General features: G+C 37.9%; 1 protein-coding gene across 1 annotated transcript; it reads left to right on the forward strand.

The window, feature by feature from the left end:
* The first annotated feature begins 14320 nt into the window (after positions 1 to 14320).
* sox19b (SRY-box transcription factor 19b) lies at positions 14321 to 47667 on the forward strand. The gene is made up of 2 exons (XM_039746942.1): positions 14321 to 15434; positions 46574 to 47667. The coding sequence occupies exons 1-2, from the start codon at positions 14788 to 14790 to the stop codon at positions 46818 to 46820; spliced, it is 894 nt and encodes a 297-aa protein (XP_039602876.1). The 5' UTR covers positions 14321 to 14787; the 3' UTR covers positions 46821 to 47667.
* The last annotated feature ends 24422 nt before the right edge of the window (positions 47668 to 72089 follow it).

The following is a 72089-nucleotide window of genomic DNA, read 5'->3' on the forward strand; positions in this document are numbered from 1 at the left end:
AATTTATTTCTTCATCAAGCATCACTCAATACCCCAGAATTAAAAACTGAAAACAGAATTTTAGGAATTGTTGCAAATTAATTAAAAATTAAAAACTGAAATATCATATTGACATAATTATTCTTTATTTACCATATTCAGTTTCCTATATTAGGAATTTATCATATTTTGTATACCCCGAACTTGCTCTCCAGAGTGTTTTTGGGGTCAGCTATTTGCACAGCACCCCTGGAGCAATTGCAGGTTAAGGGTCCAATGGAATAACATTCCTTGTGTCACTGCCATGATTCGAACTTGCAACCTCCAATTTACCAGCCCAGATCCTTTTTTCAGAACCTTAACTCCGTACTTAGTTGTGGAAGTGATTGCAGCCTGGGGTCTTCTTGGTTCTGACACAAAAGTCTTCACACACCTGGATTTGGGGATTTTCTGTCATTCTTCTCTGCAGATCCACTCAAGCTGTGTGAGATTGGATGGAGAACATTGGTAGACAGTTATTTTTAGGTATCTCCAAAGATTTTTGATTGGTCCATTCAAGGAAATTTCCCGAGTTGACCCTAAGTTACTTTTGTGTTGTCTTTTTGTAGCAAAATGTAAAACAATATTTTCTGAAGGTGCTGTAAACCGTAAACATCGCAATATTATATTATGTTTGAGACTTCCATTGGTAATATAGCATTTTTCATAAAGTAGGCAGAGATAATGTGCTTTAAGGCAATATATGAAATGAAGAAACATTACTGTACCAACTCCAAATCCTGACTGGGCCTGAATGAAAAAAATCTGCCCCACTGTTAATCCTTAGGCAAATTGATGGCATCCTCTGTTTAGAAACTAGCCAAAGAACGTGAACCATTTTCATGTTTTCTCTGTGGCACTACTACTATTCTGCAGCTTCCAGTTGTAATGTATGGCTGGGAAAGAAGGACTATCACTTAAAGCTGAACGTGGAAGAACTGATGTTTTCAGCCTTGGTGCTGGAGAACACTGCTGAGAAGATCCAACAAATCGGTACTTGAAGAAATGCAACCAGACTTCTCATTGGAAGGCATGCTTGTCAAAGAAATGCTCAAATATTTTGGCCACATATTGAATAAGCAGGATTCCTGAGAGAAAAATCTCATGTTAGGGAAGACTGAAGGTAAAAAAAAGAGAGGACAACAGGAAAGGCACTATATTAGATAGGCATATATGATGGGTACTATGATAGATAGATAGATGGATGTGAAAGGAACTAAATTAAAGATAGATAGATAGATAGATAGATAGATAGATAGATAGATAGATAGATAGATAGATAGATAGATAGATAGATAGATAGATAGATAGATAGATAGATAGATAGATAGATAGATAGATAGATAATGCATTTTATTTCAAGGTGCATTTCTAAACACCCAAGGACACCATACAGATAATAAAATCATAAAACCAACAAAAGCATGCATATACACATATACATATATCTATATCTATGGAACTGAAAATACAACAATACGAACACAGCCTAAGGTCATGTAGTGTAAGCTAATCTAAACAGATAACTCTTAAAATGAGATTTGAAAATAGGTACGGAATCTGTGTCCTGAATGTTTTGTGGCAGTGAAGTCCAGAGATGAAGAGCACTGTAACCCATGGTGATCAGGTATGCAGGGTGGGTGATGAGAAGACCAGAAGTGGAGGACCTAAGAGTGCGGTTAGGCGTATAAACATGTATGAGATCAGAGAGGTATAATGGAGCAAGGTTATGAAGTGCTTTGAAGGTAAGTAGAAGAATTTTAAAATCAATGTGAAATTTTACAGCAAGCCAATTAAGCTGTTTAAGAGATGGGGGTAATGTGTTTCATGGAAGAGGTCTGAGTTGTAATACAGGCAACTGAATTCTGAACAAAGCTGGAGTTTATGGACAAGCTTATGTGGGAGATCAAAGAGAACAGAATTACATTAATCAATGCTGGAAGTGACCAATGCATGAGTAAGGATGGTGGTGTTATTTAGTGTGAGGGAGGGTCGCAGGCATGTAATGCTACAAAGATGAAAAAAGATGACCATGTAACATTATTGATATGGGATTCAAAAGACAGAGTACTGTCAAAAATAACCCCCAAACTCTTAACCTGAGGGGAGGGATAGACTGATGTACCATCAATATTAAGCAAAAAATGATTAGATTTTGATGTAAGCAGACTTAGAGCCAGTAAGGAAAACCTCTCTCTTATGGCTATTGAGTTGGAAGAAATTAAAAGAAAAACAAGATTTGACCTCTGATAGACAATCATTGAGGGTGGAAGGAGGAAGGACAGAGTTGGGCTTTGTAGATATATAGAGCTGAATATCATCTGCATAATAATGAAAATCAATTCCAAATTTCTTAAAAATGTCACCTAAAGGGAATAAATATATTAAAAACAGTAAGGAGCCATGCAGCAATCCCTGAGGAACACCACTAGTGACTGGGAGGAATCGTAATTGTGAGTTTTTTAGAGGATGAAAAAGGAATACAGTACCTTTAGCCAGGTATGATGTAAATAGATAGATAGATAGATAGATAGATAGATAGATAGATAGATAGATAGATAGATAGCACTACTGAGTGTATGTATGTATGCGAGCTAAAGTCCATCAGGTCATGAAGAGTTGGACTTGGCTAAAGAAGTAAACCACAACAAAATTATTCTGAAAGTCTAATATCAAATTTCCCAGTTTTGGACACAAACTCACTCACACTGGGCCAATTTAATGTGACTAATTGTACTCGTGTTACTAACTTTAGAATTTGGGTGTAAAACTAGAATAATTAGAGAAAGACTCACATAGACACAAAGAGAACATGCAGACTCCACACAGAAAACAACGAGGAGCAGGGGACAAGATCTGATAGGCAGAAATATTAATCATCCCAAATTACTCTTTATTTGAATTTTATAAAACACAGCTATGAATGTGTGACCATATACAATCCTAATCTATCCATTGAGTGTACAGTAAATGGATGCTTGACAATTCAGAAGAAACTCTGTTCTTTTTTATATATCCATAAACAACCCCTTTTCTGACTGTCTTGTAACAATTCAGGCATCAGTGTCTCATCTAATTTCTAACATTTACAATTTAGTCAAAGACATTCCTGCTATTTAGATTTTGGATTCCGGCTCTGATTTAACCATTTAGAGATTGTATATGGATTCTGGTTATCTAGAATTTAAACACAAGCATTTAGAATCCAACCTATGGAAGCCTGCCTGTGTCTGTGTTTACCAACATTTCACACTGTACATTCTTAAAAATAAAGATGCCAAAGTGGTTCTTCAGAGCAATGCCATATGGAAACAATTTTTGGTTCATAAAAGGACCATCCACGTAAAGGTTCCAAAAAGAACCTTTTATATAAATCCATAACTGGCCCTATAAATAACTATGAAGAGATGATACCAGTGATTGCTGGGATAGACTCCAGCTGTGCCAGTGACCCTGCCATGGCACAGAAAATAAATGGATGCATAGATGGATTGTAACAGATTTGCTCAATACCAATGGGTTCCTTATTTTAAATGGCTTCCTGCTGCATAAAATCACACATGCTCAGTTCAGGTTTTTTTTATCTCTTGTATCCTGCTACCTACTACACATTACAGAATTCTGTTTGTCCATATACTAGGAACCTTTTCAGAGACAAAAAACCTTGTGTTTAGCAAGGGTTCAAGGAGGAAACACAACCCATTAAAGTGCCATCAAAGAACCAGAATTTTTAAAGGTATACAACCATTCTCAACATCACACACGTGTATATGGAGGGATATTTTAGACAAAATTAAGGAAACAAAAATATACAAATAAAAATACCTTGAAATGAGACAAAAAAATAATTAAACTTTTCACAACATATATTTTTGTTGCTTATGTCTTAACATATTCTAAGATGTCTATTCTATTATTTCTTGGTTTATGTATTTCAGCGACACCTGCACAGCATGAAACTTATTCCTGAAATCAAACTGTCACTTTCACTCGTCAAAGGTGAGAGGGCGGGGTCTAGCGAGTACTGTTTTTTGGTTGGTTAATTGTCCACACGCTCAGTGCCGGTTGAAGCCCGTTTGGAGCCCTAGGCACCATTGACGGACATTATACCCCTCATTGTCCATTGCAGGTCTTATTAAAGCTGGACGACATGTTGGGGAGGCAGTTTAGTATCCAGAGCAGACATTTACGGCAGAGTTTAAAGAGTACGCGTCCCTTCGTATATGGCGTGTAACGGCGCCTACACATTATCACCATATAGTAAATTGACGACCAAGGAGGTGGGGTCCCCCTTGTTGTGAGGAGCGTCTTAAAAAAGACAATTGGTTCCCCTTTGTGTATAGTATTAACATACTTTTACGACCCCCGGTTGTCCCCCCCGGTGTACTGGAGCGCGCTCCCCTTAACTTTCATAAATGGCACCCTTCTAATGACGGCGCCTAAATCGTCTAATGGATTAGGTGGCTCGGCACAAATTGGACACTAAACTTCGGCTATCTGGGTAACATTTACAGCAGACACTTAAGATACAAACAACTGATAATCAATGCGTTTTTTTGCACCCACACTGCACTTCACACAGCACTCGTGTCCAAACAACACAGTCACAACTTTGAGCATTGGGCACGAGCTCACAGGCTTTCCCAACTCACGCAAAGCGCATGCGTCTACACAGTGTCTAATTTACCAATGAGAACACAGTGCTCAATAAAACCCCGCCTTTTCAACTTTGATGAGTGAAAGTGACAGTTTTAATTTCAGGAAACGTTCGCGTTGCGTGCGGTGTCAATGAAATAATAAAATGAATACATAAATATTTTGTGACATATTTAATATGACATTTATTTTGTCCGAAATATTCTTCCATACACTTGATACTTTTCGCGATCGCGGAGTGCACGAACAAATTCGGAATGGGGAACCAGTCCTTTGCCGCAAATGCTATGCTCATGTACACACATACAGCTACCGCTTAATCAAATCTGTATGTCTTTGAGGATGCTTGAGAAAAGTCAGAGTACTTAATAAGCATGTTTTAGGCAATGAACAAATTCTAAATGGGCAGCAACCAGGATTCACACCCCGAACTCGGAATCCCTGAGGAGTCAGCGCTACCTGTTGCGCCACCCTTGTAACGTTTGGAAGCCATTATTTTGCAGCTTTCTAAGTTTAGAGTTCATCTTAGGTGTGTGCTGTAAACAGTAGATACTCAACCTGCGGCTGTTTTACTTCATTCTTTATTTTTTTTATGTCTTTCTGTCTGCCAATCAGATATTTCTAATCCCGTCTGTGCCCGTTTTCAGTCTACACCATTCCTAATGCGATGTATGTAATACAGTGTTTAATCCAGTATTAATCGCCACGGGCCGTGTTGAGAGTCCAGTCTCGTTGAGTGATTTCATCAACGTCAATCCAGCCAGCCCGTGTTTCAGACATTTCGAATGCAGTGTGAAGGTGAGCTATATTCAGTTTCACTCTGGTGCGAGTCCCTTTCAGCCTCCGCGGTCAATGGCTGCTTTAACTATTTGTTTTCCAGTCTGTTGTTGGCGTATAGCCATTTAGAATCCAGCCGAGCAACGCTTTAGCTTTTGAGAACTCAGTGTGCGTCTTTAATTTATCCCTTTAGAATCCAATTTGCGGCTATGTTTGAATAATTTAGCATTCAGACTGTGCCTCTATTGTATTTGTTTATAGCCCAGCCTATGAATGTGTAAGCATTTTGAATGGAGCCCGTGACTGTAGTTCAGGCTCCCGCCGGAGAGTGCTGACCATTCAGTTAGTCGGCTTCATTCATAAACTGCGAGTGCACTTGGTGTGTTCGAGTTCTAATCGAAACAGCTGCCCCGTATATACTGCTGTTACGTTCTCTTTCATAAATCACGTCGTCATATTTTTAAACCTTAGTTTTATTGGAAAAATTGCAAAGAAAACAAAAACAAATGATTCGTGCATAAAACTTGTTTTATTAAATGCTTTGACCTTAAGTAATAAATGGCAAATACTGACTGACTGATATGTTTGAAATCTCTGCAGAGGCAGATGTTGAAAGGAAAAGACAACATAATTTATATGTTAAATAGTTTAAAATCCTACTTAATTTATAATGCACAGTCATTCCATCGACTTGAGACCAAACTAGCAAAACTTGTTTATAATTAAAGAGCATAGATACATAATAACTTATTTTGTTGTGGTGGTTGATTATAATAATTTCTTGAATTAATATACATTATTGTTAATAACAATAATTTAGCTAAATTAGGGAAGGAATGTGCAAACATAGAGGTGAAATTTAGTAATTATTTTGTCGAGAGCTGCCCACACAAGTGGGTGTTGTCACATTTCAAATTTTACGATTGTGCAGTAAAGGCAAACGTTACCATTAATGGAGATGGCAGAACTGCACACAGGAACAGACGACGGCAAAAGGTTACAGTCGGTGTTCCCATTTTGGTAGTTTGTAGTTTGTTTTTGTCCTCCCTAAATTGTAATATCATCTCATTCATTCGTTTGTTTGTTTGTTCATCCATCCATCCATTCACCTATGCATTCGTTTGTCTGGTCATTTATTCAATCACATAATCACAAGTTGTTTATTTATTCATTTGCAAATTCATTTATTTGTTCATTCATTCATTTCCTAATTCATTATTTCATTTGTTCATTCATTTGTTCAGTCGTGTTATCATTCATTTAATCACTGACTTGCTCTTTTTATTATTTATAAATTCATTCTTTTGTTCATTTATTTGTTTGTTGGTGCATTTGTTCATATGTCTGTTCAATTATCCATTGGTTTCGTTGCTCAATCATTCAATCACACATTCATTTGCTTAAGTTTTCTTTCTTTTATTAATGTGTTTGCTTGTTCTTTCATTTGATTGGTCATTCACTCATTTGAACACTTATTTGTTTATTTATTAACTCATTCATTTGTACGTTCCTTCATTACTTTGTTGATTCAGTTTGTTTGTTAATTAATTCATTAGTTCATCTGCTTGTTCATCTTTTCTGGTCGTCTGTTCATCTATCTGTTCAGTTATTCACTGGTTTATTCAATCATGCATTCATCCATTCCTTCACTTCCTTGTGGTTTTGTTATTTTATTCATTTTTTTATTCGTTCATTTGATTCCTAATTTCTTCATTCATTTGTTTATTTATTAATTCATTCATTTGTGCATTTCTTTCATTCATTTATTTAGTCACATATTATACGAGGGACGTTCAAAGAGCTTTTTTTTTACTCTATTTATTAAGACTTTCAAAAACAAATGACATCACTTTTCTACATAGTCACCTTCATTGGCAATTTTAACCTAGCGTCCTACCAAGTTTTTAATGCCCAATTAGTATTCTTCCCACCTTCACCGTTTCCAACAAAAATATAAAAGTGCATAAACTTTTTGAACATCCCTCGTATATTCACCCATTTTTAAATTTATTTATTTATTCATATGCCCATTAATGAATGAATGAATTAATTTTATGAACTCAGTTTATTCTCGCTGACAGAGCCTATCTGGTTATCAAAGGCTTTGTCATATTTCAATCTTATTATATCATTATCTTCATTAATCAAGACTCTTCTAATTTTAGTAAATATTATAACACATTCTTTGCCAACTTATTTTGTGCATTTGCTTATACTTTAAAAGATTACTCAAACTACAGAAGTGCACACCTGCCTGCTGCACCCTTTGCCAGCCTGTTACTTGCAGCTGTGGGCAGGTTGGCATCATGAGGTGTAAATGTAAATGGCATTGTGAAGTACTCCAGGTATGTGTGTGGAGTAATATGCTGGATCTCCATGGATCTGAGGAGAAGGTGCGAGTAACACATTAGCAGGTCCCCAATGCAGGATTATGGAGGTGGAAAGTACAAGGCTGCATTAAGTGTATCATTATGGATCACCTGAAAAACATGTTTCCAACCTGCTTTTTTGAGTTCAAGGTCATGGTGGGCATGAGCCTCTCTTGGGTTCTTCAAAGGTAAAGGAGGAATGAGCCATGGATGCAAGCCAGTCCTTTGCAGGGCCCACTCATACAAACAGCCATCCAGGGCCAGTTTAGATTACTGTCTCTGGTCTTATTAGTCATTTAGAATTCAAACTATGAATACGCAGCAATTTTTAATCGAGTCTTGAGTTCTTGTTTAATATTTTACACTTTGTGGGCTCTCTTTAAGCAAATGAGAGTAACCCTGACGGGTCAAATGAGGGCTAGAACATGACTTGCCGTTACTAGACATAAGGCAGGAACTAACCTTGAATGGCATGCCCATTCTTTGCAAGACCTCATTTTGCTCAAACCTTCACCCCCACTGAGCCATCTTAGAATCACCAGTTAGCTTAACAAATGAATTTCTGGGGTTAAAAGAATGTTACAGCCAAGAAAAACTCAAGCAGACTGGAAAAATGAACCAACTGAACATAGAAAAAGAACTTGGACCCAGCACACTATAAAATAATAAGATGGCAACTCTTTTCACCCTTACCAAAAAAAAAAGACCCACATTTGATCCTCAGTTTACTCCCAAGTTTAAAATGTGGAGAATGGCTAACATGCCTTTTAATTTATTTTTCTTTGAATTGCAATATTGATTAATTGGAAGATTCTCTTTGCATAACCTGTTGCACATGAAATCCTGGAGTCAGGCAGCAGGACATTTGCATGATAAAAAAGAAGCAGAAGTCATAAAAGAAAAAAAATAATGGCATTAAATACCAAAGACCACATTTATTGGATGAATGTGAAAGATTTTATTAGACGAGTTCCTCATTGAGATGAGAGAATATAAGAATGCAATTTATTAGTAAGAGGTGGAATAAAGAACCTCAGGAATAAAAGCTAAAACAGTCACAAACACTGCAATGATTTCAGTCAGATGAAAGTAACTACAGAGAATAGAAGTGAAGTGAATAAAACAGAATACGTCTGTCTGGTTTTCTACCTAAAAGCAGGTTCTAGACGGCCATTGTCTGCAGCGCTTTTATTTATTTCCTTGAGCCATGCCTGAGATAGAATAGAACGGCAAAAGAAGTATCCTGTGGCATTTCTCTACAAGAACAGAATTGAATATTTAATGGCTTTTGCTAATAGATGAAGAACAAGGTATAAACTTTTTGGTGGCTTTGAGCTGACAATCCACATAATTAAGACATAAACATAATGCAGATTGTTCAGCGGACCTAAAGAGCCATAAAGCAGCTCGCAAAGATGAGAAGTGTGCTGCAGCCGATTTCTGACTGAAATTCCTCATGTACTGAAATGTCAGCTTCCTTAGGATGCTGTTACTCCAAAAAAAAAAAAAAGACATCCGTCAATATCATAATCATAAAAGACCCTTGCTACAGTGCACCATCCTAAGAAATCCAATAAACGAATGTGAGGCTTAACACTCGACCGGCTCTCAATGAGTTACAAAGATGAATTTTCACAGGCTTTAGGTGTTTTCATCTTCTTTAAATGCTCAGGTCTGAATTGGCAGACATCCTTGAAAGGATTATAAAATGTAATTATACTGTATAAAATGCTTTTGTTTGTTTCAGTTATGTGCACTAAAAAGAATCGGTGACCTCCAAAGCCCAGGCTTTCATTCCATAATGTCTCAGTTTGGAACCTCATTAGTTTGTCAGTTGGGTAGCGGATTGTAGTTGGGAAAACTGGACTTCAATTAATTCATTACAAGCAAACACACACACATATATTAACTGTATATATATATATATGTATGTATACGTACATACATACAGTACATACTATACTATATATACATACATACATACTGTACATACTTTACATATATACATAAAATGAATTACAAACAAACACACATTCATATATAACTGTATATATGTATGTATACATAAAGTACATACTATACTACATATACATACATACATACATACATACATACTGTACATACTTTACATATATACATAAAATGAATTACAAACAAACACACACTCATATATAACTGTATATATGTATGTATACATAAAGTACATACTATACTACATATACATACATACATACCGTACATATATATATATATATATATATATATATATATATATATATATATATATACATACATATATAATTCATTACAAGCAAAAACACACATAGATATGTATATTGCTTAATCCAGTTTGGAGTCATGGAGCATATCCAAGCTGCACTGGGCACAAGGCAGGAATCACTCCTGAAGAGGGTGCCACTCACACACCCACACATACAGGGCCAATTTGGGACTTCCAGCTGGTCTAACAGTCATGTTTTTTGGGAATGTGGGAAAAGAGAGTGCCAAAACAGATCTGGGGAGAACAGGCAAACTCCACACTGTCGCTCAAGGCGCTTGATTTGTGAGGCAGTAGAGGCAAATCCACCCCGTCCTATTTATTTTTTTAGAAACATAAGAAATTTGACTATTGAAAGGAGACCATTCAGTCCATCAAGTTTGTTTGTTTAGCTAACAGTTAATTTCTCCCCAAAAAAAGTTAACTCTGAAAATGGCACCAGTGTTTTTTTAATTACATATAAACACAAGTATAGAAAGCAGTTATGACAGGTTTTAGTGCAATCTGATATTTTATGTTCTTTTTCCAAAGATACAATCCACTTCCCTCAAAAATCTGCTTGTAAGAGTAGGCCTTCACCTCTTTTAAAAAAATCTGTTTTGAAATGACTGCCTTTTTTATTTATATGATAAATATGGGACATTTTAGAGAAAGACTTAGATCAATTAACTAGTCTTTTATTTGGCCTTCTTCTAACACACAAAAAACACAATGACATGCCAGTTAAAAAACCTTTTCTTCAGAAGATTTTTAAACTGTGTTTAATGAAGTGCTCTGATTTAATATAGACATTAGTATCTAAACTGCAGCATTTCACATAGGTCACACTGGGGCATGTCCAGTATTTAACACTCTCTATATATCTGCAAATTCATGCAACTGCACTCTCAAAAGTAAAGGTGCCAGATCGCTATTCAAAGACATTCCATAGGGAAACCATATGAACCATCCACATGAAGATTCCAGAAAGAACCCTAACTTATTTAGATCTGTATCAGGCTCCATACAATAAATGACCAAAAATAGGTGGTAACAGATTTTGAGAAATACCAATGGCTCATGATTTTAAAAGGACTTTCGCTACATGCACAGAGTAACACAGGCTATGTTCAGATTTTCTTAATCTTTTAGGATCCTGCTAGGTAGAATACCATATATTTTAAAAATTCAGGTTTTTTTTTACATATTAGGATGTTTTTCAAATCAGAAAGACCCAAATAACCCTTCCCAGAATGAAGTGGTGATTTTAATAAGCAATAGGTTTTGGAACCACACAATCCAGTAAAGAACTATAAAGTGCCATTAAGGAACTAGTACTTTTAAGATTGTGCTTCATGGATTTGTTGTCCTAGGTTCATATCTTTTCAGTTGTTCTTTCCTGATGTGAAGTTAGCACATTTTCTTCATGGTTGTATTGGCTTTCGTCATGTTGGGTTAACTGGTACCTCTAAACTAGCTCAGTATAATTGTGAGTGTGGTTTGTACGCTGCAGTGGACTGGTGCCCTGCTTTGAGCCCAACACTGCTCAGATAGGCTCCTGCTCCATGTGACTCTGTACATTAGAAAAGAAGGAAGAGGAGGTTGGGAGCATGAACAAGGCCCTTAGCCTGCAATTCCTCCATCCTGGGTATGATGTTAACTTGTATCCAGCTCTGTAAGCAAGTTCTCCAACTTGCAGGGGAAAAAAAAAAAAAAACTTACACTATTCCATTCAAACTAGTGTGGTGCTGAGGTGTCACATTAGAAAAACTGTCACAAAAGCAGGTCATTCAGCCCAACAAGCCTGTCCATCATCTTCACTGAGGCTCTCCAAAATAACATCAAGTCAAGTTCTGAAGTTCCTTGATGTGCTGCTCTCCACCACACTACTTGATAATTTATTCCATGTTTGTGTGGCTTCTTGAGAGAAGAAAAACATATCCAGCATCTGTGTAAAAATGATTCCAGCTCTACCTCTATGTTCTTTAAAGAGACAACCTCAATCCATTGTAACAATTCCGTTCATAATTTTAAACACTACAGCCATGTCCCCTCTTAATCTCCATTACATTAAACTAAAAAAGCTTAACTCCTTCAGTCTCTTGTCATAGCTCACACCTCCTAATCAGCCCTGTTGCTCTTCTCTAGACTTTCTCAAGTGCTGCTGTGTCTGTTTCGTAATATGGAGACCAACTCATATCAAGTGTGCTCGAGTGTGTTATGTTACTTATATTTGCCTATTTGTGTTCCTTTTCTGTTTTCTTCCTATAAACAACAGTTCTCAAACCCATTGTATCCAGTTCAGTGTTGTGAGGCCAGAATAATCTTCGCTGCAGCAGGTGCAAAAGAAGCTGCAGGGCCCACTCACACTCTACAGTCCTAAAATCAAGCACACATGCAAGTCTATGGAGGGGAAGGAAACCTGACACTGACATGAGGAGAACATGCAAACCACACTCGGACAATAACTGGGTAGAGCATTTAAACTCAGGACACTGGATCTGAGAGGCAGCAGGGCTAACCTCTGCTTTTCAGAAACTTTCTTATATTAAAGGGGATTAGCAAATCTAATTTAATAGAAGAAGAAACCACCACTTATGAAAACTGCATAGTAACAGTAATCATAGTTATGTGGGACACAGCAGTGTTTCACAGTCTGGTGTATGTTTCCCCAGAAAGAGATTAACATTTTCTTTACATACATTCAGTATCATAGTATATTTAACACATGTGTGATTTTAACTATTATTTTAAAGAAAAACGGTTGAATGTGAAGTGTGAAAAAATGTTTTTAAGAAATATTAATGAAGACAGGCAGGCCTAATTCTTGCTACTCTTTTAAAACTACTGGCTCTTTAAAGGCACTTTAATAGTTTGTGTGGTTCCCCGCAAAACCATTGTTTGACGAAGAACTATTTAATTCTAATGAGGTTTCTGTACATTTAAAGCTGGCTTTTTTGGCATTGAAAATGTTCCTAATACAGAAATATTTAATGTATAGTGGGCTACCTTGCAGGGTACTTAACAGATCAAGAACACCAGAATTTATCTTGTGTGATTATTGGCACCTAAAAATTCATTTAAAGTCAGGAACCCATTGGTATTTCACAAATCTGTTATCTATTGATGGATATTTATAAAACTTTTTATGGATCTAATTAAATAAAGGTTCTCTATGAAAATTGCACATGGATGGTTCATTTGGGAACCAAAAATGGTCCCATTATGACATTGCTCTGAAGAACCACTTTGGTATTTTTATTAGTCCATGTGCGATGGTACAGTCTTAAAAATAAAGTGCCAGAGCAATTCTTCAGAGTGATGCCACAGAAGAAACATTTTAGTTAGATCCATAACAGGCTCCATACAGTGAATAACCATGAATGGTAACAGTTTTGTGAAATTCAGGTGGGTCATGAATTTCATGTTCAGTAACACAAGCTAAATTCAGGTTTTCTTAAACTGTTAGTTTTAAGCACCTTAAAGCTAGATTTTTTTTACATATCAGGAACCTTTTCAAAGTCCAAAGAACAAACAACCCATCACAGAATGACATGGGTCTTTGTCAAGTAATGGCTCTATGAGGAACCACAAAACCCAGTAGAGATCCTTATAGTGCCATTAAAGAACCATTATTTTTAAGAGTATACTTGAGGTGAAACAAAATGTTATTGGGGGAACAATAAATAAAATCTGTGCCTACTTCAGCACAACAGTAACCCAAATAAGGTATATAGACAATTAAATTGCCTTTATGAATTATATATACAGATTCATAGTTGCTACTTTCACAGGTGTCCTGATATTAACCATTGTCCACTTCAGATCTGCAAGTTGTTTTGGCCAAAAGTGTCGGCTGAATGAATAAATAATAATATAATGTCAATAACATGTCAAGTTCGGTGCAGTTTATTTACCTAGTGTGAACTGCAAAAAAGTGACAACTTGAATAATGAGTCCAAATCCTAGCACGCCTGCCCGTCCTCTACTATACAGTAAGTAATAAATAGACATGCAAAAAATGCAGTGAAATTTAATTGCTAAGCATAGTCTAAGAAAGAAAGAAAGAAAGAAAGAAAGAAAGAAAGAAAGGTGTACATTTGAAAAAGTTCACGGCGTTGCCTCGCCCCTTCAATAGTTATGTAAATTGGTGACACTTAAGAAACGCCCGTTGTCGGCGAGCTAGAAGCGGGTTGGTCGGGCACTCTGAACATATCCCTATAAACTAGCATGCTCGCTGAAGTGGGAGAACTTTTTTTTTAAAAGTGTTGGACATTTTTGACGGAGCCGTGACTTAAAGCTGGGAAGTTAGCCTGTAAGAATTAGTAGGTGAGAACTTTTCGAAGCCCTCGCTCGCGATCCGGTCGGCCCATGAAGGACTCGCTCGCGTCCACGCTTCTGTAAGAATACACGCGCGCAGGTATGTCACTGGACTCCGATAATTAACAAATTCTTTTTTTCATGCCGGCGTGCCGTGGCTTTAGTGAGACAGAGAATTTTCCCAAGTTTGGTTCCCACCTTAACCCTCGGGGGGAATTCAGAAGGGAGGTATCTTAATTGCCAGGGTGAATGTAGTTTGACTTGATTTACAATCCGGTGTTTACAGTAATCAAGGCTCCGGCAACTAACAGAACACAGACTCTTCAATCTCTTTCTTCGTCCCGTATATTTGATTTTATTTTATTCGGATTTTTCCCCCGGCGTTTAAAGATGTACAGCATGATGGAACATGAGATAAAATCGACAGGACCCCCGCCACCCCATCAACACGGATCTGGGATGTCCCCAGTTGGAAACGGCGTGGGGGCCACTCACCCTGGGACCAAGGGGACGTGTCCCCCAGGCGGAGACCCCATGGACAAAGTAAAGCGACCTATGAATGCCTTCATGGTTTGGTCCCGTGGCCAGAGACGCAAGATGGCACAGGAGAACCCCAAAATGCACAACTCGGAGATAAGCAAAAGACTTGGTGCCGAGTGGAAGCTTTTAACAGACGCGGAGAAGCGGCCATTTATCGACGAAGCCAAGCGGCTGCGAGCACTACACATGAAGGAGTATCCCGACTACAAATACAAACCCCGGCGCAAGAACAAGCCGCTCCTGAAGAAGGACAACGCCGCCGGCAAATACCCGCTCTCCGCCGGCAATCTTCTGGCTGCGGCGGCGGCTGCGCAAGGACCCGGGGGGAGCCCTCGCATGGACAGCTACGGATGGGGCCCCACTGGGGGGTACGCGGGCATGCAGAGTGAGGCGCTGGGTTACACTCAGCAGCTGCACCGATATGACCTGTCAGCTCTGCAGTACCCCCCTGGCATGGCCCCCTCGCAGACCTACATGAACGGCGCTAATTCTTACAGGTAAGAAGCCCATGTCCGGTATCGGAACAAAACAGATTTCATATTTCATCACACATTGGAGTGGTGTATAATAATATTACTTATATATTGTTATCTGTTTAACAGTACGTATTGAATTGTTTATATTATTTTGCATCAGCAAAGATTAACGCAAGATTACAATTTTTTGAGATCTTAACAAAAACACATTTAAGTTGTGCATAATTATACTTTGAGCATGTTATGATTTGATACTATTCAATTTAAGCACATTGAGTGTGAATGGATGCTTTAAATCAATGTTTTAAATATGAGTACATCAGTTTAAATCATTTTCTTGTTTCGTTTTTCTATTTGGTTTATTTAGAAACCTAAGATGGACCGACGTCCTGTCCTTCCAAAATTGGTTTCAGCCTTATGTCTATTTCCATCGGAATGAGCACCAGTTTCCCCCCTTCTTCCACCTTCACCACGACCCCCCTCCTCCTATAAAAAGGGGGGAATCAAGGAAATTGACGGTTTATGTATGTAATGACTTGTTATCATACGAAAACTGTTCTTAGCAGACCCACCCCCCGTAAACATGGTAGAGCACGTGCTTTGGTATTTTTGAATTTTAAATTCATTCATAAAAACTCAATAACGAGAAACAATGAGAGAACAAACTCAAAAGTGGAACATAAAAAAAATGAAGCGACCCCCGCTCCCCCCTCCCCGTGCCTGAAGCATCAGTTGTCGTATCGCAGGTGACCATATTTTTTAATAAAAGACAATTTTTAAATTCGGGGAAAATATCGGTTTAAACGCCTAGTTAAAAGGGGCCTATGTTTTTATCTATTTAAAAGAGAAAAAAGTGTGACTGTTTTAAACAGTTAAGCAAAGGAAACTAAATTTTGAAACAAGGAGACAGAATGTGAAATGATTAACTCACACGGCAAACTCAGATTATTACATCATGAGTTCTTTGCCTCGCCTAATAAGTTTTGTATTTAATAAAATGTTTATTATTATTATTATTATTATTTCGTTTTCAATGCGCTGACGCGGGGGGATAGACACATTTTATAGCATCTTTATTTATGAACTCGCATTACAAGTAGCGGCTTAATCATATAATAATCACATAATTAATAAAAATAATTACACCATGTGTTAGAAATTTCTCGTTTCTCGAACTGTACCATCATCAGAAATTTTCTTTATTGTTGCGTTATATGCTATGTATAAATAATTTTAAAATCAGAAATGTAACTAAGTGGACATTTTTATATTTTCCCCTGTAGTGTAATACCTACATGAAATTAGTTTTTATTAACTAACTGTGAATGGACATCCAAGGTCATTTTAAGGCTGAGTCTACGCACTGTGAGCACTTTAAATTAGGTTGGCTGTCTGGCACTGACCCCGTTAATATCTGAGCCGCGCTTCACGAGCTACCTGAGGATATTATGGCGTTATGAACATACAATGTAGTTGAGTGCACTTTATGGTGAGAAACGCGAAACTTACACATGACGTTACATCAGTTCAGTAGCAAGACTGATTATTTTAAAATGTCATATTATTTACTAAGGGTACGTTCACAAAAATCGTTCCTTTTATTCTCCACAGTTAAACCAAAACTGTGAGTTTACTGCCCTCACTTAAGGACACGCACATATTTATGTCCAGAGGGGATTCCTTGAATCCTATTGTATGCAACATTTCATCTCATTCCAGGTTTGCTGTAAGAAGCTTGAAAAGTGCAGATGTGGATGTGATTTGTTTTGAATCAGGTGTATTTCACGGTGTGATATTAAACAGTTAAATTTGTTTGTTTTTTTATATTTTTTTGAGTTTATTTCTTGGACATAGTATGTCAAACCTTTCATTTAATAAACACTGAATGGAAAATCGATCAGTTGTAAATGGAAACAAACGCGCGATAGGCATACAACTTTGAAGTCCAATTTAGATTTTGTTGTGCAGTTTACTTTGACATTACAGGGCAGACATGAAGCAAAGATTTCCTCGATTTGTAAGACTAGTTCCTTTACATAATAAATCACTTTTAATAAACAACACACAACACGTTTTACTTTTGTGTGTGGTTAGCTTGTATTAATGGAACGTCAGAATCCTTTTGAAAATCTTTTTCCTGAAAATGAAAATAGTCCAGAAAACGTTCCCACGAATGCATTTAAACCTATTTATTTTAGGAATATTCGTCTATATATTTAACTTATCCCTCCTTGCTTTTTGAAAGTTTCTAAAAAATACGCCTCTGATGCTTATACAACACATGTCAAAATTCGACATGTTATTTACTTCAGCTAATTCTATGTATTTCTGTCAACTAAGGTGCGTCCAGACTTTAAAAAACTGTAGAGATAAACGAGTAAAACCACAATTCAAACGATACAATAACGCAGAAAAGCCCCCGTGTAACTGCTCTAACCTCAAAAATAAGATTCACATCCCCTTAATCGGGTTTAATTTTAATGTTTTGTTTTTTAAGATTATACGTTTTGCGCAAATACCTGCAATAAATCACACTTCGTATATGACAACAAGTAGCCTTTAAGCTGTTGTTATTCTTTGCAGATGTTTCTATGCAAGGATACTTACTGAAAATCGATGTGCATTCAACATGTTTGAGCTTTAGCAACGAATTACAAAGGTGACAAGGGACAGAAAAAAAGGCCACATCATTGCCACAATAAATGACATTTTTTGATCCACCTGTAAATTTTGATTATCTTTGGTGTATTTTTAAAGCAAATTAAATAGTTTGTGTGCTATTATGAATACACGAAAACTCCTTAATAATGTTTATTTTCTTAATAATTATACTTTACAGCGTTTTGTTTACTATACTTACTAGTAATTTTGGCTTTGCTTTCTTATATGTTACATAGTGCCTTTTCTCTATCTGTCTGTCTGTCATATAGTGCCTTTTCCCTATCTATCTATCTATCTATCTATCTATCTATCTATCTATCTATCTATCTATCTATCTATCTATCTATCTATCTATGCCTGTTATGTAGTGCCTTTTATATATCGTTCTTTACTGAGTGTTATGGTCCTCCTAGAACAATTGCTTAACAAAGAACAATTTCATTCTGGTATGTGTTATTGGCATATGAAGCTGGTTCTTTGTGCTTTGAAAAACTTCCTAATATGCAGAAAAATTAAATCTTTACGGTAGGCTAACAGGACACAAACAGATTAGGAGGACCTGAACTTAGCCTGTGTTATTGTATGCAGCAAAAGTCCTTTTAAAATCATAACAATCTGTTACTTCCTACTGTATTTAACTTATTAGGGATCTACGGACTGATTCCCCTATGGTATCGCTCACTCTGGCACCTTTATTTTGAGGAGTCTATCTATCTATCTATCTATCTATCTATCTATCTATCTATCTATCTATCTATCTATCTATCTATCTATCTATCTATCTATCTAATCTGGCCAAACATTGAACCAAAACTAGTAAAAAGAGCACTGTATTTTCAGGGAGACTGGTGCAACCATGAAGCTTCTTTGTTAAATAAATGGTGAGACAATTTTAAAAATATTGCTTAATCTAAATTTGGGAGTTCGTTTTTTTCCAGACCTGGGAGACAGGATAGAGGGGCCTCTTCCCTTGTTCAAGATGGGAGCCCCTTACAGTGTCACACAAACTTTGATGCACTAACTTCTTAGTTGGTCCGCGCCATGTCCTTTTGATATTTACATTTTTTATATTCTGTTCATCGCGAACCTCCAATTCAGAATCAAAGAATGTGCAGTTGGGGTCACTTGTAGCGCTAAATCAAACAAACCCGCGTTACTTTATGTCTTTTAACGGCGCTCTTAGTAAAGAGAAGGTGACTGATATGGCTTTTGCTTTTCTCGTGGGTCGCCAGGCTTGACACTTTACTTTCAGATCACATGTTGTGACAAAGCGTTAAAATGCTTGCAACGAAGCGTTAAAAGTAGCAACTTTTTAAATGGGGCATGGACAAATCTTTACTGCCCGAGGGTTAAAATCGAACCGCATGTCACCCACTCGTCTTAAATGATGTATGGAATACATAGACCCGCGCAACCGAATAATGCAGCATCTGTCAAAAGAGGTTTACAAGGCGGTGGTATTGCGATATAATGGTTAACTATATACTTCATTTTTCTTTTGTAAAAGCTAAAAACAGTTTAATAAAAACGACATAGTTATCTTGATGATGAACGTACTTTTCCGTTCGTTCATTATCATAAATTATAAATAGCAGTTACATTGGCATTATATATGTTACAGAACATAACCGTCTCAGTCTTGCGTAATTCATTTCGGGGTCGCCAGAGCCAATACCGGTAATATTGGGCTCCAACCCTATAAGGGGGGCCAGACCATATCAGGGTACCTGCACGTCTTAGGGAATGAGAGGGGAAAAGCCCAGCAAACACGGGGAGAACGTGCAAAGTCTACATGAGCTACATGACGCTGGATTCGTGAGTCGCGACGCCTACCGCAGTGTCACCGCAGACCTGGTTTTATTGCCTTTTTCCCCTTTAAAATGCTACATAAGGAAGGGTGACTAAGGGAGTTTGAAACAAGTCTGATATGTAAGTTACTGGGCACTGCCTGTGCTAGAGTGGTATTTCTATTTGCACACTCAAAAAAAGCAAAGCAAACAGTGATAAACATGCTTTTGTGCATAGGAGGATTAAAGGTTCCGGCAGTTATGAAATCACTTAAAATAAATCTGCGTTCTGCATTTGAAGTGAGTTGGTAACCTCACCTTCTACAAAGGCTTTGAGCTAACAAAGCTGATCCACCTTCATATCGTTGACATTCAGGCTGCACTATTTGCCACATACATTCGAGGCAATGACAATATTTGCTCACTCGAGTGCACTGAGGCCAGGGCAGGCGGACTAAAGAATTGGAGGAAAAACCCGACTGGACCTGTAGAATTCGGCCAAGCGGGCATTGTGATTGGTTAGAACAAATACGCCACTGAGCCTCCAAAATTGAAAAGGACATTTGAACTGCTTTTTCAAAACTGAATTAAACGAGTTGTCCCTGATTCAATCAAAGCCGTTAGGCGCTGCCGCTACGTCATATACGATGCTGATGAAGAGCTCTTGGGACGAGCGGAAGGGCTGCGGAGGCTGAGGGTCTTTTAAGAGCCAGTACTTTATGCGCCCTTACTGGTTTCCTATAGGGTCAGCTTTCGATTAAAATGACTTTATCGACAATCGGTATCGAGCACATCTTTTAGTGTTTAAATCATAGCATCACACACCTAAAAGTTCGGAATCTTCTTATAAATATATTCTATCTATAACAGAAAATGTTGATAATATGTCCTCAAACCATCACACAGATTCCAAAGAAGGAACATAAGCATGGTTCGTTTTATTATGTATTGATTATATTTTCAGAAATGACGTTATACCTCCTCTAATGAGCACTCATCTTTATCTGAAATTTACAAAACGATCCACGTTTACTCGAGGTAAGCAGCCACGAAAACACGTCGCAAATTCAAAGCCCCTCTCTTAACAGCCTTGCCTGCGTTACACTGCACACAGCTTACGGTTGATAGTTCAGTTTCTTCACGGCGACCCTGAGCGAGTCACTTCACCTGCAGGCTCTCTCTTTGTAAATAAATATGTGAGCAGAAGCAGCTGCTCAAGAGCCGTCTAACTGGAAGGTGATCACTCTTAATGGCAGTGTTCGCTTAATACTTTTTGTTTATTTTTTTAAACATGCTTTAATTGGGTAAAATTTTTATAACATAAATGAAATCAAATCATCGTTTTTAGAACGCGATATTACTATTATTGTTGTTCACTTATACAGACAAATGTGGAATCGACGCTTAGGGATTTGTTAACAGCTACTTTACTATGTCTATCCATCGTATTATTGTTATTGTATGCATGTATGTGTGTATATATATATATATATATATATATATATATATATATATATATATATATATATATATATATATATATATATATATATATATATATATATATATATATATGTGTGTGTGTGTGTGTGTGTGTGTGTGTATATATATATATATATATATATATATATATATATATATATATATATATATATATATATATATATATATATATATTGCTTTGGTGTAAATTTGTGGGTTTAAATCCTGCTACTGACACTGTGTGACCATGAGCATGTCACTTCACCTGCATGTCTGTGCTCCAGGTAGAAGCCAGCAAAAGAAACGTAACCAATTGAACTCAAATGTTGTAAGTCGCCATGAAAGGTGTCAGCCCGATAATAAGCAATAACATATATGCTTTACAAATAACTATTTTGTACCCAAATCTTACCAATGAAAGGCGCTATATGATATTCTATTTAATTTTTCATTTATTTAGCTTTCAGTGATTCACACTCACAATTTCGTGTTCTATATTTCCTCAAATTGACTGTTTAAAATCTTATTCCTAATCTTATGTTGTAAATATCAAAACCCTTGGGCAAAATGTATTAAAATCTTCGTTTGACTCATTGACTTTTTATTTTTCCTTTTCTGTTTATTGGCAGCTGGTTAAGAGCAATTGAAATCCGATAATCGTAACGAACAAGCAGCTAAACGTTGAAAGAAGATACAGACAGAAAATGAATAAAGTGATCTGCATACTACAGTCTATAATTACAAGACGGGTCTTGTTCAAAACTGTCAGAAAGTCGCATATTTATTGGTAATTGTGGAGTCCGAGAACAGGATCACGCCATGTGATTAAACAGCAGGTTCAATTAACTGCAGTGATTAGTGAATTGATTTTTATGTAAGAAATTAAACATGAACACATAAGCATTGCGACACTCCAGGAAGTGATTTGAAGTCTCAGTTCTTCGCCGTTAATTATAATTTTCGTGTGTTTTTGTGGTTCGCTTTCCCCACAGCTCATTTACCCACTCGGGCGCAGGTCAGTTTTTCTAGGAGGGCCGGCGGGTGCGGTGACTCGCTCAGGGTCCCACTAGAAACTGAGCCCACAGCCGAGTGACTTTCACTTCAGTACCTTAGCCAACTAGGTCACCTAGAAATGAATTTTAATTTTAAAACAGATTTCTAAATTTCACCTCTCGCTTGTCCTAAGATCAACATCTGCGACCGGCCAATAGCTTTTAGTGGTAAATATCAGGTTACGCGAGAAAGGCTTTATTTTTATTATTTATTTATTTTTTGCGGGTTATTTGGAAAAACGATCAATTAATAGTTTTTATGGAGAGTAGATTCGCAGTTCTACATATAAGATAAAATCTCAGGATGCTGCATCGCCATTAATTCACTAACCTTTGTCACGGAAATGCAAATTGGAAATGGATGCCTGCGGACGTGAATGAACAAGAATGCATTTTCTTAGCTTTAAGAGACAAAGATATTATAAATAAAGAAATCCTCATCATTTAAGCAGAACATGAAAACCTTTAAGTTTACAAAGTACCAGGTGCGCATTTTTTGTTATTTAAATAAATATAATAATAATTCAACCAACAGTATGTTACTCTTGGGTACGATTAACTCATACAGACATGAAACAAGAAAATTCCACATAAGCATAGTTTATTGCAATAATAATAATAATAATAATAATAATAATAATAATAATAATACATTTTATTTATATAGCGCCTTTCTCGTGCTCTGTGAAAACTTAAAGGTCCCTTTAATAATTAAACCTGTTTCACGATTCGAAGAAATCGTTTATATGTTTTTTTTAAATAAAATCTATTTTGTTTATTTAATTTACTTATTTCCCGGACTAAAAGGAGAGTTTAATGTCCGATACTGGCTGTCGCCGCATTTCAGGCTCTTTGTAAATCCAAGCGTGGAGCTTGCGGGCGCCGCGGGCGTTCGTCAAAGGTATTGCACAACTACCTGTGGATTAAAGTTTTCTAAAGAAACTGAGTTCCTGAAAACGACTTTTCTCTTGCTTTTGAAAATAAAATACACGCACATGAAGCCCTTCACTTGGAAATGAGTTATTGTAATTCCTTCAATTTATCATATTTTATTTATTTTGTTCATAACCGGATGAGGATTGTGTCCGCTGTAAACAATGAGGTATAATGATGACTTGCATTTCTTAGGTTCGAAAACAGCTCTTGTGAAACTTATGTAAGTGAGTGGGAGATGATCGCCATCTCGATTTAGAAACAGGACCTCACTTCAATGAGATGCCCGCCAAAGAGGGCGGTGACGGCCCATTTCTTTTATTAAAGCTCAAACATTCAACGTCTTATTCTAATGGAAACGAGGTGGGCTTCTTAGAGGTGCCCGCTCAACGAGCTTTAACGAGGGACCCCAGGAGAGAGCCTTTCAATTGCAGATGAGGGATGCCTTCAGCCTTCAGTCCTTTCTTTTTTAAACTTTCAAAGAGTGTCACGATTAGTATGGGTGCTGTGCATGCAGATCGTAGGTTTCACTTTCGAGTTAATTTGTTAAACGAATATTGATTTGAATAAAATACAGTTAGCAGGTTATTTAAAAGAATTGCTGTAAAATAAATAAAGAAGACCGTAAGAAATAAATGTCACGTGTCATCCAATCTGCCGAGTTCAACGAAAACTTTTGAAGGAAGTGGTGGCGTTGTTGACAAACTACCGCATATCCCACAAAACTTAATTACATCTTAAAATGTGCGCTTCGTGTTTGTACATGGCGGCAGCTACAGGTGATGCCTCATTGCTCAAACCCAACCGTCCTGTGAGGTCTTTCCCCGCTTCGTCGGCTTCTTTCCACATCTCCCTCATTCTACAGGCAGCATGATAAAATCCCAAATTATCTTCTTGCCGCCTCCAACAATATACATATCTTACTATTTGAGTTTATAACATTTAATGATGCGATCTAAAATTCCAGCCTCTGCGCTCCCCGTTTTATGAAATCATGAGGAGCAAATCAAGAAGCAGATTGGCAGCGCACACTCGCAGCTCGATCGGTTTGCGAGGTTTCGGAGGAAATCGAGGCGGTCACGGAGAGAAAGTGGAAACTCCGCACTGCCAGCGACCGAGCGCGGAGTCAAATCTATAGTGCCGTGAAGGTATCAGACGACAGCCACCCTTTATCCTATCCATCCTGGGAGGAGGGAGTGTGCCAGGGCAAAACAGGTGAAAGGCAGTTAATAACGGGAACATGCAGGGCTGGCAAAAAACACGGCATCCCAACCAGAGGCTCGTGTATGTAAGGAAATGAGCAATGAGGAAAATAAGTTAATTTAGTAGTTGCTAGTATTTAATAGTAATTAATAAGTTAACTATGGGAACACGAGGCCCACTCTTCACACAGTAATGCGACCAGGACACATAGAACTAGAAATGTAGTACATGTGATCCAATCAGCAATGGGTGGTCTGTTATTATTAGCACATTTTCAAGGTCTCTATCTATCTATCTATCTATCTATCTATCTATCTATCTATCTATCTATCTATCTATCTATCTATCTATCTATCTATCTATCTATCTATCTATCTATCGCCTTTAAAGCATTTCTAATGTGGTTTCTTCTCTCGTCTGTCAGCTTGCAACATAACAGTCTTGAACGGAAGCAGAAAAAACACATTTTCTGAAACATTTCTAATCCAGAACCATCACATAGTAATGGGAAGAGGGAATTCTTATCAGCGGCCAGAACTCATTTCCTAGCACCAGCCACAGCCCTTCTCGACCTAAAGTGGTCCCTACTCAGAGTTACCAACCCCCCTTGACAGGTCGTTAAAGATCTGCAGATGTGTTTATACGAGTGACTTTTCAACAAAAACGGAGCATATGATTAAGGCTTTATGTATCGTAATCGTCTGAATGGACACTGTACTTTATTAATTCAGACGTAACATAAGCAGACCTTTAATTAATTATAACGGTTCACAGTTGGCTCTAGTGTGTGCGTGTGTCAGTGTGTTGCGCGCAGTCCATGTGGTGTTCCTGCCTTGCACCCGATGCTAGTATGGTAAATTCTAGCTGCCCCGCGACTCTGCCTGATAAGCAGGTTGGAAGATGGATAGTTGGGCGGTTCACACATTCTTTTAGTCAAATGTAAATGAATTGACTAGTGATTTTTTTTGTCCTAAAGAAAACGTCAACTTAAGAAAAGTTACTTGAAACTTCGTGAATTAAAATACCAATACAATCATTAACATTATTACAGTCATGCTCGCTGTCTCTATGGATATTTTTGCGTCCACCTGATGGTTTTGTAGGGTTTCTCCAATAAACCTCTTTTTTTACGCTCACATCCCAAATTTATTCTTGCCGCAGTTTCTGAGTTCGCTGCTTTATTCCTATTAATTCTAAGGTAACTTTTCTGCCACGTAATAAGGAGATGGGCGTTCGTATCCCCGCTGCCCTCCGCGTGGTGTCTGCATGTTCCCCCCGTGTGCGTGTTGGTTACATCAGGGTAATCCAGTTTTAACCCATCGATCAAAGCTATTTAGTTTGGGTGGATTGGCGTTGCTAAATCGACCCTGATATGTGTGTGTCTCAGTTCATCCACCGATGGGATGGCTTCCTGTAAAGGAATTGTTCCTGCCTTGTGCCCGATTATTACTGGGATAGGCTCCAGCTACCCTGCGATCCTGCACTGCATTAGCGAGTCAAGAAAATGGATGGGTGAATAGAATACGATGGATGGATGGATTGGTAATATAGGGATGTACAGTATACGGGAACGGAGGAAACCTGGAAGCAACAGGTACATGACGGGAGGAAGCTTTGAAGCATAGGCGCACGGCACGAAAAAGAATAAGCAGTTATTCTACAATATTATTACTATTAAAATGTATTACTGTTATGATTTTAATATCAGTGGCAGAATCTGTACGGAGCTGGAGACGAATGGTTTAGCTTCTGGGGAGTGACAGGGACCTTAGGTATGCCATAGGGATGCTAGCGATCAGAATAATTACAAAACATAGCAATACTACTACTACTATTATTATTATTATTATTATTAATAATAATAATAATAACATAAAAAATAGGTGAAGGAATTTACGTGTTTCTCCTGTTGTTATTATTATTATTATTATTATTATTATTATTATTATTATTATTATTATTATGCCCTACTGTTGGTTTACAGTAACTGGGCAATAAAGCGCCATGTTTCTTTTAATCGTTTTAACAACAAAATCCCTTAACTTTCCTTTGGGATTTTATCGTTAATGTGTGTACACACGTGAAGTTAAGAAGACGCGCAATTAGCTTGTCAGCGTCGCATGTGAATTGCAATGTTTAGCATGAACCGCGTCTGTAATTAAAAGTTTTACTTTAAAGTAACTTAGCAGCCGGTGAGGTTCCTTCAAGCTGTCAGGCTTCAAAGTAAAAAGGGAAGGAGCGGCGAACCTGTCATTACGAAGCCGCTGTCAGCGGGTCCGTCGTCGTGGAAGGCAAATGAAGGGGCAAATGAATGGGGTCAGTAGCGCTCTGCACGCCACCGCGTGCACACCTTTATTGTCGTTTTTCTCTAACTTTTGAGAGGAGGTGTGTCTGTCCATCCATGTACCCTTTATTCATGCCCAGAACTCGGATTGGTCCACCTCTATTGGGTCAAATTCATATACTGTACTTTCGATTGCTATACTATTAGGCGTTCTTATCCCGGTCGTGATTCTGCGTCACCATTTATCTGAATGCTCAGGTTTCATGAACCAAATGCCAACTGTGACTAACTTTGTTATTTAAATTTGCTTTTACATTTTGTGTGCTTAAGTGCTGAGACAATGGGTACGCATTTTCAGTATACCTCAATGGACAGTTATGTGCGCAAACCTCTGGAAGTATATGGAAAGAATTTTTCCATATTGAAGTTTTTTTAACACACTGGCGATTTGCTGTGTGGGTTTTGAAATGAAATTTAACAACTATGTAAGCTGTACAATGTGAAAGGCGCTATAAAAGAAAGATTAATACTTATTCGTACCAAGAGGGAAATTTAGTTTTTTACAGTCGCTTAATAAATAATAATAATAAAAAAACTTTTATAACAAATAACAGCAATTCTTCTCAAATAACACACAAGAATTACTAAAACGAAAAGAAAACTTCCAGCTTGGCTAAGGATAAAAAGAACTTTCATGAACATGCCACCAAAAATACTATGCATCTGGAAACACATCTGGAAATATTTACTGACATTTTTGTTGATTTTTTTTTTATTTCAAGATATTATTATTATTATTTATTTATTTTGCAAACAAATATAGTAGCATATGCATATGAAATAGTAGTATATGTTTGAATGAACTTCTATCTCTGTATCCTTAGGAGCTGACAGGGTTGTAGCTGAAGTTTTATCTGGATGTCTATTTACTTTGTTAATTATATTTTATTTGGATGACGTTGTCATCTTAAATACCCCGGGATACCTGGCTTTATTCCTGTCTTGTGTCCAGTGCTGCTGCACTAGGCTTCTGCTCCCTGTCAACTTGCACTGGATATTTGAAGTAGGAGATGGATGGATGGATCTTAAATACAAAAAACGCAAAATCCAAAAGGTAGCCCACATAAAGAAAAATAAAACCACTCTTCATCGCCCCATACTCAACACTGTGAAAGTGGTCATTTTAGCCTTTCACCTCCTCGGTGCACGTAACGCTGTCCTGCACGTTCCTCTGTTTAGCTAAAATGCCTGCCTGCTACACTCTCATACTGTGTGTTATACACATTTGTATTCAGGTTATTACTTCTAACTAATAAGGTCTCCGTAATTTAATTACTTTCACATTGTTACTACACATAGTCCCAAATTATGGTTAATGAAGTGAAGGCAAAGACACACACGCCTAGCAGGGTGAGGGCTTTCACTTTTCTGCCACCCCTCCCATATGTAGTTGGTGATATTTGCTAATAATTAAGCTTACATCATCAGCTTTTGTCATTGACCGAATTGTTTAAAAGGGTGCTACCCTTTTGAGAAGAAACACAGCAATCGAAATAAACAAACAAAAAATGAACAAGCACAAATTCCTATATCAGTCTTGTAATGTGGCCTTAATGACCAGGGTAGTGGACTGTGAGATAGCAATAGGTTGATCTTAATTCCTACTTTTGAATCATTGTCAGACCTCACATTAGTCACCTAAAGCAGCAAACCTCTCATTACAAGAAACACGAAAACAAACGCATTATTGTTGGGTGGTATAGTGGCGCAGTAGTTAAAGCTGCTGCATTACAAGCCCTGTCACCTTGATTCAGCTCCTGGGCTGGACACTTTCATTGTGGTGGTTGGCAGTTCTCTCCTGTTTCATTTGATTTTCTGCGGGGTTCTTCTGTTCCCTCCTGAATCCTGGAGATTTAACTTGAAACCGGCTTGGTGTGAAGATGTAAGATTGAGGGTGAGGTGTTATGGGCTGGCATCCCATTCAGGGTTAATAAGCAGCACCACCACCTTGATGTATGTGATGAGCTTTTACTGTCTGTGACCCTGTATTAGAAAATGAGGCATCAGAAAATGGAATCTGGAGGCTGGTATTCCATATAGAAAGATGCCATATTGCGATATTGTTTTTAGAAATGTAGGAATACATATACCACTTTGTTTATCTACATGTGACATACTGACCTGTCACTGACTTATTACACAATGTGTTGTTGTGGTGCAGTGGTTAGCCTCACTCTTCCATAGCACCACTTAACATAACATGACATTTTCGGGGTTGGGTTTAGGTTTAGGTTTAGGGTTCTAGAAGCAGCAAGTGCAAGCCTGAAAACAACCCTGGACAGGACACATAGCTAACTAACAGACACACACACACACACACACACACACACTTGGAGTCTTGGGTTAAAATCCTGGCCTGGCTACCACCTGTTTGGAGTTTGCAAGTTCTCCTTGTGTCTGCCTGGGCTTTCAAGTAAGAAGTGATGCTGTATGAGTGTGTGCAGGTCAGGGAGTATCTGAGTGTCCAGACGGGAGTTCTATAACAGGTAACATTTTGCCTATATCTCTGAACTGGATGGAGTTAATATTGAGTGCTGTGATGATTAATAACAACACATTTACAACATTTAATGAAGTGCCAAATGACTAGTTTAGCTGTACCTCTCCTGCTTTCTCTGTAACACTTTCCATTCCTCGGATGTTTCAGTTCAGTTTACTTCATGCTTATGTAGCTCCATTTATTAGGATGGCTGCTGTAGGAGGCCAAATATGATATGTGCATTGATTATCACTGACATGAAAATCTCTCAGTTTGTCCATCTTCTGCTCCTGCTCTTTCCAGGTCCAGCCATTCCAATCATGTTGGTCTAAACAAGTCGGCCTAACAACCTGTGGAAAGGCTTTAGCTTTGATAGTGACGATCATGGTAGTGATTATCATTATGAAGAATGCTTCTGAACCTAATCATGAGCGTGCTGACTGTGTAAAGAGGGCTTGTTACAATAGGGGAAAATGAAAAAGGATTAATCAAGTCTAGGAGCAAAATGTATACAGTCTACTAAAGAACTATTTCAAAAATGGAAAATTAAAAGTAATGGTGGCGCATGGCCTGGTGAGGCAGTGGTCCACCTCATGCCTCATGGACTTGGTCTGGTCACTGTCTCTGCGCACTTGTCACATTCTTCCCTTGCCTGTGAGTCTTTACACTTAACATTTCAAAAGCGTGCGTGTGCGTGTGTGTGCTGGATCAACTGGCATGTCGGTATATGTGAGTGTGCCCACTAATAGATTGACATCCCAGCCAGGGTTGGTTCCAGGTTTGCAACCAATAAATCAATCAATCAACATTTATTTATATAGCACATATTCATACAAAAAAATGTAGCTCAAAGTGCTTTACAAAATGAATAGAGAAATAGAAGACACAATAAAAGATAAACATAAGTCAACATTAATTAACATAGAATAAGAGTAAGGTCCGATGGCCAGGGTGGACAGAAAAACAAAAAAACTCCAAAGGCTGGAGAAAAAAATAAAATCTGTAGGGGTTCCAGACCAAGAGACCGCCCAGTCCCCTCTGCTTCCAGGGTAGGGTTAGCCACTGTGCAACTAAACCGGGGCAAGTATTAAAGAATAATAATGTCCCCCATTGACATGAGTTAGCTATAGTAATGAAGTATGTCATTGTTCATCTTGAACATAATAATAATAATTCAATAATCCAGAAGTGAATAAAACTTCACTCTTGCTAACGTAAAGACAATAAGAAGTAGAAGGATATTGTGAAAACATTGAAGGGTATAATATGCCACTGCATAATAGTATAATTTAAGGTTATACAGGCAGAGGCTATCCTGGCAGCATCGGGGCACAAGGCAAGAATCAAGCCTGGACAGGATGCCAGTTCAAACTCATAGTACCGATCAAGAATGCCAGTTCATGGGATGTGAAAGAAAAAGAAAAGAAAAACTGGCATGCAAGGGGGAAAATGACAGACAGAGTGACTGAGGCGCACAACTTGAATTCATGATGCTGGATCGGTGTAGTAACCACTAGTTTTAATTTTAATCTAAGAAATATTTCTCCATTTGCTCATCCCTACATCTTTCTTCACCATCTGCTTATGCAATTTAGGATCAGAGCCACATTCTCATGCAGCGAAGTCTTGAGAACACAATTGATTAGCCACAGTATGGCATTTGTTTGCCTTTTAAAAGGAAAATATTATAAAATGGATGAAAAAATATGTGGTAGTCAGATAGTAAGATGTAAAAGCTATAAAAGAACTGAATGTATTTTTATGAATCCAAGTTCAGACAGCACGTGCCCCCTTTGCTTACAGTGTCACTTTCTGACCTGTTCTGTTAACACTTTTATAACAAGCTTATCCAAAACCACCTGCACAGTTGTTTCTTCCTAACTTTATATGCAATGCGGACAAATTCCATCACTCAGGACCGCACAGAATAAGCTACTTTTTTTCAAAGCCATATTGCAATTGTTTCAGTGTTTCTACAATTAGCAATTTGATAAATGAACTGACTCACTCGGGTGCCACAATGTAGAGACTACAGATTACAGACACACCATTTTATGTAGTGCCTTTCCAAAATGGATACTCTTCTAATTGTAGAGTGAAAGCCAATCCCAGATGCTTTACAGGTGTGCTAAACAAGTCTTCACATTTGTCCAACTGTAGTACGCCCAGGCTGAGCAGTTGACGTGCTTAAGCCAGAAACATTGTGCTTTTAAAGTGCAACACTATGGTTGCTGCGCTGATGTAATGGCTATCCTTTATTAAGTGTATAGCAGCTTTCCCAAGCGACCCCTAACCGAAGCTGCTTTACAGGTATGACTTCATAAGATCACTCGGAGATGAAGTGACACACTCAGGATGGCACAGGGTGTCCATGATGGTGGCTGATAGCCGACCTTTAGCTTTCTAGTTCAGGTCACACTGCCTCACCCTCAGAACACACCTGCAGGAAGTGACCACCGCAGGCACAAGGGAAACACAAACAAACAATTTCCTGTAATACGATCACCACCTGACAGTCAGTAGTGAAGAAGGCAGGTTCAAAAGAGGCATGAGTCTCCATAACATTAAAAGGAAGATGAAGGAGAATTAGGCGTAATCCATTTATAAGATTAAGTCAACAGCTACTGCCATAACAGCAAGGACAATAAAGCCAAAAGGTTTGCTTCTAAAAATTAAAACATAAAAAAATTAGACACGAATGCTATATTATTATTATTAGGTCCTGATATATGTTTCGTATATAGATCATGTGAAGTTCTGTTTAATTTCTGTTTATTATTATTATTCCCCTTAATTTTCATTTGTGTCCTCGAGTGTTTGATTCACCATTAAGTTGAAGGAATTCGGCTGGATCTACTTTATCAACACCTTTGAAAATTTTGATATCCTGGATTAGGTCTCTATGCAGTCTCCTCTGCTCGAGAACGAACAAATCTGAGGCTCTGAGTTGGTCACAGTAAGATATGTCCTTAAATCCTGAGTTGTTCTGCTCTGCACAGCTTTAAGTTCTGCTCTGTCTTTCTTGTAGTGTGGTGGCCAGAACTGCACACAGTAGTCCAGATTTAATCTTACTAATGTGTGTAGCAAAAGGGTCAGTTCAGCATAACTAATGAGTGGGTGACACGTGGGGTTTTTAGTACTGTCTATGCACGAATCCAGTGTCCAAGGTTTGGACCCTATATCTAGATGTTATAGGTGTGGAGATTTGTGGATTAGGTTAATTTGCAGGTCTATATTCGCCTTGATTGGGGTTGCGTATGTATTAGTTGGCCAGGTATTGGGTAAGTACCCTGTCCAGGTTGTTTCCTGTCTTGCTACCAGGATGGGCTTTTGTCCTCTGTGATGATAAAGTGGGTATGAGAATGTCATGTTTGGATATGTTACTTAGCTTAACCTGCACAATTTTGGGGATGTAGAAGGAAACCCACAGAGATACGGGAAAAACACGTAAACTGCACGCAGACAACAAGCATGATTCAACCTTGTATCCACGAGGCAACAGAATTCTTACTCTTATTTTTAACAATAGTAATAATGATGGCATCACTGTAATGCAATGTTGAGCACTGATGAATCAAAACTGCAGAGCTCCATGTCTAACCCAGTTACTCTCTGGGTGTAGTTTGCAGGTGTTTTGTTTTTCACCCATATGGTTATTTCTGGAACAAACTACCGTGACATGTAGTTGAAGCAGAAACCTTGTCCACTTTTAAGAAATATCTGAATGCGATTTTGGGACGGGATAGCAATTATCCAAACAAATGAGCTTGATGGACTGAATGGTCTTTTCTTGTTTGTCAAATTTCATAAGTTGTTAATTGGCGAATGAGTTGGCTCATTGGGTATGAACTGTATGTGAGTGTGCCCTGTTGTGAACTGGCATCCCTTCCAGTGATCTTTCTTTTCCTTGTGCTAATGTTTCTAGGATGGACTTCAGGGTGATACTGTACTGAGAAAAATAAATTAATGGATACCATTACTAATAATACAACCCATAATAATTACACAAACTGCAAAGACATTCTAAATTAATTGACAACATGTCCCTAATAATAATAATAATAATAATAATAATAATAATAATTTGTGTTGCAAGTAGCAATAAAAACAGCAAGAGGCATACTGTACCTAAGAGAGAAGCATTATTATCTGTATTTTATTAAACCTCTAGTCTTTATCTTTGGTTAGAGAAAAGCTGTTGAATGCCTTCATCTCAATGATTGTTCTTGTAATAAGGACTCACGAAGCGCTTTTGGAAGACTGACATCAAATTATTTACTTTGTAAAAAGGGAAATCCAGACATCCTTGACGGAGGCTGTACAACAGGACTTTTACTAAGCCAACCTGTTTGCTGGCCACCTTTAGTAATGAATCAATCTGAACGAGCCCACAGCTTCAATACTAACATGCTTTCCTCAGTTTAGTTTGTTCTATAAAGCGCCCTGCCCATTGGGTATGGTCACTTATGTAGTTCCCTATTTAGTAGACAGAGTCACAATTTGGGTTACAAAATCACACAAAAGGCAATTATGCTGTACAGGGTGCACGAGCAGACCTGTTTTGTATGTCCATCAGCTGAGGTTTGTTTAATTTATGGTGTGCTATTCACCATTTCTGGTTTGTATTGCTCATTCGTTACTACTGTATGGGAGACATGATCTCAGTATATCATGTACACATGATGATAAACTTGAAATGGGACTTTATAAAATCTACGTAATAGATATGGTCACTTACACTGTGTAGAAGGCATGGTCAATTAGTGTATGTAGCACCCTACTAAGCAAACACAAACACTTATATAGCACCCTACTCAGTAGGTGTTGTCATTTATAAAGCACCCTTTTAAGTAGACACAGGTACTTGTATAGCACCATATTTATTAGTTGTGGTCATTTATATTGCACCCCATTAAGTAGACACAGATACATATATAGTACCATACTTAGTAGGTGTAGTCATTTATATAACACCCTACTAAGCAAACTTAAGTTCTTATATAGCACCCTACTCAGTGAGTGTGGTCATTTACATAGCACCCTATTAAGCAAACAAAGATACTTGTATAGCACCCTATTTAGTAGTTGTGGTCATTTATATTGCACCCCATTAAGTAGACACAGATACTTATACAGTACCTTACTTAGTAGGTATGGTTATTTATATAGCACCCTACTCAGTGGGTGTGGTCACTTACATAGCACCCCTTTAAGGAGACTCAGGTACTTGTATAGCACACTACTCAGTGGGTATGGTCATTTATAAAGCACCCTATTAAGTAGACACAGATACTTATATAATACCCTACTTCGTAGGTGTGGTCATTTATAAAGCATCCATCTCAGGCAGTGGAGTTATTCATACAGCACCCTACTAAGCAGGCATGGTAAATTATATCACACCATACTCAGACTGAGGGTTTACTCAAAAAGCATCCTGTTCACTAGGCAGGGTCACTTATATAGTGCCCTAATCATTAAGCAGGGTCACTTATACAGTGCTCTAATCACTAGGCAGGGTCACTTATATAGTGCCCTAATCATTAAGCAGGGTCACTTATACAGTGCTCTAATCATTAAGCAGGGTCAGTATTTTGGGGAGCCCTTTACTACATTCTACTAAACAGGCAGTCAGAGAACTTTAAAAAAAGCGCCCCCACTACAACAATAACAATGTAATTATAAGAAAATGGGGCCTTGATGGTGTTGAATATTTTGAGGAGAAATCTCAGCCTTTGTCAGAATGAACCTTTACAGCTGCTCTTCCCATTCCTTGTGTTTTTTAAAGTCATATATTTAAATCCTCTTTTTGCTGGCCGTGAACTCCAACTTCAAGAAATTACAAGCCTCATACTTAGTTAAGTCTTGCCAACAACAAGCAATTAAAAGAATAATTTGAGTGATACACTGATGATGCACTCAGAAGGAGTGACTTAAAGGCAACCTGCCAGAAGCTTATACCTTAAGGTGAGATTCAGGTGAGGATCAGATGCCATCACCAGATTAATGACAGCAATGACATTTCGTTTGATCTTAAACACAAGGTTTAGCAGCCTTAAAGCGCTTTACCGTATGCACGTTTGAGGCAATGAAATGTGTGTTTATTTGTGTCACCAGCGGCAGCATGAGTGTCACCACCCAGGTGAAATGAATGCAGTGGGAGATGAAGCGATGGTGCAATATGAGAACCTAAAAAAAGATTTACATGGTCATTGTTTCAAGTACCCCTTCAGCTAACTGGTTTCAGAAATTATTTGAAGTGACACAATGGTTAGTGTCTTTGTTTTTTGCACTCTTACAACCCAAATATATGCAGATTAGTTATGTCTCTAACTTGACCTTGTATGTGGGAGTTGAGGGCTTCCCAGAAAGGAGTGGAGGTGGCATGTTCTTCTCTTGTCCCCATGGCTTTCTCTCCAGCCACTTGGTTGTCTTCCTAGTTCTCAAAACTGGATAAGTGGCCTGGCATGTGTATCTTGGCATTTGCCCTGAGCTGGTACTCATCTGCTTAATAAAGAAGACAGTTTCTGAAAGTGAGTAGATGTTTTTAAATGACTTAAATATTTTAATGTAGCTATATTTAAATAGATTCTAATTAGGATTATTTAAATGGACTTTGTAAATGTCTCTGTTGTCCCACTAAGCACTGGTACAATGTGTGTGAATACTGACATACAGAAGAAAAAAGATTCCATGAAGAGCAAAGGAGTAATTTATTTTTCCAGATTGGGGCTACCCATGTGGATCTTTGGCATATTGTTTTATATTCAAGAGTCAAGAGGGCGCTGAGTGGTGCCTATGGTACATTCAAGCATGCGTTTCTCCATCAAGGAGTTAGTGGCAGTGAACGCTTTCTAACATTCTACAACATCTCACAAGCACACACTCTAATGGAGGTGTCATGTAGGTATTCTAGAAAGAATGATTGCATCTGTGACAGGCCAGGCATTGTCCTTCTGAAAAATGGCACCAGGGAGGCTTGCCAAGGAAGGTCATTTGAGTGACAGGACCTCCACAGCGATCGGATTGTGGCGACTGACTATATTTCACCCTACACAAAGACACCCACTTTTGCGACAGCAATATTTTCCAGATGGCACTTGTGTCTTCTTTGTCTCCATGTGCGGATCCAGATGGCATGAAAACCAAGCCGACAGTGGAACACACCAACAAAGATGTCACATCTCCAGTGCATAGAAGTCAGGGCTGCTTGAGTCTAATACTAGTCCAGACAGTTTGTGCCTGATATTGTAATGGCTACTGGTAAAGAACCCTTGTTTCTGAGTTGTCATCCCAAGGTCAGTGTTATTATCTTCCAGTTCAAGGAAATAAAGATGTAGGCACTCAAATGGCCTGTTGCATAATCCATATAATGTGCTGTTCCTCTGTACCTCCCATTTTTTTTCCACCTGACATTAGAGTATTCCTTCAACCATCTTTAACAGTAAAAGGCTCAGCACATCAGGCTGACCACCCACATTTAGAAAGACTGATTAAAAGAGCTCAGTTGTTAAATTGCAATGTAAGGACATTGCGGGTGTGCTGAAGTGGCATAAAGTTTTCCTCGTTATGCCCTCTAGAGGCAGTTGAGGGTACAACATTCTCACTAGTGGCTGGTTTTCATATATACTAGACAATGGCCTCAGGATGAAATTTATTTTTTTGTTAAAAATGTAATACAAATTTGAAATCTGTGGATCAGTTCTTTTTGAAAGTTGTGTCACAGTAATGGTTGTCGTCACTAGAAATTAATTCAAAGGAGCAAATGTCCATGTCATAGTAGCTTTTGCAGAGGAGGGTCTGTAGTGGGGTGATAGATAGATAGATAGATAGACAGATAGACAGATACTTTATTCATCCTCTCAGGCAAGTTTGATGGGAATGTTTTACCCTGTAAGGGTAAGAGGGCAAAAGTGGGGGTAAGAGGGGTTGGGCAGGAGTTGTGAATGGCGATGCAGTATTATGCATTTCTGTATTTTTTCATGCATAACTGCATTTGTATTTTTTTGAAAAGTATGTGACTTGTAGTGTAAGTCTCAAAGGTACTACATGACTAACATGGCCGTCTAGTTCACAGGTTTCTGTGTCCTTGCTGACACTGTCTAGTAAAATAAAAAATTGTAGTGCTGTAAATTACTATAATGATACCTTATTTATAGCACCTTACAATATATAATTGTTAAACCTGTTTAACCCTGTTTCAGGTTTTGGGAGGTTGGCACAAGGCAGGAATTAGCACTGCATTAGGCAAAGAGCCAACTCAGAGTCACCATTTAACATGATAAGCACACCTTAGGGGCTGTGGGAGGAAATCCACACGGACACGAGGAGAACATGAAGACTCCACATGGACAACAAACAGGCACAGGATTCAAACCCAGAATGCAGAATCTGCTTGTCACCTTGTGTGAAAACTCAGAAGTGTTTCTTAGCATCTAGAATTGCTAGGCATTCTGTTGGCCTAATTATTTACAAATATACAATTCTGTTAAAACTATTTGGTTGTAGACCACTACATATTATTTTCATAGAGAATTTGAGCAGATTTTTTTTTTTGTTGTTTAGAGTTACCAACAGAGAAGAGTATGACAGAAAAATGAATGCTTCTTTTATTTGTGTGATGTCCTCAGTGTTCAAACATGTAATCTTCCGACATTTACAAGATATTGCTTCTCCAATGAGTTCATTAAATAGGTAATAAGAGTCACCAGTTTAGCACAATGGTCAGTGCTGCCGCCTCACAGATCTCACATGCTGAATTAAAATTTCACACCGTGGTGTTGTCCATGCGTAGTGTTCCTCCTATGTTTGTGTCAGTCCTCCATTTATTTGTATAAGACAAAATATGTAGCTGAAAGTGCTTTATAAGATGTTAAAGAAAGATAAATCAAGTAAAAAGAAAAATAATACATTGGAAATTAATAAGTGGAAGGATGAATAAATAAATGGATACCATTTATAGTAAATTAGAAGTGATCAATATGTTCTTATATAATACCAATAAAACCAGTAGCAGAAAAAGTAGTGTCCTTCAGCATGGATTAAATTGCTAAATTAGTTCTTAAGTCTCTAAAGATTATAGTGATAAGTCTGTTTCTAAAGTCAGATCACCAGCGAGAAAAGAAAAGTACAAACGCCAACTGGCGAGATGCTGGAGGAAAAAACTCGCAGGGGTTCATTGTAAGGCAAACACTCCAGGTCCTCTAGTTTTCCTGCTCACAACGCAGAGGTTATGTAGGTAATGTTAATTAACAACTCTAAAGTGGTCCTTAGATGCCCGTACGCCCTGCCCAGGTCTGGTTCCTTCCCCAGTGATTCCAGCCCTGACCAAAATTAATCAAATGTGAGAGTGTGGTGTTATTTTGGAATAATTTGAATACCAAACAGATTTGATTTAGCTGTGTTTCTAACTTTCTTTTTCTTTTTTTTTCGTGAGCCATTGCTGTCAAAGGGAAATTGTCAGTGCCTGTCATGCAACAATCAAAAGTAATTCATGGCATCCCATGAAAAACGTTTTTGATATCTATGGGGCGATGGATGGTATAAACCCATTAATTGGACTCGCAGACACCATTGGACCACAGTCAGAGTCATGCTCTTATAATGAAGAATGGCTGGGCCTGTTGACACTTCTCCCAATTACTGAGTCCAAAGGGGGCAGCTACTTTTTCATCTGTCGAAATGCATAGCATTATCTAATTCTGAAAAAGTCACATTTCTGTGTTATTTGTTCACTCAAGGTGTCTTTAATCTAATTGTAGGCTTTGAGTAAAGATTTAATCATATTCAATGTAGAAAATATGCACTAATTCAGAAAACAGAATGCAATACTTTTTAACAGCATAGCACATTATGATAATAATGGCTTTGGGTAAAACTTTGGCACAGATGAGTACTTCACAGATTAGTGTGAAGTGGGCAACAACAACAAAAAAAAACAAAAAAGTGGGGGCAGATCTTGTAGACCGAGATGTTGTCTTTCCTGTGAAATATAAGTTAGTGTACTCCAATAGATCCGCTAGCTTTTAGTGAATAATGTTTGCAGAAGTCAGGTTGGGAGTGGACCTGCTTGTAAAGGAAAAACAAATCTTTATAGGTGTGTTACATATTTAACAATTTATCTGTCTATTAACTCATTATATAGGGCCTTTACACTTTACTGTCTATGTATTATATGCTACAATATATTTTACACATATGTGTCTCACTGTCCATCCCTCAATCTGTCTTAGATAGATAGATAAGGGTCTGTCTGTATATATGTACACACTTTTAAACCAGTTTTTATGACCAAACTGACTTTCTTCCTAAAATTATTGTTCTTAAATATCTCTTCTGCTCTCATTCCTGATGGAGTTAGTTCAATATTAATTCATGGCCAATAAAACTAATAATAATAATAATAATTCATTAAATTTATATAGCAATTTTCTAACTGCTCAAAATGCTTTACATAGACAGTACAGATGCCACTTCAACCACTACCATTTGTTACATCCACTTGAACGATGGGACGGCAGCCATTCTTGTGCTGGTACGTTCACCACACATTAGTTATTAGGGGGTGTAGGGATAAGAGAGAGAGTTAGCCAATTAAAGACAAGGGATAATTAGGGGGCCAGAATGGACAAGGCTGTGGTGAGCGATTTAGGCAGGACATCGGGAAATAGCTTACTATTTTCGAAAGATGCTCTGGGATCTTTTATAACCTGAGAGTTAGGACATTAGTTTAAAGTCTTTTCTTAAGACTGGCACCATCACTGTACTGGGGTATTGTTATCCATGCATAGACCCCAGAGCAAGTGCCCCCTGCTGACCCCACCAACACATCTTCCATGAGCAACCCAAGCTGGCCTGGTCCAAACATGCTTAGTTTCACGTGGATTACCTGTTCCAAAGTGAAACTGGGATGGCTTCTGGTAAACGATAAAAGTACATTTGGTTTATGGCAGGGAGCAGCAGAACTGTTTGGTGGTGATCTGATAAATGGATGGTTCTTTGAGCTCTTTATAAACTATTTCAGTTTTTGGTGTCCATAAAATGTGGTAGTCCACCGTTCTGTAGAGTCCTGGAAGGACTGAGCAGATCTAATGAAAGGTGCTCCAACTAAATAGAGCGAGAGGAAAGGCAGGTTACTTATAATCATAACGTTTTTCAGACTGAAGGGTAGAGTAAGCACAACTGTAGGGCTAATCTGTCATTAAAAACTGCAGTTCACCTTCAATGACAAAGGCAGACTGGGGTTTTTTGAGACTTCTGCTGTCTTTGTTTGCCTTTGCCCCTTTATGTAAGTCCCTTATGGTTCCATTCTTGTGAGGTATCCTGCTTATAATAGTCAATATGCGGCTCATGAGCAAGGTAACAGTTAACTTTGCGCCTTCTTTCCTTTGCTGGAGTAGTTATGCAAACTCCAACGTGCAGCCTTGTCCAGTGTGAAAAAAGTAGGCCTTTAGAATTTACTGCCATGGCAACCCAAGAGCTCAAAAAGCCTCAATAGAAGAGCCATTGAGGCCTAGGCCTAGGGGCGGCGGAGTGAGGATGTGCGTGGCTGGCTGAGCACGGGCCCGCTGTCAAAGGCACTGCGCTCCCATTGGAGGACGCCATTGAAAGCGACTGAAGATGCCCGCCAAGTGCCGCCATGCTTTCATAATACTGAATAAATGTTGTGTTCCGCTTAACAACAAAAACATCTGTTTTTATTAAGGAGCCTTTTTTAACTTCTGCTGCACTAAATAACAAGAAAATTGTTCTAACATGGTTTTTTGTCTAATAATGCAACAGATTTTGCTGGGGGGGCTCTTCAGAGTTTGGGTAATCAGACATTTTTTCTTTGCCTTTTTATTACTAAAAATCCCGGCAGGTGTCCTCGGCTTTGCTCATTCTGTATACACATTTTTATGTCTATTTCTCAAATCCTGTCAGCTTCCAAAAGAATTCATTTGGATGATTTCAAAAGACATGCATGTTAGATTAATTAGCGGTTCTAAATTGACCCCATGTGGGTGTGTGCATGAGCCGTTCTTGTCCAATTCCTGTTTCTGTCCAGGGTTTGTTCCTTCCTTGTACCCAGGGCTCCTAGAATATGCCCCAGACCCTAACAACCTTAAACTGGATCAAGCTGGTTTGTGAATATTATGTTATGCCACCTTTTCATATTCTCTACACTAATGCAGTGTGAGTAAGCTTGGATGTGTGTGAGGGCCCTGCTATGGATTGGCACCAAATCAAGGAATGGTTCCTTCATTTCACCCAGTGCTGCCAGGATGGGCTTCACCAGCCCAACAACCCCGTCTTTGCTTAATCTAGTTTGAGAATCTTGTACAGTATATTCTCAAGGAGTCAAGAAAAAACAGAGAACTGGTTGGGGGAGAAAGGAAAAAAAAAGAGACTAGCTGTAGAAATTCTGGAAAAACATTAATCTACGGGGTTCCCAAACTACTCTGGTGGCCTAGCCTCCAGGCATAGAAAATAAAGAGAAAAGGCAGAATGGAAAGACTACAGAACTTTTTTTTTTATCAAGCTACTGATTAAAATCATCTTCATGGATGAGTTATGCTCAACAAAGCAGCATTCTCAAAATGGAAGCATTTGGTGGTAGCTGGTAGTAGGAGTCAAGTTACTCTGCCCTCAGTTGCGAAGAGACTGGACGAGACCCTTCCTATTTTGCTACAGTGAGTCTGAGACATTGCCAAGATGACGATTCCAAAAATTTAATGGACTTTACTTGATCAGACTACTAAGCACGACCCATTTATTATAGTAGCTGACAGCAATGCTTCAAAACAGTGTAGTGGAGTTGCTGGGAATTGTGCAAAAAAAGATCAACTCATTTTTTAAAGAGTTTTCCATTTATGTATAACCTGAGCTCCATAATTTATATTCCGATCCCCTAGCCTGTCTCGCAGCACGTTTTAATTTGATCACATGGTATACTGTATTTTAAAAGTGGTGCCCCATCCGCAATGTGTTCTGGGGCTACTGAGATAGACGCCAGCACCTCGACATCCTGAACTAGGCAAGTAAGAAACTCAATGGGTAGACTACACTATTTTTTTTTTTTAGTATTGGTTAATAATTTTTAATAAAATTAACAGCATTTTTCTTATTTCAAATATGATTCTTTTTGTTTTATGTACTTTTTCTTTTCTTTTTATTTTAACTTTTTACATATCTAACCATGTAAACAAACAAAGGTTTTAGTTTGGTGCTTGTTTGTGAAAACTCACAAGCAACCCACAATCACATTCTTTGATACATGAGATTTTTATTCTTATATTAGAAGGGCACAGAATTTTAGAACGTAACAAATTTGACAAATGAGAGAAGATCACTTAGTCCATCAAACTCACTGTATAGCTAAGCTGTCCCAATGTCTCATCCAGACTCTCCTTAAAGTTTGTTAAGGTTTTTGCCTCGACTACATGTCTTGCTAGTTTGTTCCAGAGATTCACAACTCTTTGTGTAAAAAAGTGCTTCCTGCCTTCAGTCCTAAACACACGTCCCCTTCATTTCTACTGTGTCCTCGACTACGTGATTCACGCTTAAGCTGAATGAATTCTGCTGGATCCAGTTTATCGATGCCTTTGAATCTTTTGCAGATCTGAATTAGGTCCCCACACAGTCTCCTCTGCTTCAGGCCAAACTGGTTTAATTCTCCGATTCTGTTAGAGTAGAACATTTTGTGTAAATGGCCCCAGTAAATTTTTGTTTTGCTTTCTCATAATCCAAGGAGGTAGACACCTCGGAAACAACAGCGGGTCAGTTTTAGTTTCAGATTTACTTCGTATTTGTCATCCACAGAGTAGAAATTTGTTTGCTCCAACACTGCTAACTCAAGGTTCCTGCATATCGACTCTTACTTTCATAGATTCATAGATGACTTCAAGCCCAGTTAATTTATCAATTGGCTGTATTCCTAGTATAGCCTGCATGTGTTGAGGTAGCCACTGAGAAAGCTATAGCTTACAGGGATGGTTGAATAGGTGTAGGTCTCTCAGCCATTGACACTGACTTGCTGTGTACCCTAAAGTGAGCTGCTCCACTTGCTGGTACACAAATGAAAGAATTACGGAAGCAAGAGTTCTTCAAAACTGTCATTTGAAGTTGCTTTGGATAAAACCATATGCTAAATAAATATATTTACACATATAAACTTAATTAGTGGGTCTTAAGGTATAAGTAGTAGCAGCAGCTGTAGTTGTATTAAGTGTACAGAGTACATTGAAATTCTTACTTGCATATCTGACCAATATACAGGCCCCCAAGACAGTTTCCCCTTAGGAATTAATAAAGTATAATGTATTAAAATACAGAAATCTATTTTATTTTATGTTGTTCGTTTTGCTCTATTTCCATCCTTCCAGTGGTTAAAGCTTTACAGAAAAATACCTTTGAAAAACCCCCGTAGAGTTGATAATACATGATGGCCTCGTCTAAAAGCCATCATCTACAGCTTATGGTGAACACCAGACACATATCTGAGAATTCTTCTGGATAAGAATCATGTTAAATTAGTGAAAGAATTTTTCTTTCGCACATTAAAGAAATTTACTTTGGTTTACTTTCAGAGGTTTTAAGGCTAAAGTCCCTTTAAATGTTGGTAGTAAACAAGACACATCTTTGTTTACTTGCATAATTCAATAAAAAACAAATTGTCATATTTCAAGTTCTAATATTATGTGAATTTGTGTATCATGTGAAGTACAAATAAAAAGTTGGCTTGAAATGTTGGCATTGTCCTATATATTGCAGAACGCACAAATGCTGTGTTAAGACATAGTTGAACTCACATGTACAATAGTCTAGAAAAACTTTTGCTTCTCTGTATTTGTCAGCATAAAGAGTCTGTCCTTGTTTCTTGCAAGCATCAGGCTGCCATCTTTTATACAGCAGTAGGTGCAGCTTAGCCATTCACCAATCAACTGTTTGATCCACTGTACATATGAGTGATTCATTATCTTCACTGGTATAGACAAAGTATTCCATTGTGCATTGAAAGATTCAAATTCAGCTTCAGCATGCCAATAAAATCAATTCTGTTTGTAAAATCAATCACATTTCCCCTTTCATAATGAGCATTATAGCAACATACATTAAAAATACAGCCTTTATAAACTCACAATTTTCAAGGATTTATGTCACTCTGAAGTTTTTGATTTCCTCTCCTCCGTTGCCACCAGGCACTATTGTGTCATGGGCAGTGTATTCATGGTTGTTGCTACTCATGTGCAATCCATGTAATAATCACATAAATAGAAAGTTGGCTCCTGTGTTTTGCTTGATGCTGCTGGGATAGGCGTAAACCACCCCAAACCATGCCAAACATTGAGTTAATTTAGATGAGTAGCAGATAGAGGGACAGTGCATTCTGTGGTCTTATGGATGGTTTTGTCTGGCGTCCTGTTCTAGGGTGTGCCTTGTATTGTGGGCAATGCTGCCTATCTATCTATCTATCTATCTATCTATCTATCTATCTATCTATCTATCTATCTATCTATCTATCTATCTATCTATTATATAGCACCTGTTCTATCTATCTATCTATCTATCTATCTATCTATCTATCTATCTATCTATCTATCTATCTATGCATTTTCCTCACAAATTTATTCCAAGTATTTAGTCACAAAATCCATATCCCACCATACTTTCTAAATTTGGAATTGCCGGTTGGTGCAACATTTCTATCTTTGACATGTAGAAGAAAACCGGAGTGTCTGTATTTATTTATTTGTGGATTTATTCATTCTTTCATTTATTTACTGAGTATCATGAACATTGTAATTATTTGTTCATTTACCAACTTGTTTCAAACAAGACAGCTTATGATGTGTCCACTCGGGTTCTCTGAGAACGATTCTTTCTCAGACTCTTAAAATTATGCAACATGGTGGCAGCTCCGTAGAAACCAGCTCATCAAATGTTCAGTATCACCGTCCTGCCTTCACAACATTCATGATTTGCTGGTGGCAGACTGGTTGAAAAACAAAGCACAAGGAGTTTGCATGGGGGATTATTGTACTGCAGCTATAGAAAACCAGACAAAGTGAAACATATTTTCTAGGCTATAAAGTTCAGTAGTACAGTGAAGTCTGGATAATTGTATTACTTTATGCAATTAAAAGTTCCTGAAAATCTGAAAGTTGGTGAGAAAGTCAAGAAGGTATGTTAGAGGGTTGAAGTTTGCTCTCATGTTTCATATGGGAGTACTGCAGATGCTTATAAATGATGATGTTTTGGAACTAATGTTGAAATGGAGTAGGGCTAAACTATAATATACCCCTCTGATTACACATCTATGAAATCCTACTTCGTTTTGAGGAGCTTAAACAGTGAGCTGCCATTTGTATTAGATAATTCTTAATAATGGATAACTGCTACAACAGCAGTTGCTTTAATAACTGGTCCACTCCATCCTATATGTCTAAGGCTTCCAAAAAAGACCCAACAATGAATCTGTGATTCAAATTAGAGCTCCACTTAGTTTTCTATGTTGTCTATTTATTTATTTAGTTAATCATAATACAGGCTTACATCTACATTCTTAAAAATTAAGGTGCCAATGTTGTTCTTCAGAGCGATGCCATAGGGGAACCAACCACATGAAGGTTACAGAAAGAACTTTTTAAAGATCTGTCACAGGTTCTACAAGCAACCATGAATACATGATGGCAGATTTACGAAATGCCAGTAGGTTTCTGAATTTAAAAGGACTCTTGCTGCATACAATAACAGGCAGAATTTAGGTTTTCTTGATCTGTTGTATCCCGGCAGTTAACCTATTATTCATCAAATATTTCTTGTTTTGTCCACATATTAGGAACCTTTTCAAAATCCAAAGAAGGAATTTCATGTGCAAAGACACCTTTCATGAATGAAATGGTTCTGTGTCAAGTAGTGGTTCAATGATGGACCGCATAATCCAGTAAAGTTCCTTTAAAGAACCGGTATTTTTAAGAGTGTAGGAAGGACTTGTACTAGTTTAAATGCTGATGTACATTCAGTATGTGTTGCTATTTGTGATGTTTAATGACTACATTGTCCAAAATATTAATATCTTTAATGTATAGTAGTTATTGGTGTTGCTGATGAAGAATAAAATCAAGCAAGCTGGTGTCAGAGGTGGGATAGACGTTAGCCAACAAACTACCAAACCAGTTTAAAAATGTAAAAATGTGTTTCCATCTAATTAAACTCCCTTCCTCCTTTTCTTTCTGCAGCTCCATGTCATATGGAGGGAGTGCCCAGCAAGCCAGCTCTGTGATGTCAATGGTCAAACCTGAGCCAGTGTCACACTCTCCAACTGGGGCCCCTAGCCACCACCGAGGGGGTCTGCAAGGAGACCTGCGTGACATGATCAGCATGTACATCCCCAGCAATGACACAGCCGACCCATCTGGACAAAGAGGCTACGCCAGCGTCCAGCAACATTACCTCAATGGGACTGTGCCCTTGACGCACATCTGACCACTCTCACCCTGGAAGTAACCTGGAAGAAAGAGAGAGAAACAAATGGAAAGACTTCTCTGTACAGAACGTATGAAGGAGCACTGTAAATAGTCTACTTTTTATTTTTGGAAACAGTACAAACCTTTTTTTCCTTGGTTTAAGGAAAACCCACATTTTGTGTAATAATAAAAAATATTAATGATAATAATAATAATATTAATGATGACCATAATAATAATAACAATCATAATTAAAAGGACATACTTTTGAAAGACAAAAACACTCAACCCTTTTTAAAAATTAAGGAATAAAAAATTTAATTTCCCAGTAAATGTTTCTTTGGTACCATGTCCTCTCCAGCCTTTAGAAAACTAGACAAATAAAACTGAACACTAGGAGCAAGTGGAGAAGGAAGTGAAGCCAAACTAACAGCAGAGAACTGATGCAAAACATGTATATACCATGCCAAAGGGAATAGATGTAGAAATGCGGCTTGAACTCCTCTTTATATTCATAAATTCTAACTGCCTCTCAGTTCCATAGCTGCAAGAACTTGTTGCTCCCATGCACATTAGAAATTTGTGCGAGGATGTTACATTATGGACATTGCATTCCCAACAGGTCCTTTTTGGTTGGAGGCTTCTGAGATGCACTAATGGAAACAGAACACTCCATTCTAGATCCTGGGGTGAGAGTGTGAATGGAAAACTGCAGGGTCTCATCCTACAGAGGACATCATAATGTGTGTGTACTTATTGGTACTTATACGCAGTAAGTGAGGAGAAGGGCAAGCACTGTGTGATGGCATGTCGGATCAAGCATGTCAGGGCTGAATACTTTAGATACAAATACATGCAGTGTATGCATATATGTACATATGTGTGTATTCATATGTAAATATAGTATATGCATATGTAAATATATTTACTGCATGCATGTATGTATTCATATATATGTATACTGTATGTGTGTGTGTGTGTGTATATATATATATAATATATAGTATATATATATATATATATATATATATGTATATATATATATATGTATATATATATATATATATATATGTATATATATATATATATATATATATATATATATATATATATATATATATGTGTATATATATGTGTATATATGTGTATATATGTGTATATGCGTATGTATATATGTATATGTATGTATATGTATGTATATGTATGTATATATATGTATATATATATATATATGTATATATATGCATACAGTATATATGGGAGAACAGAAGGCCAAAATATTGTTTGTTAATCAAATACCATCACAATTAAGCAGCTTTGTTTTATTTTAACACAAGCCCTTTATCTATCTATCTATCTATCTATCTATCTATCTATCTATCTATCTATCTATCTATCTATCTATCTAACATAAATTTCATATATATTATATATATATATATATATATATATATATATATATATATATATATATATATATATATACACATTTCAAGTAGATGTTCTACATACATTTAGATGCAGGTATTTATCCACAGTCCTTCACTCTTTTCCCACTTGACTGCTCAGTTTCTGCTCTCAAAGGTCTCCACTACAAGGTTCATTTGTTTTCATTTAATATAAAGTATTGATTTCACACATTTCTATCCCCAAGATATCAATGTTTTTAAAGATAAATGTGCAAATGCTTGCTCAGTTAACAATTCTCTAAAAAAAAGATGTAAAAACCTCTTTATAGTAAACTGTGATTTCTAAGATGTACTTTCAGAAATGCTACTAATAAAGTGATACACATTGTTGAAGCCACATTTTAGTAAACATTTCACAGCCTGCTTCTTTATGACTAAGTCTCCCAGAAGAATAAGAAATAAATCAATCAAGCAGGTCAAAACGCTGTGATTTTTTTGTTATGTTTTTTGTTTTTATATAAAATGCATTAAACGCTTATGTTTATATTGCAAAACCACCATCAATGTGACACTGTAAATTATAGTTTGTGTTTGAATTTTTAGTGTGCTTTTGGTTTGATTTGTGTTTTGTGTATATAGTCTGAAGGAATGGGCTGGAGATAATGTTGTACAGAATATTAAAAAAAATTAAAAAAAAGCAAAACAAAAAAAGCAAAGCCCTTACAGTAAGGGCCCAGGGTTTAAAAACAATAAAATAAAAGAACATTTTTAAAGTTTGTACACCTGCCTTTGAACATTAATGTCTTTTCATTGAAATTGATAATTGAGTAATTAATTTCTAGGTTTATGTTTAATTCTAGGATTTATCATTGATATGACTACAATATGAAAGTCGTTTAGGGTGACACAGTGATCAGCATTGCTGTCTCACAGCGGCCTGAACCCCAGCCCGTGTAGAGTTTGTGTGTCTCCCCCCTCATCCCAAGCATGTTAGGTTAGGGTTCCATGTGAGTGAGGCCTGCCATGCACTGGTGTCCCATTCGAGGATTTGTTTCTGGCTTGTTCCCAGTGTTGCTAGTGCTAAGCTTCAGCCTCCCAAGAATTTGACCAACCAGACTGAGGACGTTTTGTGCCATATTCCTGTTTCTTATAAAATTAAGCTAACTGATTCACAAGTAATTAATTGATCAGCAAACTATCTAGTTCATTAGCTGATGTAGAGATGGGATTAGCATTATTCTTCAGTTCAGTGCTCAATTTTCCACCCTTGAACAAATTTCCCTCTTTAACCCTGGTCAGCTCTGGTTTAACTGCACCCCACAGTGTTTAGTTTCCTATCCAATTCAAATTCCCCCCTTTTTAATTATACAGCCCCATGGTAGACGTAAAAACCCCAGGATATTCGGTATCAAACACCACAGTATATAATAAAACACTGGCAGTCCATGCTCTGCACTCAGCCCCCTGCCTGCTCATGTGAACTGAATGACCTCACTATCTGGTCTCCTTTAGAGGGAGAGATGGTTACAAATTAAATCATTAGAAAAACTTTTGACAAGAACAGGCCATTCTGCCCAACAGAGCTCGCCAGTTCTATGCACCTAATTCATCTGAAAGTTTTGATTGTTCCTAGAGTCCTAATGTCCATCACACTACTTGGCAACACATTCCATGTGTCTGTTGTTCTCTGTGTGAAGAAAAAATTCCAAATGTTTGTATTAAATTTACCCTTTCCTACTGTGTAACAGCCTCGAACCACTGTACTAATTTCTTTCATAACTGTAAACACAATCACGTTACTGTAGAACCTCTGGTCACGAACGTTTCCGCACACGTACAAATCGGGTTACGATCAAAGAGTTTGCCAAAATTTTGCATCTGTTCACGACCACACACTGGTGGCGAACAAAAACACTGGCGGCCAGTTTCCCTTCTGGTTTATATGCGCCAATGATTTCCCAGTCTTCTTTTCCCATTTTCTTTTGTTTGCGTATACAGGGCCTAACAAAGCAGCTGATGTTGCAAAAGGAGTTACAGTGTTAACCAAGCAGAGGCCTCAAGTGCTGGAAGAGCTGGAAAAACTGTTGCTAGTGTGGTTGAACGAGAAGCAGCTTGCAGGGCATAGCGTAAGCGAGGTGATCATATATGAGAAAGCCAGGAAGATTCATGGCGATTTGCTGAAAAAAAATCCTTCTTCGAGTGGCAAAGGTGAGGAATTTAAAGCCAGTAGAGGATGGTTTGAAAAGTTTCACAAGAGAAGTGGCATTTAATTTTTTTTCCCCCTGTGCTTAAAACTCATAAAGAAGTGTTCATAGTGAGCGGTTCATAAGGGTCTAGCGCAAACACTTACAATGTTAGTTTTCTCTGTTGTTCAAGGTTTTCTCAGTGTTATTCATTGTTTTTACATTTAGTTTACTATTACACTGGGCATTCTATGGTATAATTTACTTTTTGTGCTTAAAAAATATATTTACATACAGTTCGTACGGTCTGGAATGGATTAATTATATTTACATACAATCTTATGGGGAAATTACATTCGGGTCGCGACCAAATCGAGTTTTGGAACGAATTACGGTTGTGACCAGAGGTACCACTGTATATCTTATTCTCCATTTGCCTAAAATTCCAGTTCATCCACTCATTCCCTAGGCAAGGCGACCATTACTGCCAGAGAATGTTCTGAGGGTGCTGCACCTTTTTTGTGCTGCGCAGTGTGTTGCAGGAGTAGTGAAGCTGAGAGGCAGTGACTCACTGTGCACTAAGACATATTGACATTATAACACTGCTGGAGCTTGAATTCCATTGAGATTCTCCTCCTCAGAGGTCTCTCTTCACCTTTGGACACTAAACACCGGCAGGAAGTCCCCACTGGGCCCTCACAATGACTCGAAGCCTTGATCCATTTAATGATCTACTTCAGCGCCTGCAGAGAGGTTCACTTCAACCGTAGAGACACCTCCCCAGGTGTTACACCGGCTGACTCAGAATTGTTTTTCTTGTAGTCTCAGACTCTTTACACGCTGCCTGAAAACGAGGTGGGAGGTCGGACAGCAAATTCCAGCAAAGCAAAAAATGCAAAACAAAGGTGCTCGAGATAAAGAAGTCCAGCTATGTGATTTTAATCAACCACACACAGAATGCCAAGCGTCTGTGTCACTTAGATGAAAACCGGCTAAAAAAGTGTCAGCACGATAAAATTCTCACGGAGATCACAATGCTTCCAATGGAAGAGCGTCAGCCAAAGTTGTGACGGTACTGCGGAATAAGGAAAGCCCCAGCAATGCAGGTTTATGTGGCATTTCAAAGTAAAGACTTGTTATTTTTATCGGATGAAGTGACGCAACCCAGAGCCAGCATTCATGCCACGTGAAGAGATGAGAACTCCCTGACTGAAGTGACTTCCACAGCATATAAAATTCAGGGCAATCAAGTCATTTGCTTTCTGCTTTATTACATTCTTTATTTTTCTTTCTCTGTGCTCTGCCCAATAGATACATATTAATCAATATTGCTATCTTTACTTGGGATATTCAGTTCAGTGTATTGAAAAACACCTGTATTAACAAAATGTCAAATGAAATAAAGTTTTGCAGAACCCTGGAATCACTTGCTAACGCTCTGTCCAGGTTCCCCTCACCAAATGCAATCATCCTAGGCAGCCCCTTCAAGGATAAGTTCAAAAATTTTCAAGTCGAATTATTACATGGTACAGTATATATGCATTTGCCACACAAAACTGTGTTCTAAAGTTAAGCGTTTTCTATAAAATTTGGCATTTTATAGTGGAACCCATGAGATACGGAGCACCTAAAAGTGAAAGTTTAAAAAGCATAAAGAGTAAGCCAGGATGTTGTGAAGCATTGATTATACACACATTGTAAAAGAGCTTTTGCATGTAATTTCTGAAGAAAAACCACAAATATTATGAGATTCAGCCATTTTAAAAGAAGGCCAGCTGTGCACATTACCTTACCACTCGTCTTTCCCCACAGTAATATTTTATCCTATCCTCTCGAAAGACAAAATCGCAGTAAACTGTGCATGCCACATGCTTGGTGTCATGTTGATTTGCTTCTGCATTTATGAGAACTCCTGGCATCACACAAGCAAATAGACAATGCTTTCTTACCTCAAGAAAAATAGTACCATGAATATGCAATCAAATTATTATTTCCAGATCCATTTTGTTGTCACAAACATGCATTGGAAACCCAGAAGACATCTTTTCTTCTATCGAAACTTTTGCAACTTCAAAATGGATGTGTTTGGCAGGTTTTAGGCTTTTATTTTCCAGTGGTGCTCCTTGCCCCATAACTTCCAATTATAAAACTCTAGGGTGGGCAGGGTATTTTAAACAAAATTATAGAAAATGCTTAACTTTAGAACACAACTTTGCATGGTAAATGCATATATACCTTACTTATGAAGAAATATAGTAGCTTTAATTCACAAAATACCAAACTTATCATTTAAATCTCCTGTGTCTTGGGTTAGTTCCTCATTCATGCATCTCTGTGACTGAAACATGACCTTAGGACACTCACTGTAGGTACACAACACACCACTGGCCCGCCCTGGCTATAGATGTGTCACCACAAAGATAAAAGATTTCAAGACCAGGATAGAAGTGGCTAATAAGTATAGATAGTTGGAAAAGCAAAATCACTAGAGTTAAATTAACACATAAAAGGTATAAATGAAAACCTTGCTTCTATGTATGCACTTTGAAGCGCGACTTTTTTCCTATAGAAGTTCATTACACATTGGCAACATTACTGCATGGATGGAACAACCTTTTATCATAGATTGTCATAGATGCTACATCAAGCAATTAATACACCATAAAAATTACATTCCCAATTCCACTTGATCCATTTCAGTGTTGCAGGTGGCAACAGTCACCCCAGCAACCTCAGACTTGTGGCAGGGACCAGTCCTGGATGGGTTGCTGATCCATCTCAGCTTGCATTTCCCCATTTTGAGATCAAAAAGTGGTGCCCTCAGGGATAAGTGTTTGGGCCTCTGGTCTTTTTAATATACATGAATGACCTGGACAAGAATTTAATCAATAAGATGGTTAAGTTCACAGATGATCCCAAACTAGGTGTAAGGGTAGATAATGCACAGTGTACCAGGTCATACACATGTACACATTTTCCTTTTTTTTATAGCGTGCTCATATTTTTACATTCAAATCCAGGCAAAGTTTTACAAATGACTAGATAATATTTATCCTTGTGTTCTTAAGGAGGCTAGTGAGTACAGATATAAACCCTTGACACATATTTTTAGGAAGTCACTGTGCACTGGAGAGATTCCAAAGGACTGGAAAATGGCAAATATCATCCCATTATATAAAAAGGGTGACAGGGCAGATCCAAGCAACTATAGGCCAGTAAGCTTAACATGCATCACAGGAAAATTAATGGAAGGAATTATTAAGGATAAGATTGAGCAACACATGGCAAGGACAGGAGTTATTCTGAACAGTCAGCATGGGTCAGAAGAGGGAGGTCGTGTTTTACTAACAGGCTGGAATTCTATGAGGAGGCATCAAAAGCATGCGATCAAAGTGGAGCTTATGATATTATTTATCTGGACTTTCAGAAAGCATTTGATAAGGTGCCACATGAGAGGTTGGGCATCAAGTTAAAAGAAGTGGGAGTTCAGGGTGATGTATTTAGATGGGTGCAGAATTGGCTCAGACACAGGAAGCAGAGGGTGATGGTGCGAGGAACCTCATCAGAACTGGCCGATGTTAAGAGTGGTGTTCCACAGGGGTCAGTGTTAGGGCCGCTGCTATTTTTAATATATATAAATGATTTAGATAAGAATATAAGTAACAAGCTGGTTAAGTTTGCAGATGATACCAAGATCGGTGGATTAGCAGATAATTTGGAATCTATTATATCATTACAGAAGGACTTGAATAGCATACAGGCTTGGGCAGATTTGTGGCAGATGAAATTTAATGTCAGTAAATGTAAAGTATTACACATAGGAAGTAAAAATATTAGGTTTGAATACACAATGGGTGGTCGGAAAATCGAGTATACACCTTATGAGAAGGATTTAGGAGTCATAGTGGACTGTAAGCTATCAACTTCCCAACAGTGTTCAGAAGCCATTAAGAAGGCTAACAGAATGTGAGGTTATATAGCACGATGTGTGGAGTACAAGTCACAGGAGGTTCTGCTCAAGCTTTGTAACACACTGGTGAGGCCTCATCTGGAGTACTGTGTGCAGTTTTGGTCTCCAGGCTACAAAAGGACATAGCAGCACTAGAAAAGGTCCAGAGAAGAGCGACTAGGCTGATTCCAGGGCTACAGGGGTTGAATTATGAGGAAAGATTAAAAGAGCTGAGCCTTTACAGTTTAAGCAAAAGAAGATTAAGAGGTGACATGATTGAAGTGTTTAAAATTATGAAGGGAATTAGTACAGTGGATCGAGACTTGTATTTTAAAATGAGTTCATCAAGAACACGGGGACACAGTTGGAAACTTGTTAAGTGTAAATTTCGCACAAACATTAGGAAGTTTTTCTTTACACAAAGAACGATAGACAATTGGAATAAGTTACCAATTAGTGTGGTTGACAGTAAGACGTTAGGGACTTTCAAAACTCGACTTGATGTTTTCTTGGAGGAAATAAGTGGATAGGAATGGTGAGCTTTGTTGGGCTGAATGGCCTGTTCTCTTCTAGATTGTTCTAATGTTCTAATGTTCCAAAATGAGGTGAGGCCTCATTAACACGTTAAATAGCTTAAACATAACTTTCTTTTGACTTGTACAACACCAATCTGTTGTGAAGGCAGCAACACAAAATGATTAAAAGAGTGTAAGTCTTCACTGGTCTGCCCAGAAGCAGGCCTCACCTCAAGCAGCCTGACCCCAAACACAAACAGTATGGCTCAAGGCCTGCATATGCCCAAAAAGAGCCACTGGCATTAAAAAGTTTAGGGACACTTTTAAATGTCCTAAATATACAAAAATGAAAAACAAAAACTGTTAAAGATTCTGTTTTGATGGACAAAACCAAAGCCAAGTTTTTCAGATTCAAAGAATTTTTTAAATCAGCTGAAGAAGGTCAAAATATTGTAACATAAGTCAAAGGGTTACAACTCAAAATGCAATCTGAAGCAAACAAGTCCAAATCTACAGCTCACAAGTAAAATCCAGTAATCAGCAGCAAATATTCACAAAAACCTGAAAATCCAATAATACTCAAAACAGAAGGATCTCCACTCCACAAACTCCAAAGAATCTCAGAGAGAATCACTCCCTAACCTGCCATATAAAGGTTTATGGTGTTCCCTCAGTGGTGATGTAATGATGACTTCGCCTCTTGGGGTTCCACCTACAGAAAGTAAACAATGTTTCCTATAAGCACAGGCAGTATAAACAATATATAAATCTTAAATAAACAAAAAATAACAATCTTTAAAAAATCGAATCAAATAAAATCTTGAAAAATAATGACTGAAAAATTACAAAAATATCAATAAAATGGAAATTAACATAAGTCCTACCTAAAGCTTAACAACATTTACAAACTAACATTATACTAGCCTTTTGGATTTCTTCTGTGCACTGTCTGGATGTAGATAGTCCACTTTGACTCCCAGATCTTTCTCATAAGTTATACTTTAAAGTTTCAAACCTGTGCATTCAAATCTATCATTTGACTTCTTTTTTACATTAACTGACATTAAATTGTATCTGCTGCATATCTGGCCATCTCTAATTTCTGTCCAGATGCTTACATAATGATTTGTCTAATTTTGTCTTCTCCACCTCCACAGTTGTCTATAAACTTTATTACTATCTCTTTAACTGCTTCAGTATCTTGCTAAGTTGAATGTCTCTCGTAACCATAGTCTTTGGTGACCATCACCTGTGGTGATTACATCATAAGAGGTTGATGATTCCCAATTTTACTGTTGGTTTGGTTTGACATTTTTTTGATTTCATGTCACTTTTATTTTTCTCAACTCATATCTTCAACATACTGCATTTCGGATCTTTTTCAAATTTCTACTTTATTTTCTCACGTCTCGCATTCATATCAAATTTACCTTTCTAATATCGAGTCCCAAATCTTCCACATTTTACGAGTTGCCATCTCTCACTTACACATTTCACTGAGTTTGTCATTCCTCATATTTACTGTATATCATAGTTACCCTACTGTCTTCTATTTAAGAGTTTGCCAAGTTTCACTTCTGTATTGTATTGTGTTTACTCTCCCCAGCTTTAAAAATTTTATTTCATATTCCAATTGTTTGTTATTACTACCCTTTTGTCAGTTTTTCACAACAACACAATACTAAATATCTTAACATCCCTGACTTTGCAAATACTTTCCAAATCTCCTGAGTTTATTGTGTCCACCTTCAACACTGTGTTGAGCTTACGGTTTCTCATTGCTACTCTTCATCGGACTTGTGCTGTGCATTGGAGTCATAGACATGATGAAAGGGTGAGTGAGGCCACCAAAAGACCATAAAGACAGGCCAGGACCTTCACTGACCTTCACATGAGATGCTTACCATATCCTAGGCAGGCACCAGCTACTTCCTGCTGGCTTCAGTCAGAACAGACCCCACAAATGAAAGTTGGTTGTAAAAGTTCAAAATTCAAAGAAAGAGAGATAAACCAAGAAACTCTGGCTTGCAGAGACAAGTCTCACAAAGAATCTTTATAAAATGAGGGATCCATTCAATAAAAAGTAAGGAACAGAGTGAAATGCTGAAAAGAGAAAAAAAGGAATTGCAAGCCATAGCAAACAGGTGTTAACACACAATACGAGGCTGAAATCCAAGAAAACAGAGCAAAATAAAGAAACAAACTTGGTAAATACAAAGAAATAGCAATACTCACAGAAAACCCCAAATCAAACTCAATATTCCACTGCTTAATCTCTCTTTCCTAAATGAATATAAAGCCAGAAGGAGGAGCCAGCAACTGTGTCATCAGCATGGCCCCGCCTTCTGGGGAGTCTACACGCAAAGCACATGGAATGGCTACATGTTTAAAGTTACAGGGTACAGTTAATTAATCATAAACAAACATAGTAGAAATTACATGAAAACATGAAAAATAAATAAAAACGACAATTAAACAGCAAATAAATGCATTTAAATTTCTGTAACATAACAACTTGTTGTTTCTCATACTCTTACAATGTTGAGTCTCTCTGTACTGACCACACTGGGTAGCAGCAGCATGGAGAGAGAAACAGAATCAAGAAATGGTTGCGGTGAGAGTGAGAATAAAGTAAAATAACACTAGTCTTTTCAGGTTCTGTCCACAAACCTGGGTAAACTAGGAAGTGTTTGATCCCAACTATTATACCTACAACCCTGTGATGTCACACTTCACACATTTCTGGTTGACATTGTCTAGCAACAGAGACAACAAAGAGCTCAAAATGGCGGCACCCATAACCAAACAAAATAGCATCTCAGGAGAAAGTAAATCATTTTTAACTCAGTAAGAACAATAAATGTAATGACCATATTCTCTGACTTCTAAAACCCCCCAAATGATATTTTAAATACCATGGAACAACTATAAAAAATTAAAAACAAAATACAGATCATCGCACCTCTCCGCTTTCAACAGTTCATTTTGATTGATATGCCTTTACATTCACAATGTTGTCCTCTCCAGGTTCCAGAGTTAACAACTGGTTGAGTAGACTTGTTATTTGGATGAAGACAAAGAGTACTGTTATGAAGAGAATGACCCACATGAGGTGAGGTGAGACATTACTCTTTCTAACTTATATTAATGACATTGATTCTCATATTACTTGTAAACCTGAGGCCGGAAGTGAAGGAATAGCAGACACTGATAAGGCAAAAAATCAATTGAAAAAGCCCAGGATTTTCTTCAGAACTGGGCAAACACTTGGAAAATGCAGTTTAACACAGAAAAGTGAAAAAGTGCTGCACAAAAGCAAAAGGGACATTAAGTACAAATGCAAGAATGACAAAACGGATCTGCAGGAAGTAAGCTGTGAAAAGAATTTAGGGGTTCATCTTGACACAACATTCATATTATATAGGCAAAATGCATTACATTTAAAAAGCAAATGATCTAGAAAAATAAGGGTACATTGCAAAGTCTGTTAAATGTCATTTAATGAAAGTTAAGCCTAGAGTCTAGGAGGCGCTGGTACGACTGCATCTGGAATGTTGTGTGTTCTGTTTTGGTCACCATACTACAAAAAAGATACAATGCTTCTGAAAGCTGTACAGAGATATGGAACCAAGAGAATTCCAGGAATAAAGGACATGAGCTACTCTGTCTGTTGTTGTATGGAATCTCAGAGATTGGCAAAAAAGGTTGTGAGGCCTCCAATATAAGTCACAGAAGCAGGCTAGAACCTTCACTGGCCAGCACAGAAGAGGTTCACCCAAGCCAGCTTCTCATCCAACTGCTACCTACAGGCTTCAGCCTTGATACACCTATAAATGGGAGCTAGCGTTTCATGTTCTAAAATATGACGAATGTCACAAACTGTACACAAATGTCTCCCAGGGAGAGAGAAACTGTGAAACTCTGGTTTGTAGACACAAGTTTTACAAATTTTGCTGATCAGCAATACTCAATGTACACCTACAGTAATGGCTTACAGAGTGAAGCTTATGGAGCTCAATTAATTTAGACATAAATTATGTGACTGTTTATTTCCCTTACTGCTTGGATGGTTTATGAAAATCATTTGACTTACCTGATATGACTTCAAGCAGCAGGAAATATTGAGTTTAGTGTTTCAGAGATTCCTCCACACAAGATGTACAGTGCCTGTGTGTGAGACTCTGCCGTGTTTAAGCAGCTTATCTGTTTTGCAGTCAGAACTGGCTATTGGACATGTTAAAAAAGAAATCATACAAAATATACAGTTTGAAACAACTTCTGTCAAGGTAGGTTGGAAAAAGTAAATTAATCAGAAATGTAGGTCATATAAAATGCTTCTGTTTTGAGACAGATGATTTCAAAAATTTTGTTTCACTTTCTAAATGATAGATTCTGAAATTTCATAGTTTTTTACTGTATGCTTTATTTGAGATGCATGAATTACTAAGTGCACCAAATTTCAATGAAATGAGTTGTTTCATGTGAGCCAACAGACATGACAACAACAGTAGGGGCTTTAAGTATTTTATGGGAATGTACCTGAATAGACACAATTCCACTTCTGCTGTTGTCAGTTTGAGTAGCTGCTGAGTACCATCATGACTGAAGAATTAACACTTCCCCTGAATCTTGTAGTCTTGAATGTAGAAGGGAGAAAAGCCACTTGGAAGGATGGCTGAGGTCTTCAATGATTTTGTGAACCCTTTAAAATTTTCTATATTTCTGCATAAATATGACCTAAAACATCATCAGATTTTCTCTCAAGTCCTAAAAGTAGATAAAGAGAAACCAGTTAAACAAATGAGACAAAAATATTATACTTGGTCATTTATTTATTGAGGGAAATGACCAAATATTACATATTTGTGAGTCGCAAAAGTATGTGAACCTCTAGGATTAGCAGTTAGTTTGAAGGTGACATTCGAGTCCGGTGTTTTCAATCAATGGGATGCCAATCAGGTGTGAGTGGGCACCCTGTGTTATTTAAAGAACAGGATCTATCAAAGTCTGCTCTTCACAACACATGTTGGTGGAAGTGTATCATGGCACGAACAAAGGAGGTTTCTGAGGACCTCACAAAAAGAGTAGTTGATGCTCATCAGGCTGGAAAAGGTTACAAAACCATCTCTAAAGAGTTTGGACTCCACCAATCCACAGTCAGACAGATTGTGTACAAATGGAGGAAATTCAAGACCACTGTTACCCTCCCCAGGAGTGGTCGACCAACAAAGATCACTCCAAGAGCAAGGCGTGTAATAGTCGGCGAGTTCATAAAGGACCCCTGGACAACTTCTAAGCAACTGAAGGCCTCTCTCACATTGGCTAATGTTCATGTTCATAGATAGATAGATGGATGTGAAAGGCACTAAATTAAAGATAGATTGATATTTAGATGATATTTTAGGTCATATTTATGCAGAAATATAGAAAATTCTAAAGGGTTCACAAACTTTCAAGCACAACTGTATATGTTTGCTAAACAGAAGGGTACTGTTATATTTATATAGAGAGAGAAGATGCAGAGTGACAAGGAATTGTGTTTTACTGTGGTTTTAGAAAAATGTAGAAATCACTCCACCTGAAATTTAGGATAGAGACCTCTAAACTAAAACTCAGTCGGCCACAAGGTTTTATTACTCTGTGGTTTCCTTGATCACTTTGAAATCTACCTGTAATTATGCCACTTTTGTGACTTACATAAGATGAAATAGTCATTATTAAACATGTATGTAAGCCTAATAGGAAGTGCACACTACAGACATGGCCAAATATATCGGTAGCCTTACATTTGATTCAATTACAGATAGCCATCGACTTACGATCATGTTTGGTTCCAACTGACCGGTCGTAAGTCGACCTGGATGTAAGGCAGAGTGGTATATGTTTTCAAACCTGGCCATATGTATAGTACTGCATAATAATTCCCTTAAGTCATATTGTTTGTTTAGTATCCTTATTTATTATCATTCTGTTGATGTTCTATCGTTTTTTTTTGTAAATTATTTTTTGATTTTATTATTTTGTTTTGTTATTACTGTTGCTTGCATGGATACAGAATAACCTCACAAATTGTTTCTTTCTTTGTGTTATGTTACATCATCAGTGTTTGCTTCTCCTCTCCCAGTGTTCATTGTGTTAACTGTGAGAGGAGGAACTGTATCGGCAGAGTTTGAGCACCCATAAGTTTTCTGTTTTAACAATCCAGCCTGTTAATAATAAACATTAACAGATAAAGGAGTTCAATGAGGGTGCATTACTCCTTTGTAACCAGCAACACATCGTGAGTCACAATGCAGACCTTCAGAGGTTAACCAGATTCAAAGCCAGAGCTCAGCAGTACAGCCCATGTGGTGAACACTGGTTACAATGGGATAACTTAAAGTCACATTCGATCGCATTCATCTTCCCTCCCTCATACTGCTTGATCACCTTCATTTCTGTGTCGAGATCAATTTCCTTTTTTTCCTGTAATTGTAAAACAAGTGTAACTGAATGTAGTCAAAACCACTGCATGTAATAAACTTGAGATTGCCAAAGCATACGGAGATGGCGTGGCAAAAACTGTAGTTTGCTTAAGAGATGCAGTAGCGGTCTCAAGTCGAATCGGTCATAAAGTGTATAGGTTACAAGTCATCGACTATCTGTTATTCACCATTTTTCCATACCCAGGACATACTAAAAGGTATTGAAATTTAAAGATGTTTGTCATTCATTCAAGAGTTTTTTGGTTTCCAGTGGCACAAAACAAAAATTACTAAATTTTTGTTTATTCTACAAAGACATTCCAAAATGTTCAAAAAGTTCTAAGAATAATTGTCTGTAGCGATCCTTCACGTAGACTCATGTTTTGTAATGATTATCACAGGTGACATTAATCTTGTAATCATTCATTCAGCTTGTTTAAATGGAGGAAAGAACTTACTCAACTGTCTTGTGTCACACTAAACATGGAAAAGAGAAGATAAAGCAGAGAATTGTCTGAGGAGACAAGACACAGAGTAACAGTCAAGTATTGTCAATGTAAAGGCCACAAGACCTTTACAAAGAGCCTGATGTTCCTGTGACCAATGTTGCCAATATTACAGGGTATCAAGAAGTTTAAGGCCTGTGCAACTGTAGCCAGCATTTCAGGATGTGGCTGGCAAGAAGAAAATTGACCCAAGATTGAAAGGAAAGGTAGAGAAAGAACAAAAGAAAAGTTCAAAACAGGTCCAAGCTACCCATGAAGGTCAAGGTGCAAAAGTTTCAAATTGCAACAGTTATTGTTGTCTGGATGAAAATGGACTCCATTTTCCCCCACCTTCTATGACAGAAACACAAACAAATTCTGGACAAATTCAATGCAAGGTGTCAAGCCACAGTCCTTTGGGGAGAATGTGTTTTGGACAGATGAAACAAAATGAGAGCTTTTTGGTAAATCACAAAAGCCGCGTTCAAAGTAAAAAAAAATAAAAGCAAAGCTTTCAAAAGAAAGGACACTATGCCCAATCTTAAAACATGGAGGAGGCTCAATGGTATTTTGAGGTTGTTTTGTGCAGGACACAATAAAATCAGAAGACTATCAGGGTATTTTAGGTTGAAACATACAGCTCAGTGTCAGAAAGCTGAGACTCAGTCATAGATCATGGATCTTCCAGCTAGACAGAGCTCAAAAAGCATACAAGAATGGAGAAGAAGACATTGGACCGTCCTGAAGTGGCCAGCTTTGAGTTTTGATGTTTTGAGATGTATCCCATTGAAAAGAAGTGGAAAGAGCTGAAAGTCACTGTTGGGAGAAGGCAACCATCAAACCTGACAGAACTGTAGAACAGTGGGCCAAATGACCTGTCGAGAAGTACAGCAACAGAAAGCATTTGATGGTGTCTACTGTCTAAGAAATATTAGGTAAAGTATGACCAACATTTTTGTTCTTGCCATTTTCATTTGTTTAATTATTTACAACCAGTTGCCCTGGGAATCTATAACCGGTGAATTTCCCAAATGATAGAAACAGAACATAGAAATAGAACAAACAGTTTTCTGTTTGACATTTTATTGTAAGTTCCTCCACTCTAGATTCTGTCTGCTGTGGTGTTTCAGACGCCCTTGAAATAGACTTTCTTGTGGCATCTGAAGTGGACCTTCCAATTCTATGTGTTTTTTTCATTGGCATGGGTATATTAGTGAAAAGCAGGACAATTATAATGTGTTACATGGTATTACGTACGGAATAAGCACCACAGTGAGATGAATTTACGTTATTTACAATACGTTGGAAAGCGAACAAATAGCACCAGTCAGTCAGAAAGAGCAACACTGAAATCGTACTGTGAGTTGGAAAGCAAGCAAATAGCATCACAAATACAGAAAGGCAGTGAGAAAGAGTAGCATTGAAACCGTACCGGAAAAATGGTGAGGTAACTACAGAAAGAAGTGACATACAACCGGTGCTGCATTTGGGGAAAATGATGGGGGAAGGATGTTGTCTTTTTAAGGCAAGTCTCTGTTCAAACGTGCTTGCATATAACGGACGTTGGCAAATGAAATACAGCACCATCAGTGTATGTGGGAGTGTGACCCGTGGAAACGCGGGTGTATCAGCTGGTCATGCGCACTGGGTCGTTCATGTTTTATATCCATATGGCAGTTCACCTTCAGCCGATCAAAACAGTCGGCCTTCTCATACTTGGACACTTCTGCCATCTCTTGGCAATTTAAAGAAACATGGGTAAAGAGTGACGCACAGAGACCAAAGCTGCCACTAGATGGTGCCACGATGAACGTCTGTTGGAACGTGCAGCCATCTTGTCGATGATAAGTATAGGGACGTTTGGTGAATGTTTTTTTGGATGAAAAGGTGCCCTACGGTTCACCACGAACATTTTTCCCAACTAAACATACCCCATGACCTCCTCCTGGTCACAAAGGATCCCCATCCCCAGTTTGGTGCCAATCGGACACCCGGTGCAGATTTGTATGGAGGGCAAACAAACATACATACGCACATCGACTCTGTTTTATATATTAGATAGAATAATATGTGTATATATAAATCTAGGTAAGCCAGTAGACGGATTGGGAGAGCATGATGGGTCATGAGGTGGAAAGGGGTTTGTGCCACTCCTGATATCAATGCAAAAGGACGAAGGTCCAGGGGCCTCATACATAATGGCGTGCGTAGAATTCACATGATAACATGGCGTAAGCACAAAGCAGAAATGTGCTTACGCATAAAAAAATCAAGATGCATAAATCATTGCGTTCGCCCACTTCCACGTTCTTCTGCTCAATTAATCCTGGACAGCGTGAAAAGCAACGCATGTGCATGTGCCTGCTGTCCAGCCCCATCTCCTCCCAGAATTACGCTTCTTTGAATATGCAAATCAATATAAATAGCCCTTAAGCTCAGCATTCTGTGAAAAGGCGATGGCAAAAGCATGGGGGGGAAATAGAAGAAGTTCAGCGAATACCAAGTGGAGGAAAAGAAAAACATACTATTTGTTCAAATAAACCGTGGTATAATCAACAAAAGGAAGCTGATCGAGTGACATAGCGTGTCGGAGAAACTCGAAAGCTCAAGTTCACAAAGTAGCACCGTGCACGAAATTAAAAAGAAGTTGTCACATATCAAAGTCACAGTGAAAAGGCGAGTCGTAGCCCACCGTCTGAGTGTCATATGAAAGCTTATTAGGGTACAGAGAAAAAAAAATAGGCAAACAGTAGGAAAAAAGCACAAAATGTCAACTTTAATCTCTAAATTTCCACTTTAATCACGTAGTTTATTTTGTCATTAAAGCAGAACATCATAAACTTCATTTTAAAATCGTTTAATTTACTAGTTTCTCAAATCCCATCATAACTAAAGTAGCACGTTAAATGCTTTGTTTTGTATTTTATCTTCTATGTGCTCCATCTGTGTGAATCACTATGTGCTTCTTAAACCGGCTCTCTTCCTCCAACTGGACACAGAGTCCTTTACATTCGTGATATTACAGCTCTCTGAATAACTAAAATACTGAGATGTATTCGTGATATCATTTTCATGATGATAGGAGTTAAAGCACTTTATTAAACATGGGAACACGGTGGCGCAGTGATTGTTCATGCCTCATGCAAGATGCTTGCTGCGCCGTGCGCCACCTTCAATTAAATAATTTAATGTAGCAGTACTATCTCTTTCAAATGTACTAACCCCCAATTCCTGTCCTTGCTTTTCTTTCCCCAAATACCCAATCGCCACACAATCAGCTCAGTAATAGACGTTAAGCCATCTGTAAGCTTAGAACGCTGATTCTTCAAAACTTTTAAGGAGAATTGAAATATCTCCGTAGTACATCTTTAATTATTCTATCCTTCCCATGTCACGCCAGTCCCAGCAAGCATACAGAATGGAGCACCAGATCCTTGCTAGCACAGCAACAACATGTCCTTCATGTTTAATTATTAACAATATAGATTATTTAAATGAAGTTAGCGTTTTATCTTTATAATATAATAAAAATATTTTGCTGCATTTCTTCTTAAAAATGATATCGTCATCATATGTAAATACGCGCTTTATAAAGTGGCTCAGGTTGTGCAATATTATAACTGTAGTGCAAGTTTACAGTGAGGTGATTGTACTTATAAGTACTAACAGTTCTACAAGGAGCAATTGATGGACTGATTGAGTACGTTTATAGTTCTTGGGATGAAACCGCGAGGTCCGTACAGGAAAAGTTTTGAATCATTTGCCGTGTGAGAGCAGTTCAAAAAGGCAGCATGGCTGAGGCAGTGTGTGCTTGATGCTGTATACCGATAATTCTCTTTCTGATCAGCTGCTCCGAGTAGTGCAGTGAGAGTAATATGGAAAAAGATGATCTGCTGTGGCAACCACTAACGGGAGCAGCTGAAAGAAAAAAAAAGAAGGTGCAGTGAGAGTAACAACGCTAAAGCAGTTATGTTATTTGGAATAGTTTGACCATTGCTTGGACCATTATATTATTACTGGTTAATTACAATCAGATGCATTAAACTAATAAATAATATGCAGTTAATTTCAGTGTATTTATAAAGCCGCATCAAGGATGTGGATCTAAAAAAGAAAGGGAAACCACACTGGAACAGTAGACTGGCAGTCTACAAAACTGAGCGCAGAACTTGCGTATGCCAGGGTATGAGCTATTGTGGAAATGTTTGTGACTTTATGCCAAGTTTAGGCTTTATACATTGCAATTTGAATGCGGAAAATGGCTTACGCAACATTTTTGTGCGTACGCACCGTTTATACATGAGGTCTCAGGTCTTTCGAGTTCTGGTGTTTCCTACATGGTTGTGAGACATGGATGCTATCCAGTGACCTGAGACGAAGACTGGACTCCTTCAGAATTGTGTCTCTTCAGAGAATCCTTGGGTACCGCCGGTTTGACTTATGTCAAATGAGCGGTTGCTCATGAAGTCCCAATGAGGCACATTACCTGCACTGTGAGGGAGAGTCAGTTACAACACCACGGCCATATGGGGCAATTTCCTGGGCCATGTGGTGTGATTTCCTTTCGCAGGATTGTCAATGTTAAGGACCCGAGCAGCTGGACCAGGCCAAGGGAATGCCCACATAACACCTGGCTGCAGCAGATAGAGGGTCATTTCCAGAGGTTGGGACTTGACCGTATGTCTGCCTGGGGAGTTGCCAACAAGGATACTGAGTTGTTTCATCGTGTGTTGGGTACAGCAATGTGCTGTCGCTATGCATGCTCCCCAACCTGACCTGACCTGCCCTGACCTGATATAAATCAAAAGCAAAATTTCTGTTCTATTAAATGTGATATAAAGAATTATGAATACCAAATACTTTTGTCAGTTTCAGCTTAGTCCAGAGAAAACAGCTTTTTGATTTTTTTTAAGTGAAAGGGTACCAGTATTTTCAGACATGTCTGAATAAAATGCTTTTTATCTAATTCAATATAAACAAATAACCAAATAAATAAACACAATGTGACTGCTACAGAACAAGCCTTTATACTAATAACCCTGCGCCCCATTTCCAGTGCACTGACTCCTCTCCCACTATTTTACTTCCGTCTTCTCTTAGTCCTGTACACCCAGCACTTCACTCTAATGAGTTTGCCATTTCACACTTCGGCTTGCTAATTTCATTTGTCATTTCTCACTTCTTAACTTTACAGTTTGACCTCCTAAGTTCACCGACTTCATTCAATTTATCTCTCTAAACTCTTTTCAATCATTTTACACTTCAATCTATTGAATATTCTGTCTTTTGCTTTTCTACTCAGATAACGTTTTTCTACTTGACACATACATTATTTACATGGATCAGTTGGTTGCTTCTTTGTTCTGCACACTTATTACTCTTCAAATGTTTTAATTTTTGGGAGGCTGGTTTTGTGTGCATTTTTCTGCTGTGTTTATAGTCTCTCATTTTGGAACATCTGACTTGCTGTTACTAATCACTTCACTTTATTTATTGCTTTTTGCATCGTGACAAATATTTTACTGAATCCTACTACTACACACCTTTTGCATTTTATGATCCTCTCAGTTCTGCATGCACTGCAAGAACAAGTTTGCCATCATGTACAGAGATAACTACAAACACCACAGGTATGTATGTGCAGTACACAAAAATATAGATATTTATGTATACCGTGGATTCAGAAAGTATTCAGACCCCTTCACTTTCTGCAAACTTTATTGCATTGTAGATTTAATTTTAACTGGATTTATTTAATATTTTTGCTTGTTAATCTACCCTCAATAACTCATAATGAAAAGTGAAAATGTATTTTCAGAAAAATTTGTGAACTTACTAAAAATCAGAAACTGAAATCTAAAATAACTACATCTGATTTTGTTTGTTACCTTACATTGCAATGTGTTTCCATGATATAACAACTTCGTTTGTCGAGATATGTTTTTTAAACTTTCAAACTAGAGTTTCTTACTTATCTTTTTTTATGGTACTCTTTTTCTCATTGTTCTGTTAAGTCTGTTATTTCTAATAGAACTGTGTTTATATTTGCAGACTACTTAGATTATCATTTTTATTTTTTATGCTAAACATTTTCTCTCTCAGAGCAATTTCTCACCTCATTTAACTACATCTTTCATTGTTTTACTTTTGCATATTGATATGTTCTTTCTAGCATGCTTGTATTTGTCATGTTTCACTTCCATAGGATTCATTTGTTTATCTTATCTTTTACCACTAAAGTCTAAAGGGTTTCTCATCTTTTACTTTGTCAGTTTTTCACCTTGTCATTTTAAACTTTTCTGCTGAGATGTTGTCATTCTAATTGTTGCATTGAGTTTGTCATCACATGTCACATCTTTGCAGCTACTTTAGGTTTTTCTATTTTAGTTCTACACTTTGAGAATACTGTTTTTCTCTTTTACTGTAGAATATGTTTGTTATTTCTCATTCAGTGTGCAGTCTTTCACGTTATTCTTTATTGCCACAATAAATTATATTCTACCATACCACTCCTATACCTGCTTAACCCAAGTCAGGGTATATGTCAAGCAAGGGGCTTCTTCATACCTTCGGCAATACACCATTTAATGCCTTGCTATCTATCTATCTATCTATCTATCTATCTATCTATCTATCTATCTATCTATCTATCTATCTATCTATCTATCTATCTATCTATCTATCTATTGTGGCAAATGCCTGGGGGGGCTACCTGGCCGGAATGCCTTGGAGGAGCAGACCAGGGTATTCGCCCACCTCAGACCACGTGGGGGCGACCACCCTGGTTCCTATGGTCACCACCAGGGGGCGCCCCAGTGCCTTGGAGACCCTGGACCTCAGCACTTCCGCCACACCCGGAAATGCTGGGGGGGAGAAGAGCAGGGACACCTGGAGTGCTTCCGGGGATGCAGCCGGCACTTCCGCCACACTGGGGCGTGTCGGTGGAAGATTGCCGGGAAACACCTGGAGCACATCTGGGTGATTATAAAAGGGGCCGCCTCCCTTCATTCAGAGCTGAAGTCGGGTGAGGAGAAGGATGAGGTCTGGAGAAGAGAGTGGAGGCGGTCCGAAGGAGAAAAGGCAGTGTGAGAAAGGCCTGGACTTTGGGGGAAGTGGGTTGTGTGCACTTTAATAACTGTAAATATTAGTGGTAATAAATGTGTGGTGGTGATTTACAACATGTCTGCCTGTCTGTGTCCGGGGCTTAGTCCACACTATCTATCTATCTATCTATCTATCTATCTATCTATCTATCTATCTATCTATCTATCTATCTATCTATCTATCTATCTATCTATCTATCTATCTATCTATCTATCTATCTATCTATGCATGAGTAAACCTTTGATATATGCCAGTCTATCACAAGGTCTACTCACATTCACACTGGATGGAATCACATGCCAATATCACCTCTTTGAGGATGCAGACGAAAAACTTGAATCAATTATGGAAAACCAATGCACACATAGAAAATCATGAGAGAAAATGGCTAGCAGTGGGAATGCAACTGAAGACACTGTATCCACATGGCAGCAGTTGTTACTTCACTGCCTTGGAAATTCTTACTGATCAACAGACTGAAATGACATGCTTTGACACAGCAAAAAGGTTTGGGGCAGCCACCCCATATACTTGAAAGTTTGGCTGAAAAAAGGACAAAATAGTATGACAGGTTTTTACAGACATGAGTTTAAAACAGAAGGTAACAGGTGGAATATGGTGGTTTTAAAGCTGGACAGGGGAAGTGACATCATCTGGGCCCAGACTCGGACGTGATGTCATCAGGCCCAGGCGGAACTTCCTGTGGCTGGTCTGCAGGGAAAAGAGAGAAAGGATAAGTGCACTCTGCCAGCCCCTGGTCCGGCATGCAACTACCTGCTTTTGAGCTCTTTACAATTGTTTCTTCAACTTTCAAGAATAGTTCAATGAAGTTTCACTTGATTGTAGTCTAAATGCACCTGAATTTGGAAAGGAAAACTTGTGGAGGGTCAGTATGGTGGAATAAGTTGCACAATGAAAGCAGAAGAACACATGAAGCAACTCTGAGGGAAGATGATTGAAAACCATGAGTGAGGAGACAAGAAAATATCCAAGTCACTGAATAATTGGAGTCCAGTTAAATCAATCATTAAGAAAAGAAAAGTGTTTGCTACAGCTGATAGTTTTCCTAAAGCAGACCATCTACAGAAACTGAGTGATTATGCAAGAAGAAGGTGAGTGAGGGAAGCCATCAAGAATACTTAAGAAATCAATTATTTGGTGTTTTGTTTTTGTAACTAATTTAGACCAATTCAGAGATATCTGATTTCACTTTGACATTAAAAAGTCTTCTTCTGTGGTCAAAAAAGCTAAATTAAATGAACTGTGATTCAAAGTTGTTCAACAATAAAATATGAAAACGTCCAAGAGAGTGAATACTCTTTTATAGCCACTGTATTTATTAGGTTTTTTCACTTTTTTATTACATTCTTGTTGTCTTTCATCTCACTTTTCTGACTATTCTTCCCTGCTATATTATAAATTCTGTGATTTTCTGGTTCACCGACAAAAGCGCGATAGACATATGCGCCCGACAAAACCGCGACAGACAAATGAGTGCCGACAAATCCGCTAACTGGTTTTCAACAAATGCGCACTGACAAAATCGCGAGAGAGGCCAAGAGAGTGGGACGCCCTTGCTGCAATTCTTCCTACATATGCAGGGCGTGATCTTAAGGACTATCTGCGTGCCGTGCTGATGGTATGGCGTGTCTCATAATATTGAGTTCTAAAATAAACATTATTATATATGCTTTAAACTAGTAATTCATATTTAAGGAAACTTTCGCGATTTTGTCAGGGCGATTTTGTCGGCGTGTTTTAATCGGCGCTATTTTGTCGGCGCGCATATGTCTATCGCGTAAATGTCGGGTCACAGATTTTCTCAGCAGTTTGATGTTTTTCAATTTTGCACCAATTTAAGTTTAACATTTCTTTGACTTCACTTGCTGAGAGTCTATCAGTGTTTTTGTTATGCAAACTTTGGTATCCGTCATGTCTTTATAATACCTTTTTAATTTGTATTTATTTGGGTCTGCCCTCCTGAGTTTACTGGTTGGACTTTATTGATTTTACAATTTCTGTTGTCACTGGTTGAGTCTTTGTGGTTCAGATTGTTGTTCTCATGTCTCTTTATTGTGGGGGTCTGTGTGTTTTTTAATCTACAAGTTATAAATCAATACTTAAAGTCAAAAATTTGAAATAAATTGAAAGTTGCTCTAGTCCCAATCTGTTATGTGGAATAATCACCTGGGGAGACACAAGCACTCAGAGATGTTTCTTTTTTATGTGGAATGAGGAGATGTCAGGGGCTAAGGTGGAATAAACAGAGTTGTGGTTAAAGTGCTAAACAAAAATGTTTAAATCAGAGAACTGTAAGCATCAAACATCAAGAGCAAAATGTTCAACCAACATCATAGTAAAGAAAACAGGTAGTGCCACTTGCAGTGCTTACCTGGGTAATTCCTCCTAACTCACACAACTTGGTATCATTATATCTTTTGACTTCAGTCCAATACTTGAATAATAAATAGTTGGGTGAGGCCATTTTAAAGAGGCGGAGCAGGATGACATAATACATCATGTGACTTCTGTGCTGCCTGACTAGCAGCAGCTGTAGTGCAATGCATGGCACAAAATGGTGGCGATCACGTCAAACAAAATGTCATTGGTAGAATAGCATTAAAATGAATGAGCATAAAGAAATAAACATTCAGAGATTCCAAAAACGGCACAGATTGAGTCAGAACGTATTGACTCATAAAAAACAGTAAGAATGATAGTCAGCAAATGTGCCAAGGGTCAAAACTGGGAATCAATACAGCAAAGCATCCAAAACCAAAATGAGAACCAGAAATCACACTCAAAACAAAACAAAAAAACCAAGACCAGAGATTCAGTGGCCAAGAACAGCAAGATAAAAGGTTTTTATTGCAGTAAAACAAATCCATCAAACTCAGATACACAAGAACTGTTTAGGACAACCTTTAAACCGTAATCAACCACAGTTTTAGTCATTGTATTGCACTACTGTGTTTGTGACAAATGATAGAATCTTGAATGAGTACACCACAGTGCATTGTGGGAAATTTTGCTAGGGAAATTGCAATGCAGAAAAAAAATGTGCTTTTAAATATGTCAGATAGACCACATCTGACCAAATATTCAGAATTCCTCCATGTCAAAAGCCCAGATTCCATTGAGATATTTCCAGGAATGCAATTGGAAAAGACATAATGTAT

This window comes from Polypterus senegalus, chromosome 3 (genome assembly GCF_016835505.1).
Source record: "Polypterus senegalus isolate Bchr_013 chromosome 3, ASM1683550v1, whole genome shotgun sequence".
Classification (NCBI taxonomy): domain Eukaryota; kingdom Metazoa; phylum Chordata; class Cladistia; order Polypteriformes; family Polypteridae; genus Polypterus; species Polypterus senegalus.

Coding starts and splice junctions, on each gene's coding strand:
- sox19b (XM_039746942.1), top strand. CDS start 14,788: ATGTACAGCATGATGGAACATGAGATAAAATCGACAGGACCCCCGCCA. Junction 15,435..46,573: donor AACGGCGCTAATTCTTACAG/GTAAGAAGCCCA, acceptor TTCTTTCTGCAG/CTCCATGTCATATGGAGGGA.